Source organism: Ceratotherium simum, chromosome X, assembly GCF_057802395.1.
Source record: "Ceratotherium simum simum isolate JZ-2026a chromosome X, ASM5780239v1, whole genome shotgun sequence".
Classification (NCBI taxonomy): Eukaryota; Metazoa; Chordata; class Mammalia; order Perissodactyla; family Rhinocerotidae; genus Ceratotherium; species Ceratotherium simum.
Window position 1 is genome coordinate 100,302,220 of NC_141940.1, and position 72,089 is coordinate 100,374,308.

At 36.4% G+C, this 72,089-nt stretch overlaps 2 pseudogenes; one reads left to right on the top strand and one right to left on the bottom strand.

Moving 5' to 3' along the window:
• Positions 1-34,401: 34,401 nt before the first annotated feature.
• Positions 34,402-45,462, bottom strand: LOC147911957 (protein Mis18-beta pseudogene; annotated as a pseudogene).
• A 4,625-nt stretch (positions 45,463-50,087) lies between these two features.
• On the top strand, positions 50,088-50,983 carry LOC101392018 (small ribosomal subunit protein uS2 pseudogene; annotated as a pseudogene).
• The last annotated feature ends 21,106 nt before the right edge of the window (positions 50,984-72,089 follow it).

Here is a 72,089-nt window from a genome sequence, read left to right on the forward strand (position 1 = left end):
CTTTAACTAAAGATGGTATTTAAGGTGGTGGCTTCAGCCATTTTGGCGAGTTACTCAGTTTTCCTGGGTTTCTCGCATGTTTGCATGCCATTAAATTTGTTTGATTTTCTCCTGTTATTCTGTCTCATGTCAATTTAATCCTTAGATGAGCCAGGAGAACCTAGAGGGAGAGAAATAGATCTTTCTCCCATACACATACAACATGAATTATTCTTGTTTTTGTTTTGACTTTATTTTTCTTTATCTATCTCTAAATTACATTGTCTTGATTTATTTTATTTATACCTATAAGACATCTTGAATTCTTAATTTGGACTAAGAGGATCATAAAATATCCTTATATGAGTGTTGAATAATTTGCAAAAGTACTAAGGAAGTGAGACTGGAATAGGAATGTAGGGACTTGGAAGTTCAATTATTGACACACTTCTACCACTGCTGACTTTAAATAAGAAAGCTGAAATACTAATATAATCTTGCCTTTTAAATTTCAAAAGACAACACTTTATCCAACCTCCTGCTCTCATCCTTCTTAAAAGAGAAGTACCATTAAACTCAATCTGTATATCAAAAATACGATCCTGTAACTAACAGTGCCTTGACTAAATAAATCATTAACAATAATTCATGCGAGGACTTCTACTTTTGACCAAGATGGAGTAACAGAGACGGACTTACCCTCCTGCCTGAAATAACAAAAAACAGGCAATATGTTGGAAATAACCAATATATTAAAAGTATCCCAAAATGGAAAATCTTGGAAATAGCCAAAAACACTGGAAATAACAAAAACATAGTGTAGCAAGGGGAACCTAGGTGGAGCCCAGCAGACTCCCTGAGTTGAAGAGACAGAGATGAAAATCTGGGGAAACAAAAGCAGCGAGAGTTCGTAGGACAGATTACCTGAGAAGAGAGAGCTGAACAGAGAGAGAAGCCTGGAGATCTGCAGAGGGGCCTTCTTGAGTATTTAGCTGAGTACTGATATGAGGAAACTATACAAGGCCCTATATATTTTGTGGCTCTCTTTGCTCTGCTCTGGGCTCCAGGAAGAGTCTCTTCATAGACTGTATCACTTAGTCTTCTTTGCGTTTGGCTTTTGGTCACATTTAGACAATGGGAGGGACTTCTAGAAGGTGGGCAGAGAAGAGAGAGACTGGTGTGTTCATTCTTTCCATTTCTTCCCTGCCTCCTTGAGGTTCTGCAGTGATTGGGTAGCTAGGCTCTTATTATTCCAAGCGTGATCCTTGGACCAGCAGCATCAGCATCACCTGGGAACTTGTTAGAAACACAGAATCTCTGGCTCACTCCAGGCTTGCTGAATCAGAATCTGCATTTAAATAGGATCCCCAGGTGTTTCATATGCATATTACCTTTAATATGCACACCCTCTTCCAAGGCTCCAGCTTTCACCAAATTAAGATAACACCTTTTCCTCCTCTTGCCTCTTCTGGCCTAGGGGCCATGATGGCTTTCTGTTGTTACTAGTACCTTGTTAGATCCCTTAACTCTGTCCACATCTCTATTAATAGACTCTTTTATTTATTTAATTTTTTGTGAGGAGATCAGCCCTGAGCTAACATCTGATGCCAATCCTCCCCTTTTTCTTTTTCTTGAGGAAGAGTGGCCCTGAGCTAACATCCTTGCCCATCTTCCTCTACTTTATATGGGACGCCGCCACACATGTCCTAACAAGTGGTGCGTCAGTGCGCGCCCGGGATCCGAACCCATGAACCCCGGGCCGCCAAAGCGGAGAGTGTGCACTTAACCACTTGCGCCACTGGGCCGGCCCCAATAGACTCTTTTAAAATATGTTTTCTCATTAAACACTTTTGAGCATAGACTCTGTTTCCTACCACACCTTAATGATCCAGTAATATATTATCTATCTTGATATCTGTATATCTATATTGATAATTGTATACATACTATATCTCTATCTCTGTCCTTATCTCTACCTCTATTGTCTCTATCTTTAACTCCTAAAATTTCATGCTTTAAAAAAGGACATGAATTTTGTAGCACCTTTTTCTTAGAGCTCAATGATATCAAATTAGGTACATCATAATTTCCCAAGAATGCAAATTCAGATTTTACAAAGAAAAATATACTATTCCTAGTTTATTAGGGAATTTTGTGAATCTGGAGAGGAAAGTATGACATTATTCTGTGTTTGTATGCTAGTGTGATGGGTAGCCTCTAAGTTGGTCCCCAATAATCTTTGCCTCCTGGTATTTACACTCTTGTGTAATCCTCTCCCCTTGAGATTGTGCTGGCCTTGTTGACTAACTTCCAATAAATAGAGTATGGCAGAAGTGATGAAATGTGACTTCTAGTATTAAGTTCTAAAAAGATGGTGGCTTTTGTCTTGGGTGTTCCTCTCACTTTCTATTTCATTGCTCACCCTGGAGGAAGCCAGCTACCATGTTGTGAGGAAGTCCTATGGGGAGGCATACTTAGATAGAGCCTAAGGCCTACCAACATCAGCATGAGTGGGTTTGGATGTAGATCTCCACCCTCACACCATTTAACACTACAGATGAGCAGCCCCAGCCAAAGAGACAAAATCTCCACTATAGCCTCATAAGAGACCTTAAGCCAGAGGCAACCAGCTAAACTCTTTCTACGTTCCTGAACCACAGAAACTGTGAGATGATAAATTTTGTTGTTTTTAGGACTGCTAAATTTTGAAGTAATTTGTTACATAATAGATAACTAATATAGCCAGGTTCTTTCAAAGTATAAAAATAAATTGGGAATTTTGTTTCTTAACAAGAACAAGATATTTTATTTACTTAGTGCTTTTATTCTTTCAAAACTCAGATTTCTTTTTTTTTTTTTTTTTTTTTAGATTTTATTTATTTATTTTTTCCCCCAAAGCCCCAGCAGATAGTTGTATGTCATAGCTGCACATCCTTCTAGTTGCTGTATGTGGGACACGGCCTCAGCATGGCCGGAGAAGCGGTGCGTCGGTGCACGCCCGGGATCCGAACCCGGGCCGCCAGCAGCGGAGCGCGTGCACTTAACCGCTAAGCCACCGGGCCGGCCCAAAACTCAGATTTCTAAACATTAATTTTGAAATATATTTGGGGTCACTTTTTAACCCAAATAAACTTTTTCAATAAATTAATGCCCTAGAAATGAGAATTTAAATATGAGTAGTTTAAGAAGAGGAAAACTGGCATAGTTTTAGTAAAGATAAGAGTCTTTCAGAGAAAAAGTTAATTTAACTGAAAGCAATATATGTCTCCAGGGAAATAGAAAATGACTTGTGTGTCACATAAATACAGAGAATGGAATTTTATAAACTGATTTTCCATATAGATGCTAAGATACATCTTTTATATTTCTTTTTTTTAATAGTTTGAGGGAAAAATATATATGAAAGGATGAAGAGAAAGCAAAAAAATGAGTGATACTAATGGGCTGACAAACATATATGGTTGCAAAGCTAGCATACTCATTCTTGCTTCATTAGAAACAATGTGAGGAATTTAGCTTAATTCAGTGACCTTGAATATCTAGTTGAAAGAATTTCAAATATCTTTTCCAAATTCAAATAGGTTCCAAATAGTTCAAATAGCTTTTTTCATTACTAAAAAATACATAATGTGGAGAAGAAAATTCTAAGTATGCAACCAAACAATTTTTAGGATCAGCTTGCCCATCCCTACAAAAAAACCTGCTGGGATTTGAGAAGAATTGCCAGGAATTAATAGATAATCTGGGGAGAATTACCATCTTGACAATATTGAGTCTTCCAATTTGCGGCCATCTCCATTTATTTAGATGTTCTTTAATGTATCTGAGAAATATTATATAGTTTTTAATATACAAATTTTATACCTCTTTTGGTAAATTTACTTCTAAGCTTTTATCCTTTTTGATACTGTCGTGAGTGAAATTGTTTCTTCATTTCATTTTTGGAGTGATCATTGCTAATATATAGAAATACAATTGATTCTCATAGTTTGCTCTTGTATGCTATGTAGGGGAGGAAAAATAATTTTTCCTCTACCCTTCTAGATACTTGGCCAAGACTCCCCTGTAATAAAAGACAGATTAACAGGAGACAAACAGAAGTTTAATAACATGTACACCTCCTGTATACATGACAAAGACCCAGGAAAACTGAGTAACTCCCAAAATGGCCCAAGCCATTGCCTTAAATACCATCTCCAGCTAAAGACAAAGGAAGATGTTGTAGGGGAGGAGACCAGTTATGGGAGGTTATCAGGAAAAGCACACAAACAAGGGCATGGTTGTTATGCAGATTGAAGTCCTTGTCTTCTCCATTGATAAGAGTTTCTAGAGATTTAGAGTCATCTTTCTCTTCCTGCTACAGAAAGGGAGACACACTAACAAATGGAGATTTCCCTTATAAATGTAAATGTCTCTTACAAAAGAGTAGCTTCTGCCAAGTTTTGAGAGCTTTTCCTGTGTCTGCTCTGCCTTAAAAATAACTAGCTCAAGGTAAACTTTGTATCTAAGACATATTTTGGGGTGGCAAATTTTTCTCGCCTTAAAAGACAAATGGTTCATGGCCTGCCAGCACTCATGTTTTTCTTTAGCTCTCCTCTCCTGTGGTTCTGTATTATTATACTGGGGCCTCTGCAGGGACTTCCTCAACCTTTCCTGTGACCCTAGATCTCAATGTGTTCTAACCAAAGAGCATTGGTCACGCCTTTCAGGATGTTGGTCCCTAACTGTTAACGGGTCTGAGGTGGCACTGTTAACCCCCAGCATTGTTTCAGTTCTGACTTCTCACTGTTGATCACATAGGACCAGGAAATTATTTGTTGTATTGTTTGTTCTCCATTTTGTTCTTTACATTTTCCTTTTGGAGTATAGGGGAGGAAGAAATTTTCCTCTACCTTTCTAGGTTCTTGTAAGAATTAAATTGACATGAGATAGATTAACAGGAGAAAATCAAACAAAGCTTAATAATATGTACACATGGGAGGAACCAGGAAAACTGAGTAACTCCCCAAAATGGCTGAAGCCCCCTCCCTAAATACCATCTTCAGCTAAAGACTAAAGAGGATGTTGGCAGTAGTGGTTTGGGACTTCAGAGGGAAGGAAAGCAATTCACATTGAGATGGAAAAGCAAATGTTTGGTAAACAAATGTTTGCCATGCCTTGCAGAGACAATGAGACATGGAGAGGACTTTGATCAAATGGGCCTTGCTAGGTTCCTCCTGTCTACCACACCTAGTTCATATTATACTACAGTTCTCTATGATGATAGCTCCTTCCTGGAACAGGCCTTCTATCTTAAATTCTTTTAGGCAGTTAAGGGGGAGGTAACAAGGAAAACTTTCTGTGTCTTCTGTTTATTAAATGTAATCAGCCTAAAATAATCCTCATGTTAAAAAGACATATTTTGGGGTGGCAAATTTTCTTCCGCTTCAGGAGAGATTTGAAAGAGGATATGCAGCAAAAATTCTCCTACTTTATTATAGGCAACCAAAAGTCTTAAAGTACGTCCCATTTTCACACTCACTTCCTCAACTACTCTCATAGGTAAATTGGGAAATAAGGAACAGAGAGATTAAATCGTTTACCTAAGGTAATACAGTTAGCCAGGCAGAAGAAAAAAACATCCATCTTGCTCAAGGGTCATTCTTGGCCAGACTACTAATTACTTTGTTATCTTAAAAGTTGATTCTTATAGAAATGATTTCCCGAACCTGACAAAGAAGGCAAAGCATAAAAAAGAAATACACTTAGTATCAAAAATATTTTTCCAACAGCCAAGAGAAGCTGGAGAGAATGAGCCAAAAAAAATTTTAGTTAATATACGTTTACATCAAAGTTTAAATCAGTTTTAAAACTTAGATTTTATTTTCCAATCTTTTTTCCACACAACACATATACTACTTAAACTGCTGGATGCTTGGCCTAAATGTATATCTAGAGTTGCCACTCTTTTCTTAGATGGGACTTCACAATTACAAGAAATAGCCCAGAAGGGATAGCTCAAGTATAAGTGCCAAAGCAATCGATAAGCTTTAGCACCCCAACTATCTTTCAAGTTAAATTGTATTGCAATGTTTTTTTAAAAAATGGTTGCCACAGTAACCTCAGTAATCCGATTTTTGAGAATCACATGATTTTTCTCATACCCTTCCTCTGGTGAATTTATTGTTACTATAGAACCGAGAGAGTGGAGTGAAGTTGAGGCAAAATGCTATGATTTTATATTCTCACTTGGTGGTTCCAAGTGAGACTAAAGGAAATTATCTTCGACCATGTAGAGTTTGTTTTTGGGGAAATGAGAAGGCAGCCCTTATATTCACACAGCTGCAGACTATTAAAATGGAACAGAATGCAATCAAAATAAATTCTGACATCAGAACGCAACAACACTTTTAAGTTCTTCCTTGGCTGTGCCTACTCATACACAACTGCTGGAAAATCAAGCATGAGCTAAATTACTCAAACCAATGGTTAATTTTAAAATAATACGTGAGTAATCAATTGTATTCTACTATTGATTCAAATTTACTTGTGTACTTTTGCCTGGACTTTGATAATAACTTACATAGAACACAGAGAGGATTCCCTAGCATTCAGAGTGGGTAGTTTTTAAATGAATTTTTAAAAACCTATGGAATTTCCCATCATGACTATTGTCCAGATGCTGCTTCATAAATGAATCTATCTCTCTCACTCTCTTTCTTTCTCTCCATCTCTCTTTTAAAAGGTTTGTACAGCAATCTCTTTTGTTCCTCAAAATTTTTATGTTTAAATTCAGTTAGTCATCTCCAAGGATTTTAAAATAAAAGCGTTTCTTTATGCTATACCTGAGCATGAAGCCTCAACAAGTTACAGCAGGTAAAGTGTTACTATGGAGTGTACATATGCAGTGTTGGCAAATGGAAAATGTCAGTAAATCATAAGACATTCAGGCAGTTGGATGTCTTGGTGACATGTGGCATACCCTATTTTCCCTTAAAATAGCTTTTTTTCCCTCCGATCTCTGCCCTTACTTGATCACTGTGGGAAACAGAGAAACCTACTTCACATTCCAGTTACAGTAATGTGTATTTCTACTTTGACATGATGTCTCTTGAGTGGATGGTGTAGAGATCATTTCCACTTTTATTTCAAATAAACTATAGGTCCCAAACAAACTTTTGTGCTTAGAAAATTAAAATTATATGTTTCATTTTGTCTTGTGTACAAAGACTCACTTGAATTTTTTTCCTACAGATATTTAGCTAATTATATGTTTATAGGTTGATTTCACATTTTTATATTAGAGTTTAATCTGAAAGCATGACCAATATCAAATTTGGAAGATATGCTCATTTATACTGAAAACTTGTTTTTCAAATTCATTGGTAGGATGAAGGGAGAGGAAGAGAGAGACTATCAAGATAAATACATGTCATACTAAAATCGGTTAAAAAATACTGGCACACACTATTGATATGAACTCGATCAATTTTCATTTTATAAAGTTACAATGCAGGACTTTTCCAAACTATTCACAGAAGTGTTGTTTTCATTCATTTATTATTTTATTACTAATGTTGAGAAATGTAATTATCAAGATTGAATTTTTATTTTAAATGTTCTAACACCACCTCACTTTTTAACCTTTCTTTCTTTCCTCCTTTTTGAATGGTGTATCCACCCTTCGATTAGAAGAATTACATGATTTTCTACTATTGCAAGCTTTTGTGTATTCAAAATTTTAATAAACTAACATTCATAATTCTAAAATTTTCTATTAGTATGAGTTGCTTTCTATGTGCAGTCTATTCATCATTGATTCTTATTTAGACCATACTCAGCTATAAACAATGAGTGTTCATTTTTAAACAGGAACCAAACAATGACATTGGTTAATTTAGGATTTTATAATATTATTATAAATGTGCAGTAATGATCTCTTCAAAGTGACATTTCCTTATGGTTTTGGTGAGAGCAAGGGTAAAATTACCTACTAAGAGATCACAGTACACACAAAACAAGCACTGTTCTATAATACTCTGACCTAATTTGGATATTGGAAAACAAGGACAAATACTCCTACTTACTGGCTTTGTCTATTATAGTGTTCGCTATATATTGCTAAGAATGTGGGACATAGGCTTCGACTCTCTGAGTAGGTAAATTAATATTTTAATAAAGTGCTTTATAGTAAGATTTTGCTGTGCTGAAAAATGCTTAAGAGAGAGCTCTGAAAATGCATATCTACAGCAAGCTTCAGAAAAGCAAAGAACATGGGGATGTGTTATATTCTTAGAAGCACTTGGCTTATCCACTATTTAGCATGTTTTGGCTTAGGTGTCATTATTTGCTAATTCAGCGAGCTATAGATAGGTAAGGACTTATAAATTCTTTCCCTTTTCTGATTTTAGATGTGCCTGTGTCTCTTTTCCCATCCGTTATATCATGAGGAATAGCAAGTTACTGGTCTATCCACAAGGTGGAAAAAGAGAGGAAGTTCATACTAAATGTTCTTTAAGTTTTTTTTTTTTTTTTAGTTAGTTTACTAGTTTCTTTCCCTTCCTCCCTGTCCTCCTCTCCTCCTCCTCTTCCTTTTCCTCTTCTTCTTCTCCCCAAAAGTATATGTATATTAAGTTCTGGATTTTAGTGGTTTTTCTGTCCCTTTTGGGTTAACAGTGGATGAAATTTTAGCTAAAATTAAGCCAATATAATTTTAGCGTAAACTTTGGCAACTTCCCCATATCAGGCCCAGATAGAAATCATGCATTTTCTTCTATCCATACAGACAGTGATAATGTGTAAACTATAATTAAACATATACATAATGTATAATATATAAATGTCAAGCAATTAAAAACATTGACATTTATATGTTGGTGACATATATTAGTATTAGTTGGTCATATCATTGGCAATATTTTCATCAAGGAAGAAAAAATTAGCAAAGTAATGACCTAAGCTTCTCTTTACACTTCCATTAGTATTTTACTTGTTTCTTTCCAAGTGAATTTCTGGAATCTTACCAGCTGATGATAATGCTGGTTCTGCCTTTTACTAGCTATGTGACCTTGAACAAATCCTATAATCATTGAAAGCCATATTTTTCCCATATATATAATGGGGATAATCCTAAAAACAACCTCAAAGGTTATTGGGGAGATTAAATGAGATTAAAACTCACTGATAAATAACTACCAAAAGCATATTAGAAACATTTGAGGGGAGAATGAGTGAACTGAAAAATGGTTCAGTAGAATATATCAAGAATTTAGCATGAAAAAACAGAAAAAGAAGATGGAAAAAAGGAGTAAAAACTATAGATGATATAATGAGAAGGTCTAATGTATCTTTAATTAGAGTCCCAAAAGATTGGGAGAGAAATAAAATGACAAAAGTAACATTTCATGTGAGTATGTCTGAGAATTTTTCAGAATTCATGAAAGATTATAATTCATAAATTCAATAAATACAATGAATCCCAAACCAGATAAATAAATTTTTAAAACACCCACACATAGTAACATTTCAGTGAAACTTCAGAATTACAAAGGCAAATATGATATATTAAAATAACATAGAATAAAAGATTGCCTTCAAATGAACAGCAATTGCACTCAAAGCTCATTTGTCAACAGTAACTAAAGTCAGAAAAGAGTATAATAGTATTATCAAAGTCCTGAAAATATATACTACATATCAAAACCTTTGGAATGTTGTTAAAGCTGTAGATGGAAATTTAGAGCCTTAAATGCATATATCAAAAAAGAAAGTTTAAAAATTAATGAACTAAATAACCATGTCAATATGGCAGGGAAAAAATCACCAAAACAAGCCTAAATAATTTAGAAGAAAGTAGATGGTAATAACAATATCATATATTAATAAATATAAAATAAACATATATTAGAGATCACGAACAAGCCAAAAGTTGACTCTTTGAAATGACTAACACAATTGAAAAAATTTAGTGAGACTAATAAATTCCATAAATGAGACAACACAAATAACCAAGCACAGGAATGAAAAAGGAGGTATCTCTACAAAGCCTACAGTTATTGAAAAAGATAAGAGGATATTTGAACAACTTTATGCCAATAAATTTAAAAAAATGAAATAAACTTTTATTTAAATGTCATAAAATTGCAATTGCCTAGGAATAAATCTAAACAAAATACATCCAATATGTCTACATGTAAAATCATACAATTTTAAAACTCATTAAGGAAACATACATAAGTGGAGAGGTATACTATATTTATGGATTGGAAGATTCAATTATGTAAAGATACCAATTATCCCCAAATTTATTTGTAGATTCAATGGAATTGCAGTCAAAATCCCTACAGAATTTTTGTGGAATTTTATAAGTTGTTTCTCCATTGTACTTGGAATAAAAAGGGACACATACAGATAAGTAATGTTGGAAATATAGTTATTAAGTCTTTTGGAAACTACAATAGAATAATAGACCATGGGAACACACTAAAGAGACCCAAAGTGACTCCTGTATGTATGGCCATTTGATTCATGGTAGACATAGTACTTGCATAAAAATGGGAAAGAATGATCATCTCAATAAATGGTTTTGGTAAAATTGGTTACCCTTATTAAATGAAAGTAAATTGGACCCCTATTTCACATAATAGACAAAAATCAATTCCACATAGATTAGTGCTCTAATTGTGAAATGTAAAATACTAAAGCTTTTAAAAGATAATATAGTAGAATATCTTTTAAAATTCTGGGAAGGAAATATATCTTAAATAAGACACAATTGAACCAATCATTCAGAAACAGGATTGACAAATTTGAAAATATTAAATTTAAGAAATTTTCTTTATTAAAAGATGTGCAGAGAATGGAAAGATATGCCACAGAATAGGAAAATAGACTTGTCATATATACAACTGGCAATTAAATAAAGAGGTCCTACAAATTAATTAGAAAAAGACATCTTGATAGAAAAAAAAACATGGGCAAAAAATTGAACAGGCAGCTAATGAAAGAGAAAACCAAATATCCAATGAAAATATAAAAAGTTCTTGCCTTAGTTGCTAGGGAAAGTGGTAAATTACAACATGATATCTCTATATCACATAGGTTGTGGAAACAATTAAAATTATGACATACCCAAGTGATAGGGATGATGTGTAACAATGGAAAGGCTCATGAACTGCTGTGTGGAATTTAAATTGTCAAACTGTTTTAGAAAATAGTTTGTCATTATCTAGTAATTTTGAAGATGCATGTACCTGATTGTCCTGCAATTCCATGCCTAAACAAATACTTTAGAGAAACATGAACATAAGCACCAGGATCTGTGTACAAGAATATTCATTTTGGCGTTTTTATAATAGCCTGAAACTGAAAATAATGGAAATGTGCATCAAAAGTCGAATGGATAAATAAATTGTAGTGTATTCCTATGAGAGAACATCATCAGCAATGAAATCAAGCAAATTACAGCTGCATTCAACAAATTTTATATTAAGAGAAAGAAACCAAACACAAAAGAATACAAAGTATATGCTTTTTACTTACATGAATTTCAAAAATAGATAAAAAGGAAAGTATATTTTCTAGGAATATATGCTCAAACTTTAAAAAAACAATGAACTATGAGATTAATAAGGGAGCTTCTGGAGAACTGGTCATGTTACATTTCTTGATTCAGGCATTTATGTTTTCTACTTTCTGTATGGTTGTTATATTAATCTATTAAAATATCTTAAAACATTTTAATGAGAGACTACATGGTCTTTTTTTGGCAAGATTTTCAAAGCTGCTCTGCTGATATGTATTTAAATATTACTTGCTAATAATAGAAGTAGATCTGGTAGCAGTGGAATTAGAGGAATTAGAGAGGAGATTGTCTCTGTCCCAGTCAACCTCAAATTTCTTTTCTAGTATTGATTTTGAGAGCAATCAATCAACAAATTCTCTGCCTCCTTAGAAAGATGCAGACATTCTGATGATGAGAAGTTGCCGATCATTGTTATAACCTTATTTTGGGGGAAAATATATAAAAGAATGTGGTAAGAATGGGCTTTTTTTCAAAAACACCCAATAGAAGATGACAAAGAAAAGCTATTTAGAAGAAAAGAAGTTGACAAGATGTGAAAAAGAGAGACCATTCAGGAAATTTGAATCATGAGATTATTTTGAAACTGTAGGAAGGAGTTAAATGGATGGAACCAAAATTGGTTTTGATATTTTGATAAACCAAAATTTGATATTTCTCAAATAATTTAGGAAGGAGAGCAATGAGATATGAATTTGCAGCAGGAATATAATATGTCAGTGAAAAAATTATACTCTGAATAGCCTACTCTGATTTCTCTTAAAATCAATTATCCTATTTTAGGAAAACACCATGATAAGGGCCCTGATGTTAGTATCACCCAAGAAAACAAAGTAGATTTACTGCTTTACAAGCTAGTAAGACAAATATGTGTATGTGTTTGTGTTTGTGTGCATGTGTGTGTGTGTGTGTGTGTTTCTTCTCAGAAAAGTAGCAGGAAGCTAAGGACCATGTGGAGTGAAGTAGCCAATCAAAATTCCATAGTAGTGATATGGCAAAGGACATTTTATGAACAAGGCTAATTAACGTTTAATGCATAGTGTGTTGTGTTGATGTAATGCATTTACTTGGTCTTCTCATGCCCAGCTCTATCTCACTCATGGATGTTTTATGTGTGTGCGTTCCCTAGTTAATGTCACTATGACCCAGGCCGACCATGAAAACATAGATTCATAGACACTACTTGAACTAAAAATAACTTTAATATGTAATATTAATATGACTACCACAGCAGTGTGTGCCTTCTTCATAGTATAGCCCAGAGAAGTAAATCCACTTTCACTCCCAAGTCCTACTTGTCATGATGCACATTAGGATCACTGCCCTTTGACTATAAACCATCCAGTGTTAGGTATTTTACCACATGCAAAGATTCTATGAACCACACAACTTATAGAAGAGCCTTCTGCTATTCTTCCATAATCATTTTATAATGTGCAGTTCTTCATTGATGAGTTGTTTCCTTGCACACTCATATTGTTTAGGTACGCAGGCCTGCAGTTATCTGAAACAAACATATTAGGCCTGTAATCCCAAATATTCTAGGGCAGTACTTCTCAAATGTGGTTCCCATACAGCAACATCAGCATCAACCGGCAACTTGTTAGAAATGCAATTTTTTTTGGCCCCACCCCAGATCTACTGAATGAGAAACTCTGGGGAATGGAGACCAGCAATTTGTGTGTTATCAAGCTCTTCAGGTGATTCTGGTGCACACTTAAGCTTGAGAACCACTGATCTAGGCGCGTTGCTAATAATGATTATTATTCTGTTCTTTTCTGATGGCCACGCATCCTTGAGACCTATTTCTCAAGAGCAGCCAAGCATGAGTAAGAGCAGATTTGTGCTAGTCACACTGCTATCATACCAGATCATTCTCTGATTAGGCTGCCATGATTGTATAACTTAAAAATAATGAAGACTATATATCTTAGAATGCGATTCTGGACATTTTATAAAAGCATAGACTACGGAGCTGGTCTGCCTGGATTTGTTTCCTAGATCTGATTGTACTAGTTGTATTGCCTTGAGCAATTTACTTAACGTCTCTATGCCTCAGGTTTTTCATCTATAAAGTAGAGGTAATAAGGGAACATACTTTATAGGATTTTTGTGAGATTAAATAAATTAACATACATAAACCTCTTAAAACAGTACCAGATTAGGAGCATTATATAAATACTTGACACCATTAATACTAAGGAGAATATATTAGAAAGAGCAGACAGCTGAGATATGAAAACCAGGTCACATGAGAAATTTGTTGAAAGAACAGAGAGCAGTTAACCTGGACAAAAGAAAACTAAGAAAATACATTACAACCGTCTTTATAATGTGTTTCTCCTGAAAATAATGTTAGAAACAAAGAGAAGTCGTAAGAAGGTAATCTTTGTTTTGATATGAGTATATGTCATAAGTTAAAGTACATTTCAGGTGTTAAAATATTGAAATAGAGGGGCCGGCCTGGTGGCATAGAGGTTAAGTTCGCGTGCTCCGCTTCAGAGGCCTGGGGTTCGCAGGTTCGGATCTCTGGCACGGACCTATGTACTGCTTATCAAGCCATGCTGTGGCAGGCGTCCCACGTATAAAATAGAGGAAGATGGGCACGGATGTTACTGCAGGGCCAATCTTCCTCAGCAAAAAGGGGAGGATAGGCAACAGATGTTAGCTCAGGGCTAATTTTCCTCACCAAAAAAAAAAAAGAGAAAATATTGAAATAGAGTAAAACTCAATAATAATGTGTTCTGGATATAGCATGATTGATAATTACTTCCCCCAACATCTGTCTTTTGTTCATAACCTGTTCTTAAATGTAACTGTGAAAGTTCTTGTATTGGGAATGGGGGGAATGAGAGGATTAGGAAGTGATATCTATCTGATTCTTTGGGAATTTTTGAGTTCAGTGTACTGTCAGTTATGTAAAGTATAAGCTTCATTCTCCTTACTTTTGACGGTTCAAGCTGTTTGGAAAACATAGTCTTTTTTTAAAATTCACAATACCATAACACCACATTTTATGTGATTAAATTTTTGGATACCACATAGCATATTGTAGGGGAGGAAGAAATTTTTCTCTACCCTTCTAGGTTCTTCTGGCTGGTCTAGGAATTAAATTGACATCAAACAGATTAACAAGAGAAAAACAAATAAAAGTTTAATAACATGTATACATGGGAGAGAGCCAGGAAAACTGAGTAACTCACCGAAATGGTTAAAGACCTCACCTTAAATACAATCTCCAGCTAAAGACAAAAGAGGATATTGGGGGTGGAGAGAGCCAGTTATGGGAGGTGACCAGAGAAAGCACAGTAAACAAGGGTAAGGTGTTATGCAGATTTAAGTCATTGCCTTCTCCATTGATAAGAGTTTCTAGAGATTTAGAGTCATCATCTTCTTCCTGGTACAGAGAGGGAGACAATCTTACAAATGGAGATTTCCCTTATAAATGTAAATGTCTCTTACAGGTGGGTAACTTCTACTTGGTTTTCAGAGCTTCTCCTGTGTCTGCAGTTCTTAAAAATAATCAGCCTGAAATAATCCTTATACCAAAAAGGCATATTTTGGGGTTGCAAATTCTGCTTCCCTATATCGCTATAGTGGGGTTTTAAGGAAATCCCATCAGGGTTAGTAAAGAGCCTCTATTCTAAGCCCCCTGAGTGGACCTCTGCTGTCCAGACTGCTCAGCTTTACTCCTGGGGCCCCTCAAACCTCTCCATGATCGAGAAACTGCCCAGCAGTTCACCTTGAAGATGCTGCTCCAAAACAAAGTCCATTGTTCATTTGTCTAATCTGATTTGTCAATCATTTGTTAATGATATTGAGTAGCACCCAGATTCCCATGCACTTCTTGGTTTTTATGATACTTACCAAAAGCTAAGTATGTATTTGTTTATTTATTTGTTCAGTGCCAAAAGGGCATGATCCTATTCTGTTTGATTCATCACTGTAAACACATCACCAAGAAGTGACCCCAGCACCGAGAACTATACTAAGTAGGGGTTAAATTAATGGATGAGTGAATAAATGAAAATATATATCTTCTAAGTATAGGTTACCACTTTTTGAATAATGTGCTATATCTAAAATCTGGCAGGAAATTACCAACAAAATTGAATACATACAATAAATTTAGTGTTGGGGACATTTAATAAACACTACAAACAGACTTAAGATATTAATATTTGCATTTCATTGATATTAAAATTCATGTCATTTTCCTCATAATAGATGAAAAACCTCACTCCTTACTTTTGTAATGCTAATTACAATGTAAAACACATTTTAATGTCATCATAATGGATGAGATAATTAATCTCTGCAAACCGGTGTAGCATTATTCAAATTACTAATTGGATTTCAATAAGCATTTAGTAGATTATCAATGATTTTAAGTCTATGTAATGAATGATTGGAAGCATTATAGAATATGGCATATTAATACCAAAGAATCTAAATAACAAAAATAATTCAGAAGTATAAGATTTTAGAGATCTGTTAAAAAGACATTCAAACTTTAAGGACATGGAGCTCATGTAAAACTATTGAAGTCTACTTATCTAGCATGTAGATAAATATTTGACTATAATAATGATTTTGTGGAATGCATAGAATTGCAGAAACCTAAAGAAAATTATAACTTCAGGGAACGGGAGCAATAGAAGGGATAATTTGCCGTGGAAATTATGCCAGTGATAGAAATTCTAGAGGCATTATGGGTTAGCGACTTTGGCATTAGACCTGAATTCAGATTTTGTCTCTACCACTGAGAAGCTGGGAGACTTAGGTAAATTATAAAAACTTTCTAAGCCTGTCTGCCTTTTTCAATATTTCTTTCTTCCTTCATTTTTTCTTTCTCTTTTCCTTTTTTCCTGCCCCCTCCCCTCTTTCATATGCCTGTAACCACAGAAGCAGGAACAGAACTTGCCACCCCAAACTATGCCTCTTTGGCATAAGGGCTATTTTGAGCTGATGGTTATTAAAAACAGCAGACACAGGAAAAGTTCTGAAAACTTAGTAGAAGTTACTCTTTTGTAAGGTAAATTTACATTTATAAGAGAAATTCACATTTGTAAGGGTGCTTTCCTCTCTGTGCCAGGAAGGGGAGGGTGACTCTAAATCTCTAGAAATTCATATGGAAGGAGAAGGCAATGACTTAAATCTACATAACGACTTTACCTTTGTTTACTATACTTTGCCCAGTAACCTCCCATACTGACCCAATCTTAACAACAGAATGTTAAAGCTATTTTTCAGGGGCAGCTAGCCAGCCAGGAGCATGTGCAGAAGAGAAAATTTTGATCTCCCAATAGAAACTCATCCCGCCAGTGCTTCCACATACCAGCTGGCCCTCCCTGATCCCTTAAACCTTACCCCATACCTGGGAGGGGCAAGACAGATTTGAGATGGTTGCCTCCTGTCTCCTTGCAGATTGATCTTGCAATAAAGCTATATTCTTTCCTCAAAAGCTGATGCCATAATAATTGGCTTTTTTTTTTAATTTATTTTTTTTGTGAGGAAGATCAGCCCTGAGGTAACATCTGTCACCAATCCTCCTCTTTTTGCTGAGGAAGATTGGCCCTGGACTAACATCCATGCCCATCTTCCACTACTTTATATGTGGGACACCACCACAGCATGGGTTGATAAACGGTGTGTAGTCTGTGTCCGGGATCTGGACCTGTGAACCCTGGGCCACCAAAGTGGAGTGTGCGAACTTAACCACTACACCACCAGGCTGGCCTCAATAATTGGCTTTTCTTATGCGCATCACATAGGAGAACCCCATCTTTGTGTGGCAACATGCCCACACATAGATTTTGTTTGAGAACCCCAAATTTCTTTCTTTACAAGTGTAGTGCATATTTAGTAGTATTATTATCATAGAATCTCATTGCTTACTCCATGTATAAGACCTATTTTTCTCCTAAGTGGACATATTCTCTAAGCAAAAGGCCAGTAAACATTAGGACAGACATAGTGAAGACTGAATTTATTGCACAGAGAAACATTTTATTCATCAGCTCCCACTGATCTTCTGTACCTGTTTTTGAGATAATCTAGTTCTGAAGGTTTATTGATCAGATTCAACATTTCTTGGTATCTCCAACTCATATCAATATCATTCTAGCTTGACAGACAGATTTCCTTTCCCTGTGTCAGTCTCTTTTGTCTTCCCCTAGATTCTAGGAGTAGATTAAGTGTAGTATAAGTCTAGTAAGCAGATTTGCCATCCCAAAATGTGTCTCTTTGCCTTGATTACTTTTAAGAACAAAAGACTCAAGAAGAAACTTTGAACTTTCTCTTAACTGCCTAAAGAATCTAAGATAGACGGCCTGTCTCAGGAAGGAGCTAGCACCATAGATAACAATAGTATAATATGAACTAGGTGGGGTAGACAGGGAGCAACCTAGCAAGGCCCATTTGATCAAAGTGCTCTCTCTGCAAGGCATGGCAAACATTTGTTTACCAAACATTTGCTTTTCCATCTCCACATGAATTACCTTCCTCCCATTTGAAGGCCCAAGCCACTATCCCCAACATGTTCTTTTGTCTTTAGCTGAAGATGGTATTTAAATTGGTGGCTTTGGCCATTTTGGTGAGTTTTATTTATTTACTTATTTTTTTTGTGAGGAAGGTCAGCCCTGAGCTAACATCCATGCTAATCCTCCTCTTTTTGCTGAGGAAGACCGGCTCTGAGCTAACATCTATTGCCAATCCTCCCCCTTTATTTTTCCCCCAAAGCCCCAGTAGATAGTTGTGTGTCATAGTTGCACATCCTTCTAGTTGCTGTATGTGGGATGCGGCCTTAGCATGGCCGGAGAAGCGGTGCATCGGTGCGCGCCCGGGATCTGAACCGGGGCTACCAGTAGCGGAGCGCGCGCACTTAACCGCTAAGCCACGGGGCCGGCCCTTGGTGAGTTACTCAGCTTTCCTGGGTTTCTCTCATGTATACATGTTATTAAACTTGTTTGATTTTCTCCTGTTATTCTGTCTCATGTCAGAACAGTTCTTAGACCAGCCAGAAGAACCTAGAAGGGTAGAAGAATAGTTCTTCCTCCCCTACGGGATTCAACAACAAAGATTTCTGTACCCTTGATTGATAAGGCTATCATATCATCTGTGGAACGTCTTCTCTGATAACAATCATGGCAGTCTTCTTTGTACATGAGGAGAGTTTTGATTTATCAAATATATATTTTTCACTATTATCTTAAATTTGTAGTTAATCTACTTTCACCTCTGCTCAATTATCATCATCATTTTAAACTTTTTAACACTCTACTCCTTCTTCATTATTTTCAAGATTTAGGCTACTGCCAATGACCCTGGGTTTTCCACAAGCAGGAAGGTGCTGGGAAGAGAAACAGGATGAGCACAAGGAGCCAGGGCTGAGGCCAAGGTAAAAATGATAACGAATATATCTGTGTTGAAGATTTTCAGGGAAGGTTAAATTAGGTGGTATTTGTAAAACTCTTACAGAAGATGAACATTACAGTAGTCTTCTATACTAGTATGATAGAAGAGGGTATCTCAATAAATGAGAGCTCTTTTACTTTGTTCCCAACTTCCTCTAATTTCAATTCTAGACACTCAGGCATCATCACATTATTTTTCTATATCTAACTCAGGAAGTAATTTCCCGTTTCTTGAAATGAATAAGGAACACTGGATTTGAAGTTAGAATAACCTTGTTTCAGAAATGGCTCCATTCCAAACTAGTCCTTTGATATAAATTTAAGGCAACTCATATAACTTCTTTCAGTCTTTCTCATTTATAAAATCAGAATAATAGTTTACAATTGTAATGAAATAACTGAGATCATGAGTAATGAATACGAATACAGTTTACAAGATGTAAGACACTTCACGTTATAATTTAATTAAACATTTAAATCCTCTGGTAGATTTACATAGAAATCTTCAGATAATGACATGGACATTTTCAAAGAAGATGTATTCAAGTAACCTCCCTTCCTACTCCAACTCCTATCTTTGATCCCTAGCCAGATATTTTTCTCTTTTGGCAAGAAGAGGGATAAAAACTGTTTTGTCTCAAGGCCTTTCAATGCTTTAAAACAAGCGTTAATCAACTATCACATTAATTTGAGCATTTCATTGTACTTTTCAAGCAGCTCTTTAGTCTACTTAATCTGCTTAGTGTAAGCCACAGGAATAATTTCAAAACTAAAATTGAGATCTGGTTATCCATTATAGTGCTGGGTGAATTAGCATTGGTGTAGAGGGGAAGGGTATCTTTTTTTTATCACTCTAATCATCTCAGCTCTATTTTGCGGTATCCCTAGGAGGCTAGACTATTTCTGGAACTACAGTGAAAATTCATAGACTCAGACAGGCCTGAAGTGTGAACCTACCCTAGGGAAATTTGACCAGTGTGTTGAAACTTAATAGTAATGAGATTGAATGATCTGTTATGGACCAATGGAATATGTTCTCTTTTATGGCCTCGGGCTACATTTGGAATTTAGCCAATCATCTCAGCACTGCATACCAGACTGAACTGGGTGAATCGGTAAAAATATATCTCCATGACTACAAAAATGCCTAAAATTATGCACCCTACTCTTCTGAATTAGTACCATTATGTTCTAATTTGGAGAAAAGCAAATGGATTTTGAATACAATCTGATAAACTTCAAGCTGAGCCAATCTCCCAAACTTCCTCTCATATCTGGTCAATTATTTCTGAGTTCTAAATTATATCTGTAAGCCAGAGTCAGGTCCAGCATAAGAGAAAAAAAGTAGAATAACATTTGATTAATAAGATCCCCAGAGCTGGAAATGATTGATTCTAGGATGCACCTCATGCTAGACTGAAAGCTAGTATTTCTGATCAAGTCCCTCAAATCCCACTAGCATCCCTAACATACGCCAAGCACATAACAAACATTTATTCAGTGACTGATAACATGTTAGAAGACTTTTGTTGAGTATTCTGTCAAGGATCAACTCCCAAAAGACTACCAGAAATACCTATTGATCAAGCAAGTCTAAGTTTATTAGATTTACTGCAGTAAGGGAGAACATCTTGACAGAGGGTTAGCAATGTCTCAAAGTGGGGAAATTAGGAAAGGATATTTATAGGGTTTTGGGGCCTGAGATGGATGATTTTAAGGCAGGTCTTGCAATGTGGGGAGTTGACTGGGAGTGGACAGAGTTGATAACATAATAGCTTTCAATTGGTAGGCACAGTGAGGCAATGGCTTGAAACAGTCTTGATGAGCAAGCTGTTAGACTTGATAAAGCTTTTTAGTTGGCTCATAGTTTTACCTTTGAGGAGTGGGTATTTCTTGGTGTAAGAGGTAAAATCCTTTCCCTTGGTATCAGTACAATTTAACATAGGGAAAGAAAGTATGCTCGGTCCCAGTATTATTTAACACAGGAAGAGGAAATAACATTGGTTTTAGTTAATTAAAAATTAAAAGAGGAATAAGTAAACCTCATAAAACTGCCTAATGACAAAAATCATCACATCTACCTCATTACGGAGAAATTACTATCTCAATGCAAAGAATTCAGCTGTATTATATTCTTAGTTAATTCTCTCTGTGTTTACTCTATGTCTTCCTGAAAGCAATTGAATGGACTGAGAGAGCAATCACCCCTTTTCTGAGGTAGTCAACGCTTTGTGTCAATTTTAATTAATTATTTTTGGCACTCAAGAGTTTTTGCATCTGTATATCTGGCTAACTTATTTTTCCATACTCCATGTGGGAGGCAGTAAGCAGTAAGAAAAGATTTTGAATTTTTTTCATCTTTCTGTTAATTAGTATCTCTGGCATTTCAAATGTTGGTACGTTATCATGTATATGTAAAATGTTCACTTTTTGAGTTAATTATTTCAGGTTTTGATTGGCAGATCAAATCTCTCTTTGGCTACATTACCTTCCATGCATATTCTAGACTTTTTCTCCCTCTACCTTGTTTCATTAGCCCATGGCATCCTATTTTGCAGGAAACTCATAGAAACCCCTTTTCTTCCATTCTCTCTTATTGTGTTGGGTTTTTATATTTTTTTATTCCTTTATCGTCGTTTAATGGAGTTTTAGGAGGAAAAGGAGAAAAGAGTGCATACTTGGTATGTCATCTCGACTGAAAGACTGTTTGGTTAATTTTGTGCTAGATTTGGATATTATATTTGTTTTTAACTGATTATTATCTGTACTATTCTAAAGTATATTGTACATATTAATGGAAAGCAACATAGAATGGTGAAAAATAACTCTAGATTAAGAGTTAATTCAATTCTAGTTCCAGTTTTGATGATTCCAGCTATATGAAGTTGAACAAGTCACTTAAACTTTTTGATATCAGTACCTTCATCTGTGAAACAGTCAGGTTATTCTATATGCCCTTCTAAGATCCTTCAGTGCTTATATTCTGATTCTATTCCATCCCAAGACAAGGTATCTAAATTAACCGCATTTGAGTACAGAACAATTTGATTACTTTAGTATAAATTTTAGGACCATTAAATCTCAGATCCCAACTTTTGGGTCTGAAGTCTCAGGTCTACACAATTTAAAATATTTTAATGCATTTATACGTATAGACATAGAGCAAGTAGGTATACTACAGTTCAATTCAGTTCTGATACTGACTACCAAGTGTTGGCATCAGACTCCACAGGTATAAGGGCTCGGTCCCACAAGACTGCCCCCATTTCAGATGCCAGTCACAAGTATTGGGGCCCCAGGTAATCCACACTTCTGTCCATCTTGGCTACTGAGTTAGGAGTTCTCACATCCCCCCTCAAGTTCAATAATTTGCTAGAATAACTCAAGAAAAAGTTATACTCACTATTACAGCTTGTTATAAGGGATACAAATGAACAGCTAGATGACAGGTACACAGGTCAAGGCCTGGAAGGGTCCTGAGTACAGGAGCTTCTGTCTCATGGAGTTGGGGTGTGTCATTCTCCCAGCACATGGATGTGTTCACCAATTCAGAAGCTCCACGAACTCTGCCATTTAGAAGTTTTTTGGAGGATTCATTACACAGGCATGATTGTGGCCATTGGTGATTAACTCAATCCCCAGCCTCTCTCCACTTCCCTGAGGTTGGGTGGTGGGGCTGAAAGTTCCAAGCTTCTAATCAAAACTTGACCTTTCTGGGACCAGCCCGTATCCTGAAACTATTTAGGGGCCTGCCAAGAGTCACCTCATTAGAACGAAAGATGTTCCTATCACCCTTATCACTTAGGAAATTCCAGGAGTTTTAGGACCTCTATACCAGGAAATGGGTACAAAGACCAAGTATTTTTCTTATTATAATATGTATGTACATTTATATATATATGATTGAAATTTAATGTATACTTCTTTCCCATTTTAAAAATTGGTAGAAATGTCTTTTTTTACTTAAAAGTCTTCGATTTCTTTGTTAAAGGAACTTTTACAAGAAACTGATTAGACTACGTAAGAAAACAGTATCTAGAATTTTACAGACATACTCAATTGGTTTCATCAGGGTCATAAACCACTCCTTTGTGGTATATTAGATACTTTGGGAAGCTTGTTGACTCTTCAAGTCACCAGGGTACCATTTAGTAAATTGCAACTTCAATGGATTATTAACTTTTTACATGATATATTTCAATTAAAACAAAATTGGATCCCGATGAAATCAAATGGTTGATGCTGAGTTCAGTCTATGAGCAGGAGAGTAAACACTGGGAATGTTGCTGAAAGACATATTACCTACAAGAAATCCAGTCACTTCGAAGTGAGGTCACTTATATTTGACTGCAGGCAACCACACATAGAATAAATACATATCTTAATGCTTCATCTTCCTCAGAGATTATCCCAGATCTTATCTCCAAAAAGGAGAGCTTTACAAAGTAATCCTCACCTGAATACTACAGAATTAACCACTTTTAGAAATTCAACTTGAAAGGTGTTGGTATTAATTTCCCCTCACACAATTATTTTGAGTAAGTTAGAATTCCTCAAACTCCCTATACTTATGGAGCTAGATTGTCTCTGTGCATATAAACTACACTCTGCTAACAACTGACTCATTTTGAAAGTAGAATTAACTATTTCTTGCCCACTAAGGGCCAATTTGAATGCACTGAAGAGCAGTTATTGTAACCCACATCACCTAAGCTTTCATATATTGGCTCTTTTTTAATTGTAATTTAAGGCCTTACTATAGTCACTGAATCCTATAGAAAGAAGAGACATTTTGTTATATTTATTTATGGTATTTTTGATTGATTAATTTTTGTTATACTACTTTAACGTTGTGTGGCTTTCACTGTCTATTCCTGTTAGTGTCCTGATTGGGCTGTATACACAACCCACTGAGGAATGAGTCCATTAAACTGTGCTCCTATTAGTACAATGCAAGTTCTATATAGTGCCAGCTTAGAGTAAATATTTGATGGAACATTTTTCTCTCTCTTGAGAGCTTTTGACTTTACCTTCCACCCCCACACATCTGTGCTTCTAATTTAAATAGGCTAGCTTAGTGCTTCCTTATTCTGACTGAATTAAATCTTTGGTGATACCTATTTCTAACGTAGCCTAGTTTTCAGTTCCATTCTTTCAGAATATGCTTCCCGGGTTCTGTCTACAAGCAAAATCTTGAGAGTAGGAATATTTCTAAATTTTTAAAGATAATATTCCCTCTTCCTTTCTCTCTTTATGTAAAAAAAATAGATATATAAAAATATAACTGAAATAGTTACTTCCAAATTACTACTTCATCATTTGACCATCATGGGCATATTGTAATCTTTCTCACCTCATATAGTAAATGAACTAGTTTATAAAACATGATCAACTTGAAAAAATTCAAGCCAGTTTAATATAACTTTACTGGATGAAAAAGGCCTTTATGATTTAGGGTACTAACTGATCCTCTGTAGCTAGCATCTCCTGTGGCATGGCTCTTCCATTGTAATGGAGAATATCCATGTTATATAAATGAGCCAAAGATGGCTCCTGTGTATTGTTTATTTCTTCACTGTAGGCTGAGATCCATTAGCTCAAAAGCCCAGGGCTGGCCCCGTGGCTTAGGGGTTAAGTGCTCGCGCTCTGCTGCCGGCGGCCCGGGTTCAGATCCCGGGCGCGCACTGACGCACCACTTCTCGGGCCATGCTGAGGCCGTGTCCCACATACAGCAACTAGAAGGATGTGCAGCTATGACATACAACTATCTACTGGGGCTTTAAGGGGAAAAAAAAAAATAAATAAAATCTTCAAAAGCCCACTGGAGCCAAACTCAAATATTTCCACATTCCAATTATTTTTTTTATTGAGATATAATTTAACATCGTATAAGTTTAAGGTGTACAACATGTTGATTTGATACATTTATGTATTGCAACCCAAAGAAGCAGATTTTTCAAACTTTTAGAGCCTGCCTGCTTTGCATACCCCATGAAATCACACCCAACATCTATCAGCCATACGTAAGGTAAGACTTGTGGTTAAAAGATCCCAAAGCTGCTGCTGCCCATTGGAGTTCTCTGACTACAGACCTCCTGCTATGCTGCTGAGTGACATCACCTAGACATTTAAGCACTTTTTCTGCGTCTTCTCTCTCCTGCAAGTTCTCCTGCCCTCCTTCCCTTCTGAGCAGGACAGTGCCAGTAGCCTCTGGACAGTCTCCTGCTATGTGGGACTTCCTCTGAATGCAAACCTGTCAAAGCATTGCCCAATAAAGCTGTATGTGCTACTGCCACCTTGTGGTCATACCTTTTTCCTTGCTCAGCCCCCAAATCTCTCAAACCCAATAGAACTTGTATGATATTTTTCAATGCAGAGCATGCTTACCACAGAAACGATATTTATTCTTTTCATTTCTTAGATGGGACAAGGTAAGGAGTTTTCATTATATTTATCTTGTTTTGCAAGAAGATTGAAAAATAGTTAAATAGAGTATCTTTAAGCAAGTCAAACTTTCTCCTTTTCTTCCATCATTTTAGTTATGTCCTGCTTTCCTTATATTTCTCACTCTATGGAATTTATTATGCATCTTCTATCTGAGCAGTACTCTGCCAAGATCCATGGGGTATACACAGATGAAAAATCCACAATTCATGTTCCTGAATTTTTAGCATGTCATTTTTAAATCTTTTATTTACATGAGATATATGAGAGGATCATATTTTCATTTACTCAAATAGACATAATGGTTCTAATTAATTTCTTTTATTTTATTTGAAGCAGTGGCTTTACAAAAGCTTAAAGTTTTCATTATTTGGAAAAACAGCTACCAAGCAAAGGGAAAAATGCACATATACTCAATTTATAAAGAACAACAATTTTGGAAATTGAAAAGATGTTTGAAATTAACATTATTTCAGAAGAAAAACATGACAAAATGGATAAGAACACATAAAAATACATTAAACTATAAGTAAATTTTGGTTTACTTCTACACTTAGACTAATTTATATATTAATATATTGTAATATATACATGCACACTGACATTTGATTTTATAAGTTTAAAACTTCTGCTACCTTTTGAATTTTTTCTTTCTTGGTGAGGAAGATCAGCCCTGAGCTAACATCTGCCAATCTTCCTTTTTTTTGCTGAGGAAGACTGGCCCTGGGCTAACATCCATGCCCATATTCCTCCACTTTATATGTCGCCACAGCATGGCTTGACAAGTGGTGCGTTGGTGTGCACCTGGGATCTGAACCGCCGAAGCCCTGGTCGCCGCCGTGGAGCGTGTGTACTTAACTGCTTGCGCCACCAGGCGGCCCCTACCTTCTGAAATTTAGATTCATGTTTAGCAACATTTATTGAGTGTCTCCCATGTGCCAGGCACAGTTCTAAAAAGCAGCTTATGCTAAACCAGGGCAATGACTGCTTCAAATAAATCTCCAAAGAAAACAAGAGAGAGTGACATCAGCATCATGGGGGCATAGACATCCCTTGTATTTGTCTTCCCCCAAAAAACAAAACTTCAGCATCCATCCATGGACGAAAGTGCCTTTGTAGGAGCTGGGAATCCAGAACCATATGCCAAAGAACCTGGGAGGAGGCTGTCCCACCTGTGTGGTGGGCAACAGGCAGACAAACCTGTCACAGCTTTGGACCCTGCAGTGGCCTATGAACTGGCTCCAGCTCCTCTCAGCCACAGTCCAGGATCCCCTGGAAAACACTCTTAGACAATCACCCACGGATGAGAGAGCCTTTGTGGAAGTCCAGGTTTCCAGAGGAGAAGTGTCAGCACACCACTAGAGCAAAAATATATGAGTTTGGATGCATTGGAATGGGTAAGAGGAATAGGTTGACTTACCTGCATCACCCCTACCCCAAGGCAGCACAGCTTATGGTGAAGAGAGATCTTCTTGGGTCATGATTTTTCCTGCAGGGGAAAGGGAGTGTGTGTGAGTGAGCACCTGGCTTTCCTAGAGGTGTGGTATACTGCCAAAAGAGCTCATTTCTCTCTCACCCCATCTAGAGTACTGAATTGTGAGCTACATGACTGGAGGGCAGGAAGATGCTGAGAGTGCAGCAGATAGGACTCTTGGAGAGCAATTAAGGTATGCAGAGCCTACTAACTGCATCATGGACTCCATCAAGCAGCTGGGAATGTCTCACTCACAGATCCCCCCAGCTGGCCCCCAGGCACCCCCCCAGGCTCTCTGTGCCTCAGCCATACCACTCCATCCTATGACTGACTCCCTGATGGTATTGGTGAGAGCAAGCTTTGGCAGATGGCTAGAGAGCATGTGCAGAAAGATGGACCAAATCTGCAAGTCAGAGAGAGAACATAAATGTGAGCTTTAGCTCCACCTTTGAGAAAACAAAAGAGAGGCTGTCAGCACTTGGCCTGGTGCCTTGCAGGATCCAGAGAAAGCATACAAGCTTAAGAATTCTGCCACAAGAGGGAGCAAGAAGTAAGGAGCAGCTGTACCCATGGAAGGGCTGAGATAGCCTCAGAATCTCTAGCAGGGCTGATGGAAGGAAGTTATCTCTCTCCCAAAAGCATTTAGTAAAGACTTGAGGAGGTGAACTGCTACTTCAAATGCAGAGAGCCACACAAAACTTCAAGGATCGTGAGATATTAAGGTAATATGACACCACTGAAGGATCATAATAATCTTCCAGTAACTGAACCCAAAGAAATGGAGATTTATGATTTATCTGATAAAGAATTCAAAACAGCTGCTTTAAGGAAACTCAATGAGCTACAGGAAAACACAGAAAGACAATTCAAAGAAATCAGAAAAACAATACACAAACAAAATGAGAAGTTAAGCAAAGAAAGAAAAATCATACAAAGGAACCAAACAGAAATTCTAGAGCTAGAGAATACAATGAAAAATACAATAGAGAGCATCAACATTAGAACGGATAAAGCAGAAGAAAGAGTCTGTAAATTAGAAGACAGGAAATTTGAAATTATTCATTTAGATGAGAACAAAGAAAAAAGATATATGGGATAGTATCAAAAGTACTAATATGTGAATTATTGGAGTTCTAGAAGGAGAAGAAAAGGAGAGAGGGCAGAAAGCTTATTTAAAAAAATAATGGTGGAGAACTTCCAATCTGGGGAGAGATTTGGATATCCAAGTTCATGAAGCTCATAGGTCAACAAAAAATTCAACTTAAAGAGATCCTCTCCAAGACACATAATAATAAAACTGTCAAAAATCAAAGACTAAGATAGAAACTTGAAAGCAGCAAGAGAAAGAAAGCTTATAACTTACAAAGGAAACCCCATAAGGCTATGAGCAGATTTCTCAGCAGAAATCTTACAGGTCAGGAGAGGCTAGGATGATATATTCAAAGTACTGAAAGAAAAAAACAGCTAACCAAGAGTACTTTACCGTCAAAACTGTCCTTCAGAATTGAAGGCAAAATAAAGATATTCCCAGACAAACAAAAGCTGAGGGAATTCATCACCACTAGACCTGCCTTACAAGAAATGCTGAAAGAAGTTCTTCAAGCTGAAATGAAAGGATGCTAATTAGTAATATGAGAACATATGAAAATATATAACACATTGGTAAAGGTAAGACTATAGTCAAATTCAGAATACTTTAATACTGTAATATGGGGGAGTATTAGCCACTTAAATCTAGTATAAAGTCTAAAGGACAAGAGTATTAAAAATAACTATAGCTACAATAATCTATTAATGAATATACAATACAAAAAGAGGTGAATTGTAACATAAAAGACATAAAAGAAACATCATAGAAATAGAAAAACAATTTTAAAATTTGCATGGAACCACAAAAGACCCCAAATAGCCAAAGCAGTCATGACAAAGAACAACAAAGCTGGAGGCATCACACTTCCTGATTTCAAACTATACTACAAGGCTATAGTAATCAAAACAGTATGGTACTGGCATAAAAATAAACACATAGACCAATGGAACAGAATAGAGAGACAAGATTTAAACTCCCACATATATGATCAACTAATATTCAACAAGGGAGCTAAGAATACTCAATGGGTAAAGGACAGTCTCTTCAACAAACAGCATCAGGAAATTGGACAAACACATGCAGAAAAGTGAAATTGGACCCTTATCTTACACCACTCACAAAAGTTAACTTGAAAGGGATCAAAGATTTAAACATAAGACCTGATACCTTAAAACTCCTAAAAGAAAACATAAGGAAGAAGCTCCTCAACATTGGTGTTGGCAATAATTTTTTGGGTATGACACCAAAATTACAAGCAACAAAAGCAAAAATCAACCAGTGGGACTACATCAAACTTAAAAGCTTCTGCATAGCAAAAGAAACAATCAACAAAACGAAAAGGCAACCAACAGAATGAGAGAAAATATTTGCAAACCATATATCAGGTAAGGGGTTAATATCCATAATATACAAAGAACTCATAGAATTCCGTAACAAAAAGACAACAATAGATTAATAAATGGGCAGAGGATCTAAATAGATATTTTTCCAAAGAAGACAGATGGCCAATTGGGTACATGCAAAGATGCTCAGTGTCACTAATCATCAGGGAAATGTAAATCCAAACCACAATGACATATCACCTCACACCTGTCAGAATGGCTATCATAAAAAAGACAAGAAATAAGAAGTGTTGGTGAGGATGTGGAGAAAAGGAAACACTTGTGCACTGTTGCTGGGAAGGTAAATTGGTTCAGCCACTATGGAAAACAATATGGAGATTCCTCAAAGAATTAAAAATAGATCTATCATATGATTCAGCAATTCCACTTCTGGGAATATACCCAAAGGAAATTAAAACAGGATATCAAGGAGATATATGCACTTTCACATTTGTTGCAACATTATTCATGATAGCCAAGATATGGAAACAATCTAAGTGCTTGTCAACAGATAAATGGATAAAGAAGATGTGGTGTATATATATATAATATATATATATATACACACACCATGGAATATTATTCAGCCATGAGAAAGAAGGAAATCCTGAGATTTATGACAATATGGATGGACCTTGAAGACATTAAGCTAAGTGAGATAGACAGAGAAAGACAAATATGGTATGATATCACTTATATGCAGAATCTAAAAAAAAGCCAAACTCATAAAACAGAGAGTAAAATGGTGGTCATTGGGGCCTGGGGGCTGGGGGAATAGGAAAGATGTCATTAAGGGTACAAACTTGAAACAAGTAGGTAAATAAGTCCTGGAGAGCTAATGCACAGTATTGTGATTATAGGCAACAATATTGTATTATAAACATCAAACTTGCTAAGAAACTAGATCTTAATTATTCCCACCACAAAAAAGAAATGATAATTATGTGACATGATAAGGTGCTAGATAATGTATGAAATCAACATGTTGTATACTTTAAACTTACACATTGTTATATGTCAAATATATTCAATAAAAAAAATAAATGGGGTGAGTAAATGGTAGTTTTTGTAGGCAAAGTTTAGCCGTTATCAGCGTAAAAGAGACTGTTATATCTTTAAGATGTTTTATGTAATCCTCATGATAACTACAAAGAAAATATCTACAGTAGATTCACAAAAGATAAAGTGAAAGGAACCAAAGTATACCAATACAGAAAATCATCAATGCACAAAGGAAGACAGTAAAAGAGGGAAAAAACGGAACTACTAAACAGCCAGAAAACAATGAGATGGCATTAGTAAGTCCTTATCTATCAATAATTACTCTAAATGAAAATGGATTGAAGTCTATCTTATGAAAAGACATAAAGTGGCTGGATGGATAAAAAACAAGACCCGACTATATGCTGTCTAAAAGAAACTCACTTCAGCTTTAAGGACTCTCATAGGGTTAAAGAAAAAGGATGGAAAAAGATATCACAAGAAAATAGAAACCAAAAGAGAGCAGGGGTAGCTATGCTTGTATCAGACAAAACAGACTTTAAATACAAAATGGTTAACAAGAGACAAAGAAGGTGACTATATAAAGATAAAGGGGTCAATTCATCAAGAAGGTATAAGAATCATAAATACATATGCACTCAACATCGGACCACCTAAATATATTCAGCAAATACTAACAGACCTGAAGGAAGAAATAGACAATAATACAAGAAGACTAGGGGACTTCACTGCCTCCACTTGCAGCAATGGATAAATCACGCAGACAGAAAATCCACAAGGAAACACCGGAGTTAAACCATACTTGAAACCAAATGGACCTAACAGACATATATAGAACATTCCATCCAACATCAGGAAAATATACATTCTTCTCAATTGCACATGGAATATTCTCCAGGATAGAACATATGATAGGTCACAAAACAAATCTTAATAAACCTAAGAATATTGAAATCATATCAAACATCAAGCATTAATTTAATAAATTAATTAGTAAATTAATTTATTGAATTAAGATGGCTAGCTAAAGGAATTCATGAAGTGTTGCGGATGAAAACTCTCCTATAATAGCATACAAAAGTTCTTGTGTTATAACACGGGAGAAAACAAAAACACTTTGGCTCCAAATGCAATACTGAATGACATAGTTTTAGTAAAGCCTATCTGATCAACAGGATCTATGGGGGTATGCAAAATTTCATTAACTGTGCTCCGTAAACTCTTAGTATTTGTATCCATATTTTGAAGGAGAAATAATATTAACCTTACTGTTTTTGAAATAAATGTAGCAACTTGCTAAATCATACTTATCCTCTTGATACATAATAACTAAGCATATTTTTAATTGCAACATTCCTTTAAAAGTTGAATCAGAGTCTAGATACAAACATAATTTACTTAAGAATGTCATACTATCATTTTCTCATACGTACTGTAATGTATAGATGTAGATTACAGATGGAATGACCAAAATATTCCTCAAAAATGACTGGTTGTTAACGCAAAAAAAAATATGTTCAAACCCCAAACAAAATACTGGAAATGAAAATAGTCTCTGTCATATTATGCCAACATATGTCTATGTAAAGATATCAGGCTTTTCCTATTTTATTAAGATACTCAACAATTTTAGGTAAATTTATTTTATAAAAGTCAGTAAATAAATATTTTATATAATCCCTGTGGCATTTTTTTTCTTGCAGTAAGGTTATGGCTCTATAAATAATTATACAAGTTGCATTCTTTCAGGATACTCATGGCATAATTGGGGAGATAAAATATATGAAACATTAGTTTTCCTTATGTTGCTGAGGAAATATATTTTTAAATATTAATTTTTAAAATGTAATATATGAAACATACTGTGAAAACCAGCATCCAAGATGGTCCCCAGTGATCCACATTTTGGATATTTATGCCCTTGTATAGTTTCCTTCCATATTGAATAGGTGTCTGATGGTGTGTGACTTCCAAAGCTAGATCATAAAAGGCACTGCAGTTTCTACATTGCTTTCTCTTAGGTCACTTCATCTGGGAGAAGCCAGATGACATATGGTGAGAAAACTCAAGCAGTGCATGGATCGGCGCAATAGGGAAGAACTGAGTCCTCCTGCCAATAGCCATTGGCCATGTGAGTGAGGGACCTGGGAAGCAGATTCTCTAGCTCCATTCAGTCAATTCTTAAGATGACAGCAGCCCTGGATGACATCTGACTGAACCTCCCGAGAGACCCTAAGCCAGATCCACCCTGCTAAGCTGCTCCTGAATTTCTGCCCAACTAAGGTTTGGAATAATGTGCAGCAATAGATAAATAATATATCATAGAAAAAATATATGTAACATATATGTTATTATAAAACATAACAATGAAATAAATACATGTGACACTGTAGCCCCAAACTTATAAAATAGGACATTATCAAATGATTGCATCCATCTTCACTTGTCTACACCTATGTTAATACAGCACTTTTAAATTACTACTGATTGGTATTGCCTTGTTTTCTGGCAGAATATGTGCCCCCCTCCAACTTTTTTTTTTCTTTTTTATGAGTGGCTTGGCTATTCCCTTTGTCATTTCCTACACGTTTTATTTTCAATTGCCACAAGCTCAAGATCTCATGATCCATGAAAGAGACTTTTGGGATATTTGTTTGAATAGTATTTTGGACAACTGAATATTTGACATTAAATCCTCTTATCCGTTAACTTCATTTGTTTAGGTCTTTCAGTAAATTTTCATAATATTCCTCATACACATTTCACACATCTTTTGTTGGATTTATTCTTAGGTATCTTACATAGCCATAGAAGCTGCTCTTCACCAGTTTATTTCATTAAAATTTAATACCTAATTTTCATTGGCTTATTTACCCCAGAAGTAGGAACATAATCATCATTATTTAATTTTTTTAGAAAAACAAATGGACTTATTATTCTTTTTTTTTTTTTTGTGAGGAAGATCAACCCTGAACTAACATCCATGCCAATTCTCCTCTTTTTGCTGAGGAAGACCGGCCCTCAGCTAACATCTGTGCCCATCTTCCTCCACTTTATATGGGACGCCGCCACAGCACGGCCTGACAAGTGATGCATCGGTGCGGGCCCGGGATCCGAACCCGGGCCTCCAGCAGTGGAGCGCGCACACTTAACCGCTAAGCCACGGGGCCGGCCCCAAGGACTTCTTATTCTTATTCTTATTGATCAACTCATTTAGATCCTGCATAAAGAGATTAAGTTTGGTAATACTAGGAATGAAACCAACTTTTGCAACCAGATCCCAATGATGAATAAAAAAAATCATTTATTTAAAATTGTGTTTTCTTAGCCAAAACATATTCTATGTGACTCCTGATTCTTTTTTCTAAGTGAGCTTAAAAAATTAAAATATATGACATTCCCCATCCGTTGCCACGTATGGTGGTAAAAATTACATAGGCTAAATCAGAAGGAATCACGCAAAGTAATATACAAAGCAAAATATGAGCAAACAATATTTCAGTGAATATGTTTGATATGCTTTATCATTCATTTCATTATTATCTTGTTAGAGTTAGTTATTTACTACTGAAAAGAGAGGGATAAATTGTATACCATCCAGTCAACTTATTGAATATTATCTATAGAATATGTATGTACCTATATTTTGCATAAGAAAAAAATGGTTCATTCATATAACAATTGCTCTACATCGAGTTAATAGCAGTCAACTTGAAGTTCAATTCTATTTTCAGATCAACTGTGAATCTTTGGATCAGAGTACATATGAAACATTGTCTCATAATCCTTAAATTTGTAATCAAACATTTTTTAATGATAAATATGAAGTTGATGAGAAGCTAAAGTAATTTCCTAAGACAAACTTGCTATGAAACCTAAAGAGAAGATTCCTTAGTTTCTCACCTTTTAGTAACAGCTTTACAAATGACTCAAAAATTCTGTCTAGAGGTAAGTTTAATAAACTGCATTTTCCCCCATTCTTGAAGCCAACCATTCTTGAGAAATAATCTAGCAGCACTTGTCTTTGAAGATCACAATAAAGACTGAACTTGACACTAAAGTCTTGATTCTGGATCAGTTTTGGACTGATCAAGAGTCATTTCCTTCTCAGAATCCTCATTAGTGAATTTAAGCAAGTATGTGCATTTAAGCAAGAGCACTACTGAAGCTGGGTATCTGAGGGGTACTGTAGATATGAAACCAATTTGCTGTTTTTCCGGTGACTTAGGGGTCTCGAGGATTTGTGAGCTTGTTTTACAGGAGAGAGAGAATGCCTTCTGGGAGGTTGCGATCAACGGATGGCCAGCCCTCAGCAGCTGTTGAAGCCCAGAAGTCAGATTGCCCAGAGGCTTATTGGGAATGACTCCTTTGTTTCCCTGAAGCCCCTCCTGCCAAGCCCCTTAGCTTCTAGGGGAGGTGGATTTGAGCAAACCCAGGCTCCCACCTACTCATTTTGGCCAATTTGAATAAATCTTTCTCATCTCCAAGCACGGATGTCTGTGTTTGGCTTGCTGGGCATTGGGCACACGAATTTGAGATTAATAGGTTCGGTGTCACTACCTTCTCTTTCAGCTCTGCAATCTTTTCTGGTAGAGAGGTTCATTGTGATTCTTCATCTTAGATGCTCTTACTATGGCTTTTGTTTTTAAGAGCTAGCATATGAAAAGTAAGGCAGAAGTAACCTCTCAAAGCAGCCTGGAAAGCATCAGTGGAATAAAAATGGAAAACAGTGGAAATCCTGCAGCAATTACAGAATACAAGATTATAGGTGCTGCCTCTGAGTGAAACTTCAATGTCCCATGTAAGGGTATTTCCCGAAGGATATTATCTTTGACTCTTCTTGGGCTGCAGCCGGGGTCTTGGCTCCTCAGCCCCTAGTCCTGCAGGGCCCAGTGGTGGGGACCCTTTCACCATCTGCTCGTCCCACTCTACAGAAGTTAGAAAAGAAGGCTTGACAGTTGCTCAGTTGCTTTCTTAGTCCCATTATCACAAAAGTCGTCCTGCAGCAATTTAGCATCGCACCAAAAACAGTCTTTTGATATCTGAAGAGGTACTTTTTTATGTTTCTGTTTATTTTTGACTTATGGTTGAAGTAGAGAAATGAAGCTGTAAGCTCTCCAGTGCTGGAGTGTCTAATTGAGAAAAGCCTTTTGTGATATGAAATATTTTCCTATCTCTGGAGGATACTAATGAATTAGATTACACAGTTTCCAAAATTAATGGAGCTTTATTTTAATGGATTTATAGGGATTTATAAATGTTTCTCTATATCTGAAAGTTCCAAGGATTTTCAGAAAACAAAGAAACTGAAACTTTCAATGTGCTAGCTTTTTAAGAGGAAAAAAGGTTTCTTACAGAAACTATAAGCATGTTTATATAAGAATCCAAGTTTACATATTCAAGGTGAATCTTTGTACAGATTAGACTGGTTTCAAAACAGTTATATGACTTTTCTCTAACTTTTATGTGTTAAGTAAAACAATCAATGCACTTTATTTTTTATTATATTTAGGTTTGTTTTTTCATGAAAAGACTAGTAATTCTGAGCTTTCTAAACTTTTTACATTGGCTTATTGATCAGAGAAGCAAATTTATTTCTATATACTGTTTAGGATTGTGAAAAATTTAAAACTATGTGTTCATAATTCTGACAAAATTTTTATGTTAACTGTGATTATGTACAAAGTATTATGGGCATCTGCACATAATTTCCCAGATTCTGATATGGACTCATGAGCTTTGCTCATCTGCTAATTGTTTTGCATGATAGATGCTTTCTTTTCTCTAACTGAGACTCTACTAAACTAATAATAGCAGAAAAGTACAACTGTGTGTGCAAGGTAATGGATGTGTTTTTTAAAAAAAATGATGGTAGTTTGTGAAATAAAGTATCTGTTTCAAAATATGAAAGAGGATAATAAAAGACAGAACCTCGATAGATATAAAAAGTTGCAGAATTTTGCAGGAAGAAAATATAGTTTTGGTTTTTAGTAACTGCAAATAATGGAGCTGAAAAGAAGCATTGGAATGTATTAACATTTTGACAAATTTTGCTCAATGTTGATGGGCTTTTTCTCAAGATAATTTATAAAGAAGGAGCTTGTGAGTCTTTTATTTGTTTTTTTATCCATTGAAATGACAATTGATCTTTAAGTTTTAAGTGTTAACAAGGAGTAACAAAAAGGTTACTCTCTGTGTAACCTGCTCAGAGAGCAGAAGTTCAGTATCTCACCTGAAAATTTTTCAGTGCTTTGTGTTGATTTTACCAAGTTCTAGAACAGGAGTCAGAATTTTTTTTTGTAAAGGGCCAGATGGTAAATATTTTGGGTTTTGCAGTCTATAAGGGCTTTAAGATCTGTCACAACTACTCTGCCACTGTAGCAGTAAAGCAGCCATAGATAATATGTAAATGATTAAGTGTGGCTGTGTTCAATAAAATTTTATTTATGAGCACTGAAGTTTCATGTAATTTTCACATGTCTTGGGCCGGCCCCATGGCTTAGTGGTTAAGTGCACGCGCTCTGCTACTGGCGGCCTGGGTTCGGATCCCGGGCGCTCACCGACGCACCGCTTCTCCGGCCATGCTGAGGCCACGTCCCACATACAGCAACTAGAAGGATGTGCAACTATGACATACAACTATCTACTGGGGCTTTGGGGAAAAAAAAAGGAGGAGGATTGGCAATAGATGTTAGCTCAGAGCCGGTCTTCCTCGGCAAAAAGAGGAGGATTAGCATGGATGTTAGCTCAGGGCTGATCTTCCTCACAAAAAAAAAAAAATTTTCACATGTCACAAAATGTTATTCTTGTTTTAATTTTTTTCAAACATTTAAAAATGTAAAAACTACTCAGCTTATGAACTGTACTCATGACTAGGCCTATGGGCCATGGTTTGCTAACTTCTGCAATAGATTATTACAAAAATAAAAGAATAAAGTGTCCTCACTTTTGAAAGAGCTAAAATTCTTACAACCATGAAAACTTCTTCTATGTTTATTTAAAAATATTATATTATCACTTTGATTAAATAGATAAGCAAGTATTGCTTCTCAAGTGCCCATCATCCTATCTTAATCAAGTACCTAAATCTCCTTTGATAACTGTTCTGATTTTGTCTTCCCAGCATCAGACCTTTAATTTTTTTAAAAAAAGATATCTTTACACCTGAAATCTGAAATCTTTGAGACTTCCCAGTGGGAATTAGAAAATCACAAATATTTCTTCTTTCTCCTTATTAAAAAAAAAAAAACATGCTACAAATATTTAGGTTTATTTGGTCTGCTCCATATTTATTAATTAGCTCAATACTGCTGTAAGACATAAATGAGAAGAATAATTAAAAAATAAGAGAAGCTCATCCTTACCTAGGTTAATTTTGCACATGTAAACTGCTATTAATATAAAAATTTAAGAGATTTTACACTTTATAGCAAGGTCTTGGGTCAATGTGCTTGCTATTCATAATATTCAGTTCTTATCCTCAAGGGAAAATGGATTAAAAGCTTATGAAATAGTTATGTGTTGTAGACCCCAATGGATCTCTTCCATTTTGATATTATTAATTACGTAATAATAAGAACAGCCATTTACTCTCATTTACAGGTGAACTTTGCTTTCCTCTGGTTCTTATTTGAAGTCTCAAAGGTTAGAACTCACATCTTCAACAAAGAAGGTCAGTCACCGTGTCTTAAGGACTGGACTCTACCAGGTATCTTAACTATTGATACATCAAAAATAGACTCTTGACTAAAGACTATCAAGCTGGTATTGCTTAGAAATCTTTCCAACTGTACCAGAGGACTGAATCAGGCTTTCTAGGATTCTTTTTATTTCACAAGAAGATGACTTCATGAAAGCAGACTGCTGATCCTAGGTCCAGGGGAGCAAGAATTAATTACATAGGACTGAATAAACTGATGAGAAAATTTTAATAGCAGTTATGTGTTTGGAATATTGTTGATATTATTTTAATGCTCTATGTACTGACGAATATACAAGGAATCACTTTTTCTTCCTTCCAGATCTCTTGCCCTCAATTTAGAATATTATGCTGTATAAATGGAATACAAAACATTTTTAAATGGAATCTAATTCTCACTGAAGTCTCATAATTCAAAAACATATATTTTTAATGAGTTTCCTTATTTTTGTGGTAATAGCTATTTTCATTATTTCAATAAGAATCTGTCTCCATTTTACCTCAAATTGGAAAAACTGATTGTGCCGCTAAAGACATGCTGCAGTGTTATATTTGGAAATGAGTCACTTTTAATCAGGTACAGCAAGCCCACTGTTAAAGAAGAAGAGCACCAATGCCTACAAAACTCTCATAAGAAACCAGCCTGGCACCTGGCTTATAGGGCTCCAGACTCACAAGTGATAAATAAAGTCACTTCCTGGCAGGCCAGGAGCCTAGTATATTTTGAGGGCTTTGAGGAAAGAGGAATTTACTAATTCTATGGGTACTACAGTGATGTCTGCGGGAGAGATTTTCTTGGCCTTCACTTCGTGGCCTAGACTTTATAGAGTCTTTTAAATGCACCAATCCTAGATTCTTTAAGAAAATTTACAAACAAAAGCTAAAAGTTTTGCTTCAGTGTCTGTTAAATACTACATGAACAAGGAAGCTTATATGGTTATTTAGCACCTCTTACTGCATCTGTGAAAATAATCAATCTAAACTATAATGAGATCAACTTTTTTTTTTCTGATCAATATTTGGAGATAATTTATGATCAAAGCAGGGAAGGCCATGGACTAAATGTTTGTGTCTTCCCAAAATTTGTATGTTGAAACTCCAATGCTCAGTGTGATGTATTTGGAGATGGGACCTTTGAGAGGTAATTAGGTCATGAAAGTGGAGCCCTCATGAATGGGATTAGTGTCCTTATAAGAAGAGATATGAGAGAGATGATCTCTCTTTCCGCCATGTGAAGACACAGGAAGGTGACAGCCATCTGCAAACCAGGAAGGCGGCTCTCACCAGAACTTGACCATGCTGGCACCCTGATCTTGGACTTCCCAACCTTCAGAACTGTGAGAAATAAATTGTTGTTTAAGCCACCCAGACTACTGTATTTGTTATAACACCTCAAACTAAGATGGGGGATTGTTAAGAAAATCATTAAAACTGGAAAAAAGGCAGAAAAGGTGGATGGCATGTCTTTTCAATGTTATTCTGAAACGTTTAATAAGCTCACCCAAGAATTATATAATTTTCTAGGAGAATGTACTTGTGTTTGACTCTGCTATTTACTACTTGATCAGAACTCAGACACTATGAAGTTACTTACTAACATGTAAATTTCTATCTGATAAAAAAGATAATCCTGATGGTTATGGTTTGATTGCCCCATAGGACAACAATGAGTTTTTATCTAACCAAGCAGTCCTACTCTAAAAATTTTTAGATGGGGCTGGCCCGGTGGCGCAAGTGGTTAAGTGCGTGCGCTCCGCTGCGGCGGCCCGGGGTTCGCTGGTTCGGATCCCGGGCGCGCACCGACGCACTGCTTGGCAAGCCATGCTGTGGCGGCGTCCCATATAAAGTGGAGGAAGATGGGCACAGATGTTAGCCCAGGGCCGTCTTCCTCAGCAAAAGAAGAGGAGGATTGGCGGATGTTAGCACAGGGCTGATCTCCTCACCAAAAAAAAAAAAAAAAAAAAATTTTTAGATAGCTTTCTTCATAGACTATATAAACCCCTGTTTATCAAATGCTCTTGGATCGAGTTTTACCATCTTAGTGGTTTCCTCATTAATTAGCAGGTCGAATAAAATCTTTGAGATATACTCATTTTATGTTTGTACAAGTCATTTTTAACTTTTTAAAAGTAATACTTTGACCCATATAAGGTATTCATGTTTATAAAAGCTTGCATTTTTATATAAATATAAGAATTCATATGGGTAATCACATAAGGTTTCAATATCATACAATAGAAAATTAGGCTAGATTTTAGTTTCCTTTTACCTTGAGTTATATTTAAATTTTCTGATGCAGACTTTGGATTAATTAGATGTGTATCCTTCTGTGATGGCAAAGAGGACAAAAGGCATTCTGAACACAGACTAAATGGTCTTAATTTCATGAACCAGGAATTGTTTCTAGAAATAACTGATCTTATTTTCCAATTACTTTCAGAAATGACAGAATAATAGTAAATCTCCCAAAGCCAAAATTGTTTTTGGTAGATATTTTCCAAAAGTCATATTGTGAATACTAATGAAGCCAATGCAACAATTTCTTTAGTTACTTCGATGAGCATTTAGCAGCTGACTCAAACTTGGCAGGCCACTGGGAAGTGGTGTTGCACAAAATCAGAATGTTTTTCCCAACAAGAACAATACTAAAATTTTCCTCTGGCCAGGGTGGATCACTAAATACACTTGTACTTACAAATTTCCTGTGTAAAGTATGTATACTGTATTCTATAATATGAAATGGGGTTTTCATCAACCATTTGCTAGGGCAGGTGAACTAATTCAAAGCTGTTTGTAAGAAAAATGCTGACTTCATCTGCAGGTAAAATTACTGGGAGATGAGAAAGTATTGTGTCATCTCATCCAAGTGAGAATAAGGTCCTTGGCTATCTCAATTTAAACACTCACACTCCCCCTTCCCCAATGTGCAGTCCTTATACTTTTCTTCTCAGCAATCATCAATATATAATACCTTTTTGTTAATTTTATCTTTTCCTTACTAAAGTATAAATTTCATGAGATCACAGATTTTTGTCTGTCTTCTTTTTTCTGCTATTACCTGCCAATTAATAATTGTGTCTGGTACATATAGAAGTGCTCAGTACATATAAGTTAAATGAATTGAATGAAGTAAATGAATGAATAAATGAATGGGCCTTAAGTCCATTTAACACTGATAGGATAAGATATTTTTAAATAGGTCAAAGCATCTCTCATTTGAATTTTCCTTTTATTACATAATGAGATTCATATGATATTTTTGTTTTTATTTTGCTTCAGTGACATTTAATGTTTGATAAATGACAGAAATTGTTACCCCAGGTCACTATTATACTGTATTATTTTCTTACAAATTCAACAACTTGTAAAGTTTTTATTTCCATTTTGGTACTTTTCTTGTGTATTTTTATAGATTCTCTCAAATTCTGTTGTTAATCAGATAAAGTATATATTATAAATAAATAACATCTGTGTCTAACCCATAAAAAATCCATTTTTAAAAACTCTGAAATGGTTGTTGAAATATCATTCATATACCTATTCTACCAAAACCCTTCAGAAAACAAATAAGTTTGAAAAAGAAATACTTTTTCTTCCTTGCATCGGTGAACAACTATGAATTTTGAATAATTAAATAATCTCCACAAAAATGTTACATATATTTAAGTTAATTTGTAGTGATAGGAGCTTTCTTTTAGGATATGTGCTGTGACTACGTTGGTAAAAGACGTGCAACATTTTCTCCTATTGACAAAAAGATAATCAAAGGAGTTAGCGTAGAGGAATAATTAAATACACGCAAAAATTGAATTCTAACTTCTAGGAGGCTTTGCCTTCTGTGTAGTGAGTTCAAATAAAAAAATGCCAGCACAAAAATAAGTTATTAGATAGTATTACTTCACCACCAACCATTTAGATTGATCAAGCATATTTCTTTTCCCACAAAGGTTAACTAAATCAGTGTACAGTTGATCAAATGAAACAAAACATCTGACATTGCTTATGAACATATATTTCATCATCTATAGTACATGTTAACGTTCTAATTGATATTTTGGATTGTAAATATAAACAAAAATATTATTGCAGTTTAAAATTCAATTGAAAGTACAAAAAAATTCAAATATTGATAGGTGGTGTAAACATTCCATTTATTTGTGCACCTAGAGAGTCTTTGTCAGTTACTCTTCAGAACCTATAATAATTTTCTCTTTAAGAACATTGCAGATATTATTTAGAGATTTTTCACGTTACGATGGCAGATAATCACTACTAAATTGCTCTCCAACCAAAAATTTCAAACTTTTAACATCATTGGAAACCAGGAATATTCAATGTATAAAACTCAAAGAAGCATTTCTACTTACTAAAGTGTAAGTGAGGTCCTGAGGCAGAATGTGGTGTGGACAACAGAGATACGAAGGGAAGAAGGGACCATAGAAACTTCCATTTATCTATCTGTTAAGTTGCTTCACTTTCCCCCTGAAAAAAAGAGAGGACTGTATTCTCTGTTCTCTCCAGTCTGCCCCATTCATGCCTCTCATTCTCCAATCAGCCCCATTCTGAGTTGAGAGAGCTGTGGGAATGGTGTCCTTTGGAGAATGTAGTTCTTTATATACCATCTCCGCTAATGAAAGAAAAAAAGAATTCCTAAGAGTATCCAGAAACAGATCTCTTCCTTATGGGTATATTACCAGGCAGTGAGACCAAGATATCCTTCCTTAGAGCAGAAAATTTACATAAAACAAATAGAATTACAAAACAGCAACAACAAAAACTATTTTGTACCAGTTATGGGATGGGCTAATCAGTTCTCTTTGTTTTGCAAATTAAGAAAATAATTTTAATAGCAATCGCAGTATCCCGTGGCTTTTATGAGAAAGGAGAATTCACCGATTTAGACCTGATACTAACATAACACCATACGAAGTTTTATACCTTCTATTTCATGGATGTCACAAGCTGCAAAGACAGCAACAACAAAAGAAAACAAAGCCCAATCTTTTGCAAGAAGATGTACCACATGAACTGAAATTAGTTTCAGGAAGCTGATACTCTATTATGTAAGAGCATTGAAAGCCATGATGAAAACACAAGAAACCGTGATAAAAATTGAGTTGATTTTAAAGTTAGGAAGAAATAAATAGAGAGAACAGTGAGACAAGGAAACATGTCAAAGGATTTAATATTGCAGACTGAAATTCAGTCTTAGAAACAATAAAGCGTAGTGATGGTGTTACGGAAACTGAATCTGTCTGTGGAGGACAAACCTAGGACACTTTCTCTGTATACAGAATAACAGAAAAGAAGAAGACAATTGCAAACCACAAGATAAGACATGGGAAGATAGAATGAGAAAGTTTATGTTCCTAAGGAGAAGATCAAAACCAAAGAATATGAAAGAAAATCAATATAAGACATAATTTATGAAAACATTATATAACTGAAGAAAGTTTTAACTTATAAGAAAGTATTTACTAAGAAAAATACTTCATCTTATCCTAGTGAATTTGTAAAACATTCCAAGAAAATATCAATAATTCTACAATCAAGGATGCAGAAAACGACTCTTACTCCAAGGAATAAAAAATGACCTTTGAAACCTCTGCAATTATAAGTGCAGAAGAAAGCAGAGTAAAATCCACAATATTCTGAAAGAGAAAGGAAGTAAAAATTTATACGCCAGGTGGTTTGTGAATCATGTGTGTAGGGCAGAGAAAGTGAACCACCCATGTTCTCTCATAACATACACTTGAAGATATATTCTAGCCAGCATAAATACGGGTTATTAATTTATGCATCAAATATTTAATCATAGCTATCTGTAGTATCATTTTTACAGTCAGACACTATGCTAGGTACTCAGGATAAAAAGATGGGCCAAATTTCACATAGCACTACCAGGTGATACTTGTATTTAGGCAGTGCTAGAGAATGTATAACTCGGAGATAGGACCCACAGGGGAATAAGAAAGGATCTCTGAGAAAGTTTTCATTGAATTGAGAACTAAAGAATGAGTGGGAGTAACTAGAGTCATTGGGATGAAGGGGCAAGTATATTCAAAGATCCTGGAAAGGGAGTAACCACGACGTGGTCATGGAACTGAAAGAAGCCACTGTGACTACAGAGGAAGAAAAGAGGATCATAGTGTCACATGACACATGGGAAGTGGTAGGAGCCAGAGCATGCACGGCCTTATAGGCCATATTAACATTTTTGGTCTTTATCTGGAAATCATGGGAAGCCATTGATTGATTTAAGGTAGGTGTGTGTGTGTGTGTGTGTGTGTGTGTGTGTGAGGGACATGTTCGGATTCACATTTTTAAAAGTTCTTACCAGTTAAAGTATTGAGGAATAGACTAAAAGGGAACAATTTGGACAATTTAGATATAGGGAAACAATCTATGGTGCTACTTTATTTGTGCACCTGGAAAGATGGTGAATTAGAGTGGTGGTGATGGAGACGAGAAATGTGGACATCTTCAAGATGTACTGGACTAGGGGCCGGCCCCGTGGCTTAGCGGTTAAGTGCGTGCACTCCGCTGCTGGCGGCCCGGGGTTCGGATCCCGGGTGTGCACCGTTGCACCACTTCTCTAGCCATGCTGAGGCCGCATCCCACATACGGCAACTAGAAGGATGTGCAACTATGACATACAACTATCTACTGGGGCTTTGGGGAGAAAAAATAAATAAATAAATAAAAATTAAAAAAAAAAAAAAAAAAAAAAAAGATGTACTGGACTAAAAACTAGATTTTTGATGTGTGCAATTTATTGGACAATTTATTGCACATTTATGCTTTTCACTAAGATAAAACATGTTAGGAGATGTGGGTTCAGTGTTAAGGAGAAGGTTACATGTACAGTGGGAGAATTTTTGTGAATATCCTTTAAGACATTTAAATGAAAATCTCAAATTTCAAGAAAACACTTGGGTATGGATTTCTGAGGTGAGTTCTCAGACAGAGATACAAATCTGTGAATCATCACATATGGGATTTATTAAAAACTTTGGAGCTGGATAGGACAGAGGAAAGAGCTTACAAATATATAAGCCTGGTAAAGAAGAACTGGTATTCAGCCCCAAAAGAAGTTAAAATTAAACTAAAAATAAATATTTTTCCAAACATAATTTTTAAAAAGGATTCCTAATAAGAATATATATAACAAATGGCTTTAATAAGATAGAGGTTTATTTCTTTCTCACCTAAAATAAGTTACATGTGTATGCAATCCACGGATGGTTTGATAGCTCCAAGGTTACCATCATCCTTAGCAAGTGATTTTGATTCTCAAGTTCTCCTCTGGTTCCAAGATTGCTGCTGTAGCTCTAACCTCACGTCTTTGTTCCAGGCAGGGAATGGAGAAAGGATGGAGAATATCCAGAAGACTTACCTGATTTATGCTCCATCTCATTGTTTACTCCTAGGCGCAAGACCACCCGGAAATGTAGTTTTGGGCTGGGCACACTGTCATCTGGAATGAAATGTGCTTTCTGTTACTAAAGGAGAAAATAGGCATTGAGGAGGCAACTAGCTGTCTCCACTATAAACATACTGTGGGAATATCACTCTCATACTCTACTGTTTATGGTGTATAGTATTACTGACTTTATGAATGAATTTTGGCAAATTACATTCAAATATTTAAAATTTTTTTACACTTTTGACGGAGTGTTTTCACTTTTAGGAAGTTATGCTAATGAAACAGAGTAATTCTGTCTCACCAAGCAGACTCTGGAAGTTTACAGCTATGGGCATCTTGGTATTAGGTTGGAAACAACCCAAGTGTCAAGAAGACCAGTCAAAGTTGTAGGTTTGGATATCAACTAATTACTTCTTGAATGGGGTACGGGATACAGTTGTGCCCTTTAGGATAATTCACACTGGAGCTCCAGGACCCATTATTTTAATAATAAAGCTTAAATAGTTACGTCAAACTTAGGCCTTTCACTTAAGTTTTGGTATCCTACACTCTGGTCAGCTTTCCCAAAATAATCTCTTCTTTCACCCTCAGCTGTCCAATGCTCTATAGCCTGCTGCCAATTAAATATTATACATTGATCTATTATGTTGTCATTACTGGAGACAAGTAAGCCTTATCATCATCTAATTATATTTAGTGTTGTCATTCAGAGAGTTCATGTCCTGGTCAATGAAGAATATAATACTTGGTTCATTCTTCATCTCGCAAAAACCGGTTGAAATTTCTTTCTTCCTATATATGGTGGGAGACCACCCGTTATAATCAATTTGTTTCTGTAGGATTTTCATTTTCTTAAGCAATTTGGTTATGTAACAAATATTGAGAAGGGTACAAATTTGCTTTTCACAAAAAGATAATTACTTAACAGAAAAGAATATTATATACATTATACATTGCACTCCCTTATCATTAAAATTAACTTAAGTAAAAATTATATCACCTTTCATTTGTATTATAACTTTCTTGTTGTTAAACTTCATATTAAATTTTCTTTTATCATTATAACTAAAGAGTCATGCTTTTATTCAGAGACTCAACTTGTTCCAAATAATTACAAGTGGTATTTTCTCTATTCTGCATATATTGTCAAAACTTAGACAGTGAGAATCCTTTTTAACTGAGGTCATTTGTTCTTGCACTATCCAAGCCATCTTTGAAATCCTCCTCATTTTTGGGCAGCCATAACATGTTCCAGGTCACAGGATTAGCTATTATCCAAGAAGTGCTAGTTCTTTTTTACAAAGGAAAAAAAAGGGTATTAGAAAGTAAATTCTGGGCATTGGGGACTGCATATCAGATTTTTCCACATGAGTAAATCTAGTAGATAGGATGAGATTAATGCTGGGTCAAATTCTAGCTAGGACTAGAAAAGATAGTACTTTTAAAAGGCCACAAGTTCACAATATTTCCAGTTTAATGTTATTAAATCCTTATTTTTTTGGTGTGAAGTTTATTTTATCAATAACATGCACACTTAGATTATTAATCTTTCCCCAAAGTTTTATTTCTTTCTTTCTTTTTCTTTTTGTGAGGAAGATCGGCCCTCAGCTAACATCTGCCAATCCTCCTCTTTTTTTTGCTGAGGAAGACTGGCCCTGGGCTAACATCCATGCCCATCTTCCTCCACTTTATATGGGATGCCGCCACATCATGGCTTGCCAAGCGGTGCGTCGGTCCGCGCCTGGGATCTGAACTGGCGAACCCCGGGCCGCTGCAGGGGAGCGCACGCACTTAACTGCTTGTGCCACCGGACCGGCCCCTCCCAAAAGTTTTAAATACGCCTTTCTTTCTTTAATAATTCTTATGTTTCATTGACTTCCATTTTAGAGTCACTTCATTGCCTTTCATGACTGGTTACAGTAAGAGAAAGAAATGTTCTCTAATGTGTCTATCCTTTTCAGTCATCTTATTGATAGGTAGTGAAATAAAATATATAGAAATAAAAGTTCCATTTATTTCATATTGTAGAAATGAAGTAAGTTCTAGTAAACTAGAGATTGAAGTAATTATTTTTAAAGTAGAATGTCAAAATGTATACTAATTAAGTTTTGTGACACGAATTTATGTTTTAAGCTAAAGAAAAAAAAACTCATTCTATGGAATTATCTTTAGCAAATATAATAATTAGTGGTACCATTTAGTGTGCTGTTATGAAGCACACCATTTGTCTCAATAATCCTTGTGCGAATATGAAATGCAAGCACCTAATTAGTTAATTTATTAATCATTTATTTAAAATATGTATTGATTATGTACTCTGTGCCAAATGTTCTTCAAGGTTTAGGGATACGATAATAAACAGGATACTTATGTCTCTCCCCTCCCCAAAGTTACAAAACAGTTGAGAAAACATCCAATTAAATAAATGATTAGAATGTAGCTTGATTAATGTTATGGTGGGAGAAACTAGAATTTTATGGAAACCTATGACAAGGGAACAAAACCTTGTCTTAGTGATGGTCTTTCTGAGAATGTCACCTTTAGGTTTAGAACTAGAGAATTAATAGGACTTAGCCAGAGAGAAGGCGGAGGTTGCATAGTGGAAGTGATGGCCTTGCGGATGGCAAGGTAGTCATGGGGCCAAAGAGTAAACGTCATCTATTTTTAGGTGTCAGACATTATCCAAAGGGCAAATGTAAGTCACTGAAGGGACTTAGGTGGTGAACAATCAGATTTGCATTTTTAGAAATATTACATAGACTAGAATTGGGAACTGTAGAGGAACAGGGCTAGAGGCAACAGAGCAATTAAGGATGCTGTTTCAGAACACACTAGGGGAAGATAATGACCTAGAACAGTGTGGGGCAAGTGACGATAAGACAGAAGGATAGAAAATAACCCATATCCAAACCATCAAAAGAGCTTGTTGAATTTAACATCAAAATGTTTCCAGAATCTGATCACTGCTCACCATCTGCCTTTCTACCATCCTGGTACAAGCCAAAAATACATCTCACCTCAATTATTGCAATAACTTTTTAACTAGGGTTGCCAGATTTAGCCAATAAACATTTTATCGGGCAACGCTGCTCCTAACTGCTCTCCCACCTTCTGCCTCTTTTCCCATGTCAGTCTCCTCTCAACATGGCAGCCAGAGTACCGTTATGAAAATGCAACTCAGTCTTGAAAAGTTCTAAAAAGCCCAACTGATCACGATGTATTACGTTTTTTATACACTGCTGGGTTAAATTTGCTAATATTTTGTCTAGGATCTTTGCATTTATGTTAATAAGTGCTTTGGTCTCCGGTTTCTCTTTCTCAGTCTGCCATGGTCAGGTTTTGCTATTGAAGTTATACTCTCATTATTAAATGAACTGTGGAGTAATGTATTTCTTTTTCTCCTCCATTCTCTGGAAATGTGTTTATAAGACTAGATTTATCTTTTCTTTGCCATTTTTTAGAATTGGCCTGAAAACCACTTAAGCCTGGTGTTCGTTATCATTTTACATTTTAAAATACTGATTCAATATATTTGTTATAAGACAATGTTTTTGAGTCCATTTTTATAACATTATTTTCTAGGAAATTGACCATTTTGTCTAAATTTTCAAGCTTATTGTCATAAAATTCTTCATTGTTTTCTCTTTGTAGATAACAAAGTTTTATCTCTACTTATGTCCTTTTTCCCTTTTTCCTCCCTCATATTGTTTATATGCGCTGCTGTTCTTGATTAATTTTGACAGCGTCTGTGTGGTTTTATTTCTCTTTTTAAAATAATAAACTTGTGTCTTGGTGATTCTCTCCATTGTGTGCTTGTTTTGAATTTCTTAAATTTCTGATCTTATACTTATTATCTCCTAACCTATATTCTTTGGTTTATTCTCTTGTTCATATACTATTCTGATTTGTGTGTTTGAAATTCTCATGAAGTATTTTTTTCTATTTGTCAAAATTTCATGTAACTGTTAGTTAGATATAGATGTCCAACTGATATAACCTTATTTTATTTAATCTTTTATTTCGGCAAGAATATTTTAGAAGTAGTGCTGTGCAATTCCTGTTGATGATTTTACCTTATGTATGAATTTCCTGAATAAGGAGCTGGTTACCTAACTAAAATCTGAAGAAGTGAACAATGAAAGATTAGTATAATTGTGATAATCAGTGTCATTATCAATTTTAATAGATTTGATACATTTCAGTATTCATTCTTCATTTTGAAGCTCAAATGGTCTCATCTTTGGCTAATGGAAGTCAAAGTTGCCTCTTGTGTCCTTTTGTAGTCTGTGATAGAGTCTAGGTATAGGATTTCAGAAATGACAAGATGACCAGGCTCATCTTGGATATTTCTAGCCACAGCTTGGAATCAGACCTATCTCCAAGAAGCCCTGGTAGTTCCTTTTAGTGGAAAATGATATTTGGAAATTACATTGGGGTGGTAGATTTGCTTTTTCTACTGGGTTGTCACAGCTCCTCAGGCATTTCAGTGGAGAGCTAACAGACATGTATTTTATTTATTTTAGAAAGAGAAAAATAAATTCTACCTTTTCACAAAACCTAGTGAGGAGTCCATATGGCGTTGTCCTGGGTTCCTGTCAGAAGAGGAAACTTGCACTATGTCCAGGGCCCTTAATGTTCTGCAAATGAAGGAGGAGGATGTCCTCAAATTCCGTACAGCTGGAACCTACTAAGGTGGCACCAACCTCGACTTCCAAATGGAACAGTACATCTACAAAAGGAAAAGTGATGGCATCTACATCATAAATCTGAAGAGAACCTGGGAGGAGTTTCTGCTGGCAGCTCATGCCATTGCTGCCACTGAAAATCCAGCTGATGTCAGTATCATATCCTCGAGGAACACTGGCCAGTGGGCTGTGCTGAAGGTTGTAGCTGTCACCGGGGCCACTTTTACTGCTGGCCGCTTCACTCCTGGAACTTTCACTAGCCAGATCCAGGCAGCCTTCCTGGAGCCGTGACTTCTGGTGCTTACTGATCCCAGGACTAGCCACCAGCCTCTTACAGAGGCGTCTTAAGTTAACTTGCCTACCATCATTCTGTGTAACACCGATTTTCCTCTGCGCTATGTGGACATTGCCATCCCATGCAGCCACAAGGAAGCCCACTAGGTGGGTCTGATGTGGTGGAGACTGGGCCAGGAGTTTCTGCGCCTGTGCGGCACCATCTCCCGTGCGCACTCGCGGGAGGTCTGCCTGATCTTTACTTCTACAGAGATCCTGAGGAGGCTGGAAAGGAAGAGCAGGCCGCTGCTAACAAGGCTGTGATCAAGGAAGAATTTCAGGGTGAATGGACCTCTCCAGCTCCTGAGTTGACTGCTATTAAACTCGAGGTCGCAGACTGCTGCGAAGGCGTGCAGGTGTCTTCTGCGCCTATTCCGCGGTTCCCTAAGTTGCCTACTGAAGACTAGAGCGCCCGGCCCGCCACTGAAGACTGCCCTGCAGCTCCCACTGCTCACGCTGGTGAATGGGTAGGAACGACCACTGAGTGGTCTTAAGCTTTTTTCTTCCACAGGCTCTTAAATAGAAAACGGAGGGCCGGCCCGTGGCTTAGCGGTTAAGTGCGTGTGCTCCGCTACTGGCGGCCCGGGTTCGGATCCCGGGCGCGCACCAAGGCACCGCTTGTCCGGCCATGCTGAGGCCGCGTCCCACATACAGCAACTAGAAGGATGTGCAACTACGACATACAACTATCTACTGGGGCTTTGGGGGGAAAATAAATAAATAAATAAATAAAATCTTAAAAAAAAAAAAGAAATAGTAAACTTTAGATGGGAAGAAACAAAAGAGAAATGGTGGGAAGAACAAGGATAAATGCTAGATATTTTCTTTTCTTTTGTGAGGAAGATTAGCCCTGAGCTAACATCCGATGCCAATCCTCCTCTTTTTTGCTGAGGAAGACTGGCCCTGGGCTAACATCAGTATAAGAGTGTGTGTATGAGTTCCCACACCTTTGTTACCCAAAAGATACCCAGAAAGGTGTAACATATTCCATTGTTCTTTTTATTTTTTGTGACTATTTTGCTTTTGCAAATAGCAAGTAAATAAATAGCTCTGTGTATAAGTCATTTCACATTTCTGTGAGTGTATCTTAGGGATAGATTCTTAGAAGTGGGATGATTTCTGAGTCAAAGGGTAAATGCCTGTGTAATTTTGCTAATTAATAATTGGCTAATATCAAATTCTTAGAGGTGGTATGGTTTTGCATTTCCACTAGCAGTGTGTAAAAATGATTGTTTTCTCACAGCCTTAGCAACAGAGTATGTTGTCAAAGTGTTCTGCTTTGCCAAGGTTGGAAATGATACCTCAGTGTAGTTTCTATTTGTATTTCTCTTATTATGTATGTGATTACTTCATATGATTAAGGGCCATCGCTGGTTCTTTCTCTGTGTACTGTTTTCCATATTATTTGCCTATTTTTTATTCTAAAGTTTTGGGACTTTTTCTTCTTATTTTTCAGAAGTTCTTTATATAATAGCAATATTTGCCCTCTGTATGTGGTATAAGATGCAAATATTTTATCCAACTTTGTCATTTGTCCTTATCCCTTCCTTCCTTTTTCTTCTTTGTCTATATCATACACATTTTTAATGTAATTGAATTTATCAAGAATTTTTCTTTTTGCTTCTAGATTTTGAATCACAGTAAGGCATTTTTTACCCTTTTCTAGATAGTAAAGGAATTCACCCATATTTTGTTTTAATATTAATACAATTTTATTTTAGCGTTTAGATATCCGATATTTTAAAAAATGCTCATGGTCTACAATGCATGTCATCTTTCGATACATCGCATTTTATTATTGGTTAGTTTTGAATATTTTTTGAAATCTCTATTAGGATTTCTTTTTTGATCAATGAGTTATTTACAAGTAGTCTGTATGATACTGCTTCTTTGGCATTTTTTGAGACTTGCTTTATGGTTTAGGTGTCCATTTTTCTAAATGTATAGCATATACTTAAGTTATTCTCCATTAGTTACTGGAGAGTTCTGCATATGGCCACTAAGTAAAGTGTGTTCATATTTTGTTGTTCAACTTTTCTATGTCTTAGTGACTATTTTGTTTGCTTGACTTGTTAGAAACTGACAGAGTTATGTTGAAATCTCCTACTATGTTATTGGATTTGTCTGTTTCAACTTATAGTTCTGGCCACTTTTGCTTCACATATTGTAAGAGTATTTTACCACATATAAGAATTAGCATTTTAATACTGCTTAGAGAACTGACACTTTTCTATATATAAATAAATTGCATATATTTAATATATACTAAATCTATCCTGCTTAGGTTTATTTTTCTGATATTAGTATAACTGACTCAAGTGTAATTTCATTAGTGTTTCCCTAGTATATATTTATTAATTATTTTAATTTCAATATTTACCTTCGGTTTTAGGTGCATCTATTATAAAGAGCATATAGCTGAAATTTGATATTTTTATATAACCTGAAAATATGTATCTTGATTAACAAGTTTAGTTCTTACATTGTTGAGAGGTAAGGGTTAACATATCTCAGACTGGTCTCTTGCAGGTTGGTCTCCAGCAACAAAAGAGTCCAGTGCATATACTCCTGTAAAGCTCCATGGAGATGAGTTATGGCCTGGTGACTAAGAAAATCATTCCTGGTACATATTAAGGTTTGGACCCCAGCCCCTGATCATATGAAGGGAGTATGTGAAATCTTGCTGCTATGTTGATATATGGCTGTAATCACATGGTTTGAATCAGAAGGGGCAGATAATGCTACCCACCTACCATGAAGGCTGAGATTGCAGGGCTGGGCTGGAGTCAAGGTTCTGCCTTGTCAAATTGCTATTATAGTCTGGCTCCTGATCTAACTATGGGAGGGACTAATGCTTCCCGTGGATTAACGATGCTTAACAGCTCCACAGCTCCTATGTGAGGACCTTCTTCCAGAATCTAAGGCCTACCCTGATATGTCTCTTTATTGCTCTAGAATTCAGCGGTCAACAGAAGACATGCACACTTGTTATTGCTCCGATTTCCATGGGTTTTCCCCAATAAACACCATTCCAGGCATGTCTGGTGTGTGGGCTTCTAGCCGTATACATTTTATACATCACAGCAGGTATAATAAATACTGATAATGCCTGGAGGAGCTTCTATGAATTTACTTTTCCTTTTATATCTGTTTCATTTCCTCTGAGCTGCTTCTTTTCTCCTTTCTTGGTTTTTTGGAGATTGTTTGAGCTATGTTTATTTGCTTTTACATATCATTTTTCCTTTTATTGGTTTTGAATGCATACAGCACTTTTCTTTTACTGGTTATACTTGATATTTTATCCAGAATATTTATTGAACACAGTCTAAAGTTAATAATTCAAACACCTACTGACCAATGCAAAGACCCTAGAACTCTTTAACTTTTGTCATCCCAGTTTTGACACGTTATATTGTGTTAAATAGGTTGTATCTGCCCTTTTTTGAGCTCCACATATTAGACTTGTTGCTGCTGTTGTTATTATTCTTATTTTATATGGAAAAATACTTGTTAGATATGCCTACATTTTAATCTTTTTTTTTTCTCACTGTTAAGCATTCTCATTAGTAAATAGATCTTTTAGAAGTTCTTTCAGTATAGGCTTATTTATGGTAAAATCTCTCCATTTTCATGTATTTTAAAATATTTTTGTTTTCCTCTCCTTGTTGAAAGACAGTGTTGCTAGGCACACACTATTAGGTTGATAAAAATTTTTTTCTTCAATAATTTGAAAATAATATTCCACTATCTTCTGACTTCTATTATTGCTGTCGAGTTTTTTATTTGTTTTTCATTTATTTTGTTTTGCCTTTGTGAGCTTAACTCTCGTTTCTCTCTAGTAATATATCTTTTCTAAGTGCTTTTTAAGTTTTTCTAGTCATCTTTGGGGTTCTTCAACATTAGTCTAAATGTATCTAGGAATCGATTTCTATTTCTTCTTGACTATGCTATATTTAGTGCCTATGCTTTCCAACCACCCATTCAATCTTCATTTCCTTGCAATTTCATCACTCTTCCAACACCATCTTCATGTCTCTTCAACCCCATCACTCTGCCAAATTAGCTCACTCAAAAGTCGCCATGCTCCACATGATTAACAATACAGTGTCTTTTACTTAGCACGTGCCCTTATTTAGCCAGCCATAGCTATTTACACTTGGTTTATCCATGTGTTCTTAAAATCTTTTTTCTTTGGTTATTGGATGTAGTAGGCAAAATTCTAAAGATGCTTCCACCCCAAGATTCCTCCCCCTTGTTTATTCAATCAAACTAATCTAAGGACAGTTGTGAAGGGATCTTGTAGATGTAATCAAAGTTTCAAGTCAGTTTTAATTCAGACCTTTAAATATGGAGATTATTCAGGTGGGCCTGACTCAATCAAGTGAGCCCTTTAAAAGGAGAGTTTTCTCCAGCTGGTTGCAGAAAAGGAGTCAGAGAGATTCAGTGTGAGAAGGAATTGACTCACCAATGCTTGTTTAAAGATGGAGTGGAGGGTAGGGGAGCACGTGTGAAGGAATGTGGGCAGCCTTAAGTTGCTGAGAGAGGCCCCTGGCCAAGAGCTAGCAAGAAAATGTGGACCTCAGTCCTACAGCCATAGGGAACTGAGTTCTGCCAACAACTTGAATGGGCTTATACACAGATTCTTCCCCCAAGTCTCTAGATAATAAACCAACCTGGCTGATACTTCAATTTTAGACTGTGAGACCTTGTGTCCAGACTTCTGACCAACATAACTTGGATGAAATAAATGGCTGTTGTTTTAAGCAGCTAAATTTGTGGTAATATGTTATGCAGCACTTATACACTTAAAAATTTGCTAAGATGGTAGATCTTGTGTTAAGTGCTCCTACAACACAAGAAAAAATATTTTTTAAAAAGCAATAGAAAATTAATATCCTGGGCCTCCAGAGTCCTGGCTCGCCTCTGACCATTATGACCACTCTGTCTCTGGCTTATCTTCTGGATTCTCTTCTTCTGTCCAATTATTAAATTTCGGAGTTTTCCATATCTTCAATCAATCACTACCTTTATAATGTTGTCACCCAAGACAGTGTATCAATCTATGCAAAAATCCTCTCATTTTCTTCTTCATTACTTTATGAGGGAATTGACCTCATTGTGTTTTTTGTGTTTAAATAGCATTTGCAAATCTTGAGTATTATCTCACAACTCTTTGAAGAAAAAAATTAAGGATAAATATAAAGAAAACAACTCTATATAAACAAACAATGTTTAAAATTTGACGCTAAAACTTCACTTACAATTTAATTGAATCCATAATTTTTTAAACTATTCTAGTCTTCTCTGATTTATTTCTTTTCCAACCCCATTCTGCCCTTATTGTGTATTTGATAATATGTAGAATTTAATATTTTTATTAGAACTGTTTGCTGGTTGTTTCAAGTATACGTGACTCCTCTCCCTAAAGGTGAGGAATTCTTCGGTTTTCGAAGGCAGGAATTATATTCTGTTTTGACCCCCCTCCCCCCAAAAGACAGCACAATTCTGGGGACATTAAATAGGTTTAATGTACGTTTTCTGACTTATAGAGAAAATGAGGACTAAAAAGGAGGCTTCTGAATAAAAGGAGAGATGAGAATGTGTTTGCAATAGTTCCCACCACCCCCTTATCTTGAATTTCTCCCCACTATCAACATTTTAACTCAGCAATACCAATGCCATAGTGCTACAACAGAGAGAGAGGAGGATCATATTCTATTTGTTTGCTTTCCTTAGCATAAAATATATAAATCTATGCCAAGCATCTCCTGTATATATCTACTCTGGCTATTTTCTTTTTGGCCTTACTAAGACACAAGGTTTTTCAAAGCAGAGCCCTAGATTTGTTTTGACAGAGACAGCACAGGGGACATTTGATAAATGCTAAATAATCAACACCTAAGGATGCCTGCCAGAGCTAGCAGATCATGCCCATTTAACTTGCTTTCTCTAATGCCCATCCTCGCCTTGTGCACAGCTGGGATGTAATAACCTCTTTCTCATGATAGATAAGAATACCCTGAGGGCCACGGGCTGTAGAGACCTAAGGTTATATCTGGCCACTCCGCTTCTCCTTTGTCCTAAATCTGAATTTATTCACGATTAGTTCTGCTTGCTACTACAATCAGAAAAGCTAAGGAGATCATATGGAAGGCAAAGGAAAAGGATGTGATGGATGTAGAAACAGTAGGAAATGATGAATGATCGTGCAGCCTCGCTGGGCAAGAGGTTTCAAAAGAATGCATATGAAAGAATAGATTTTCCTGTGCTCTGAATGTATTTTCAAGAAATAAACTACTTAAAATGCACCTTTTTAATGTTCTCATTTGTCTTTTCTACGTCTCAACACATCCTTTTGCAAAAGCAAAATACCACAGCCTGATTAAATATTAAAAATCCCCACACATAGAGTCTGTGATGAAATGTTATAAGTGAATGTCATCAAAGGCATTTCAGAATATTATAATACAAGTTAAATGAAAATAAAGGTCAAGAACTATAGGAACATAGTGATTATTGATAATAAGATAGTAATAATACTAGCTACTGTTTATTAAACATTTTCCACATGCTAGGCACACCACCAAGCAGTTTATATAAGTTAGCTTATTCAGTATTTTTAACAAGTATGGTTATGGAGACAAATGATGAAATGGAGGAAAGATTTGTCAAAGGTCATGCAGCAACTATAATGTAGAATCAGGATTTTTACCTATTTCTGCCTGACTCAGATTCTTAAAATCCTTGACATACTGCCTCTCAAAAAGAGTTACTATTGATTTCGAGTGTATTCTTACAAATTAAGGGGCTTTTGTTGAAGATTTATATTTTATTTGATACTATTTTCCTAATGTCATCCTAAGATGACTGTTTCAGAAATGGAGATGTGCTTCTGAACCACATTATTATGCATTTACCTCCCACGTCATATGTCAAATGATGTTAATGCATAATTTTTTAATTAGTTTATTTATTTATTTATTTATTTTGTGAGGAAGATCAGCCCTGAGCTAACATCCATGCTAATCCTCCTCTTTTTGCTGAGGAAGACCGGCTCTGAGCTAACACCTATTGCCAATACTCCTCCTTTTTTTTTTCCCCCAAAGCCCCAGTAGATAGTTGTATGTCATAGTTGCACATCCTTCTAGTTGCTGTATGTGGGATGCGGCCTCAGCATGGCCGGAGAAGCAGTGCGTCGGGTGTGCGCCCGGGATCCAAACCCGGGCCGGCAGTAGCGGAGCGTGCGCACTTAACCGCTAAGCCACGGGCTGGCCCCTAGTTAATTTATTTTTGAGGAAGATTGGCCCTATGCTAACATCTGTTGCCAATCTTCCTCTTTCTTTCTTTTTTCTCCCCAAAGCCCCAGTACATAGTTGTATAAACATAAACTCATAGTTTAGACTTATAGCTCTTCTATATGGGACACCGCCTCAGCATGGCTTGATGAGCGGTGAGTAGGTCTGTGCCTAGGATCCGAAACGGCGATCCCCTGAAGTGGAACGTGTGAACTTAACCGCTACGCCGCTGGGCCGGCCCCTTAATGGATAAATTTTGAGAGGATAATGTGAGGTATATTTAAGAAAGTAACGTCTTCATCGGGTTAGGTTATAAATGAAGCTGACATAGATTAAGGGAATTTGTGAAAAAGGCTTCATTTTTCTGGATAAAAATATTTTCAAGCACGAGTTGAATACATGAATCAAATTCAACTTAACTCCAATTTTTAAAATCTATTGATGTTGAAAGAAGCATGCACAAGGTCATACTTTCTCCTCCCTGTAATTCTGACGGTTTTTCTTTGTCTCTATATTTCATCTACTAATTTGAATGTCATGTTAATGGAGGCACTGGTTTTCTTTTGTGGTATTTTAATTGATACCTTCTACATGACAAGCTTATAATGACTCATTTAAATAGGTAACATGTTTTAATAGATTAAACAGAAACGTTACTATACTTTTTCTGATAGATATATTTTATATGTGGTAAAATGAAGAGATGTTTTTAAAGAACATGCATCTTTTATCTAAATTTTTATAGCTCTTATGTCTAGTGGATTTTGGAGATATGAATCTGTAATTTTCAGAGAGAATAAAAGATTTGTGGAAAATTCTGAACAAATATCTAGTGTATAATATTGTGTTGTGATAGCCATCTTCAAAGAGATCTTGAAACAGACAGTGTTAGCATGGAAAATTTCAGTTTCCTCTGTTGAATGGCTCTTCAAAGAAGGTTTGATTGCAAGACAGGAGGCCAGTCCTAGAGAGTTTGGACCTGGAACTAGATGTATTCACTAGAGGAAAAGTTGCTGGTCAGGTGAGGAAGTCCAACCATCTAGGAAAAGTTAGTTATCTTGAGAGAAACTGACAGGTAACTAGTCAGCCTGAGAGGCTACAGTAAAGGTGACATAGGCTGGCATGCAGGGCACAAAGAACAGAGACCTACAGGGAAGCAGTATATTGAGATGTGGTAAGCAGACAGGCTATTACTTGTCAAGAGATGTGAGAAAACAGGAAGCCAGCCCTAAAGCATGGGGTCTGAAGTTCAGAATCAGGTCTCAAGTGGCAAGGATGGGGGCATGAGAAAATCAAAATCTCGATCTGAAGTCATTGATGTTCTGGGTTACTTATCAAGATCGGAACTAATATCAGAGTCCAGATAGGAAACTGAGTCATAAGGTGAGAACTTTATCCCAAGAAGAAATCAAGTTACTAGAACCGGGACATTAAGTAGAACTACAGAAGCAGCCAGATCAACTTGAGTATTGATCTCAATTATGACTTCCATCTCCAACAAGGCTTGAAATCTTTCTAAAACTGAAATGGGCCCTACATGTTGGCATTAGTGACTATAGGCAGATGATTACATGAGACATTTTTTAAAAGTCTTCTGGGCATAATCAACCTGAGAGATTAGGGTAAGTTTTCACTTTTGGATTGGTGTTTAAGGCAACAAGATTATAATTCATTTTAGTTTTAGCTGAGTTTGAGCAATCATTTTCACTATTAGCAACACATACATGATAGAAGGAAAACATGGATAGAAAGAGCTACTGCTAGACAAACCAAATTGGAGGAACTATAAAGAGGAAAAGTACAAGAAGAGCCAGAAGGTCACACTGAAACACCCTTCAAAATTTATGGTCTGACTCGTAATAGCAGTAGTGATTTTATCAGTCTGATAGGTTTGCTGCTTTAAGGAAAACATTTGTCAACTTTGTATTCAAGAACTTGGCTGGGGGAAGGGAGATTTTACATTTACTTCTGATTTATTCACTATCTACATATGAAAATTCTTTGAGCCTTTGAGTCGTTCCTTCCTAAACAATAAATAAATGAGATCTCTTAGAAATACCTAATTAAGTAATTCTCTATTTAAGGAAAACTGTTGTAGTAATAAACACTTGCTAATAGAACAGAACTTTGAAAATAGTATGTTAGTAAAAAAATGATAACGTAAAAAGTGATCACCTTAAAATTCTGATGACATATTTTCTTCTCAATCACACCCACACACAAAGATTATAATCACCATCAGAAGAGAAGTCTTCGAACATGACATCCAGTGATAAATAGCTATAATTTCACAAATATCACCCCATTCTTCAAAATCTACTAATAATTTCAGTTCCCACTGTGGACTTTAGATTCTAATTTATATTTTATATTAAATATATTAATCTCTTCCAAGAAAAATGAGATAAGCAAGTATGTTATAAAGAGCAATGATATAAATTTGCACATTTTGTAACTTTAATGCACAAACCAATTCATTTAGTTTGATAAGCACAGGTGGATTTTTTTTTTTTTTACTTCAACCAATACAGAATTTTATGTCCCTTTAAAAACAACTCAGTAGTACTTGGGGATTTTGTACAACCGGGGAAAGAAATGCTGACACATCTAGCATTGAGGAGGTGCTGGAATCAAGTTTGCCTACATACACATCACTTTCCTTTTGCCTCTTACCACCACTGAATTGCTGCTGCTTGGCCGTGGCAGCTTGGTTATTTTCCATGCTGGCACCTGCTCTTCTATGGCTTGATGGACTTAACCACCCAAGACAAAGGTATATATTTGTTCTCCAAATGACTTTATGGTGGCCATTTGCAGGCAAGTGAGTCCCAGTCCCTGAACTTGCTTTCTTTAAATAGCCCATATATATATATATATATATTTTTTTTTTTTTAAATTTTTTGTTTATTGCAGTAACATTGGTTTATAACATTGTAAAAATTTCAGGTGTACATCATTGTACTTCTATTTCTGCATAGATTACATCATGTTCACCACCAAAATACTAATTACAACCCATCACCACACACATGTACCCAATTATACCTTTCACCCTCCTCCCTCCCCTTCCCCTCTGGTAACCACCAATCCAATCTCTGTCCCTATGTGTTTGTTTATTGTTGTTATTATCTACTACTTAATGAAGGAAATCATACGGTATTTGACCTTCTCCCTCTGACTTATTTCACTTTGCATCATGCCCTCAATGTCCATCCATGTTGTCACAAATGGCTGGATTTCATCGTTTCTTATGGCTGAGTAGTATTCCATTGTGTATATATACCACAGCTTTTTATCCATTCGTCCCTTGATGGGCACTTAGGTTGCTTCCAAGTCTTGGCTATCGTGAATAAGGCTGCAATGAACACAGGGGTGCATGTACCTTTGCAAATTGGTGTTTTCAAGTTCTTTGCATAAATACCCAACAGTGGAATAGCTGGATCATATGGTAGTTCTATCGTTGATTTTTTGAGGAATCTCCATACTGTTTTCCATAGTGGCTGCACCAGTTTGCACTCCCACCAGCAGTGTATGAGAGTTCCCTTCTCTCCACAACCTCTCCAACACATGTTGTTTCCTGTCTTGTTAATTATAGCCATTCTGACGGGCGTGAGGTGATATCTCATTGTAGTTTTGATTTGCATTTCCCTGATAGTTAGTGATTTTGAACATCTTTTCATGTGTCTGTTGGCCATCTGTATATCATCTTTGGAGAAATGTCTGTTCAGGTCTTTTGCCCATTTTTAATTGGGTTGGTAGTTTTTGTTGTTGAGATGCATGAGTTCTTTATATATTTTGGAGATTAAGCCCTTATCAGATGTATGGTTTGCAAATATCTTCTCCCAATTGTTAGGTTGTCTTTTCGTTTTGTTGATGGTTTCCTTTGCTGTGCAGAAGCTTTTTAGTTTGATGTAGTCCCATTTGTTTATTTTTTCTATTGTTTCTCTTGCCTGGTCAGATGTGATGTTTGAAAAGATGTTGCTAAGACTGATGTCGAAGAGCGTACTGCCTATGTTTTCTTCTAGAACTTTCACAGTTTCAGGTCTTACATTCAAGTCTTTAATCCATTTGGAGTTAATTTTTGTGTATGGTGTAAGGTAAGAGTCTACTTTCATTTTTGCATATGGCTATCCAGTTTTCCCAACACCATTTGTTGAAGAGACTTTCTTTTCCCCATTGTATGTTCTTGGCTCCTTTGTCAAAGATTAGCTGTCCATAGATGTGTGGGTTTATTTCTGGGCTTTCGATTCTATTCCATTGATCTGTGTGTCTGTTTTTGTGCCAGTACCATGCTGTTTTGGTTACTATAGCTTTGTAGTATATTTTGAAATCAGGGAGTGTGATACCTCCAGCTTTGTTCTTTTTCTCAGGATTCCTTTAGCTATTCGGGGTCTTTTGTTGTTCCATATAAATTTTAGGATTCTTTGTTCTATTTCTGTGAAAAATGTTGTTGGAACTTTGATAGGGATTGCATTGAATCTATAGATGGCTTTAGGAAGTATGGACATCTTAACTATGTTAATTCTTCCAATCCAAGAGCACGGAATATCTTTCCATTTCTTTGTGTCTTCTTCAATTTCTTTCAGAAATGTTTTATAGTTTTCGGTGTACAGATCTTTCACCTCTTTGGTTAAGTTTATCCTAGGTATTTTATTCTTTTTGTTGCAATTGTAAATGGGATGGTATTCTTAATTTCTCTTTCTGCTACTTCGTTGTTAGTGTATAGAAATGCAACTGATTTTTGTATGTTGATTTTGTATCCTGCAACTTTCCCATATTCGTTTATTACTTCTAAAAGTTTTCTGGTGGATTATTTAGGGTTTTCTATATATAAAATCATGTCATCTGCAAATAGTGACAGTTTCACTTCTTCCTTTCCAATTTGGATCCCTTTTATTTCTTTCTCTTGCCTGATTGCTCTGGCTAGGACTTCCAATACTATGTTAAATAGGAGTGGTGACAGTGGGCATCCTTGTCTGGTTCCTGTTCTTAGAGGGATAGCTTTCAGTTTTTCACCATTGAGGATGATATTAGCTGTGGGTTTCTCATATATGGTCTTTATTATGTTGAGGTACTTTCCTTCTATACCCATTTTATTCAGAGTTTTTATCATAAATGGATGCTGGATCTTGTCAAATGCTTTCTCTGCATCTATTGAGATGATCATGTGATTTTTGTTCTTCATTTTATTAATGTGGTGTATTACGTTGATTGATTTGCGAATGTTAAACCATCCCTGCATACCTGGAATAAATCCCACTTGATCATGGTGTATAATCTTTTAACGTATTGTTGTATGCGATTTGCTAGTATTTTGTTGAGGATTTTCGATCGATGTTCATCAGTGATATTGGCCTGTAATTTTCTTTTTTGTGTTGTCCTTGTCTGGTTTTGGTATCAGGGTAATGTCAGCTTCGTAGAATGAGTTAGGAGCTTCCCCCTCCTCAATTTTTGGAAGAGTTTGAGAAGGATAGGTATTAAGTCTTCTTTGAATGTTTGGTAGAATTCACCAGGGAAGCCGTCTGGTCCTGGACTTTTATTTTGGGGGAGGTTTTTGATTACTGTTTCGATCTCCTTACTGGTGATTGGTCTATTCAAATTCTCTACTTCTTCTTGATCCAGTTTTGGAAGGTTGTATGATTCTAAGAATTTATCCATTTCTTCCAGATTGTCGAATTGGTTGGCATATAGTTTTTCATAGTATTCTCTTATAATCTTTTGTATTTCTGAGGTGTCTGTTGTAACCATTCCTCTTTCATTTCTGATTTTACTTATTTGTGCCTTCTCTCTTTTTTTCTTGGTGAGTCTAGCTAAAGGTTTGTCTATTTTGTTGATCTTTTCAAAGAACCAGCTCTTGGTTTTTTTAATTTTTTCTATTGTTTTTTTGGTCTCTATTTCATTTATTTCTGCTCTGATTTTTATTATTTCCCTTCTTCTACTGATTTTGGGCTTTGTTTGTTCTTCTTTTTCCAGTTCCTTTAGGTGCATTGTTAGATTGTTTATTTGAGATTTTTCTTGTTTGTTGAGATAGGCCTGTATTGCTATAAACTTCCCTCTTAGAACCGCTTTTGCTGTATCCCATAAATTCTGGCATGTCGTATTTTCATTTTCATTTGTCTCCAGGTATTTTTGATTTCTTCTTTGATTTCTTCATTAACCCAGTCGTTGTTCAGTAGCATTTTGTTTAATCTCCATGTATTTGTGGCTTTTCTGATTTTCTTCCTATAGTTGATTTCTAGTTTCATACCTTTGTGGTCAGAAAAGATGCTTGGTATTATTTCAATCTTCTTAAATTTATGGAGACTTGTTTTGTGGCCTAATATGTGATCAATCCTGGAGAACGTTCCATGTGCATTTGAAAAGAACGTGTATTCTTCGGTTTTTGGATGGAATGCTCTGTATATATCTACTAGGTCCATCTGTTCTAGTGTGTCGTTTAAGGCCAATGTTTCCTTATTGATCTTCTGTTTGGATGATCTATCCGTTGGTGTAAGTGGAGTGTTAAAGTCCCCTACTATTATTGTGTTACTGTCTATTTCTGTTTTTATGTCTGTTAATAATTGCTTTATATATTTAGGTGCACCTACATTGGGTGCGTAGATATTTACAAGTGTTATATCCTCTTGTTGGATTGTTCCTTGATCATTATGTAATGCCCTTCTTTGTCTTGTTTTACAGTTTTTGTTTTAAAGTCTATTTTGTCTGATATGAGTACTGCTACCCCAGCTTTCTTTTCATTGCCATTTGCGTGGAGTATCTTTTTCCATCCCTTCACTTTCAGTTTGTGAGTGTCTTTAGGTCTGAAGTGTGTCTCTTGTATGCAGCATATATATGGGTCTTGTTTTTATCCAGTCAGCCACCCTATGCCTTTTAATTGGAGCATTTAGTCCATTGACGTTTAAAGTAGCTATTGATAAGTATGTACTTACTGCCATTTTTTAACTTTTTTTTTTTCCTCAGTGTTTTAGTAGTCCTTCTCTGTTCCTTACTTCTTCTATACAGAATTGATGGTCACTTTAGTTTGACCTCTGTCTGAAAGCTGTACTCTTTAACTACCCTCCTCCCTCCTTTTATGTTTTTGATATCATATCCAACCTCTTTTTGTGCATTTGTATCCATTACATTCTAATCGTGGAAATAGATAATTTTTCCTATTTGTGGTCTTCTCTTTTCCCCTTAAATCAGTCCCTTTAACATTTCTTGTAACACTGGTTTCTTGGTGACAAACTCCTTTAATTTTTGCTTATCTGGGAAAATTTTGATCTCTCCTTCCATTTTGAACGATAACCTTGCTGGGTAGAGTATTCTTGGCTGTAAGTTTTTTCCTTTTAGCACTTTAAATATATCATGCCATTCTCTTCTAGCCTGTAAGGTTTCTGCTGAGAAGTCAGCTGATAGCCTTATGGGGTTTCCTTTGTATGTAACTTGACATTCTCTTGCGGCTTTTAGGATTCTCTCTTTATCTTTAATTCTGGACATTTTGATTATGATGTGTCTTGGTGTGGGCCTCTTTGGGTTTATCTTGTTTGGGGCTCTCTGTGCCTCCTGTACCTGGATGTCTGTTTTCTTCCTTAGGTTAGGGAAGTTTTCATCTATTATTTCTTGAAATAGATTCTCTGCCCCCTTGTCTCGCTCTTCTCCTTCCGGGACACCTATAACACGGATGTTAGTGCGCTTGATGTTGTCCCAGAGGTCCCTTAGACTGTCCTCACTCTTTTTAATTCTTTTCTCTTTTACCTGTTCACCTTGGGTAATTTCTTCTAGTCTTTCTTCCAGCTCACAGATCCGTTCTTCTGTATCCTCTACTCTGCTTTTGAGTCCCTCTAATGAGTTTTTCATTTCCAGTATTGTATTCTTCATTTCTGATTGGTTCTTTTTATATCTTCCATTTCTTTGTTGACATTCTCACTGAGTCCATCTATTCTTCTCCCAGATCAGTGAGCATCCTTAACACTCTTAGTTTGAACTCTCTGGCGGGTAGGTTGGTCATTTCTGTTTCACTAAGTTCCTTTTCTGGGGTTTTGTCCTGTTCCCTTACTTGGAATGTATTCTTTTGCCTCTTCATTTTGCCTCTTTCCTGTGCTTGTGTCTCACGTATTAGGTAGGTCAGCTACGTCTCCTGCTCTTGGATAGGTGACCTTATGTAAGTGATGGCTTAGGAGGCTTCCAGTGTGCTTCCCTCAGTTCTCAACGTTCCAGGGGTGACCCCTATGTGGGCTACGTGTATCCTTCTGCTGTGGCCTGTTTGCTCTCCCTGTAGGCGCCCAGCGAGGCTGAGTTATGCTCCTGGCCAGCTGTTGTAATGCTCAGCTGCTTGTAGTTGTTGTGGGCCCTTCAGTCTCTTTATCAGCTGTGGGGAGCCCCAGCACAGTTGGCTGCAAGTTCTAATACCACATTTGTGTTGCAGTATTTCTTTTAAGTGAGTAGGCCCCCACCGTGGCAGGTTGTTAGGCTCAGGGCCTTACAATTGCTGTAAGCCTCTAGCCTATTAGGTCTCTTGTCAGCTCTCTGAGGATTGCAGCTGGGTGGGGCTGGCCTCAGGCACAGGAGCACCCAATTGTTTCAGGTTTTGGAAGGTGGAGCAAACCTCCTATGTGGGTCTTTGAGAAGTACAAGTCTTCTGTGGCTGAGAAGCCCTGCCGCCCACAGGTCCACACACACAGTCAACACAGTCCTGCCCCGTGTGAGCGCCCCGACCTCCCCAAGTGGACCCAGTCTCTCCACGGCGGGAGCCCCACACACTCTGCCACCACCCCACACTCTCCACCCGCTCCTTGTGCACACCCTGCACCGCTCAAGTCAGCTCAGTTGCCAGGCTGCAGAGAATCCAGTCACCAATCTATGCAGGCCCACACGTTGCCTGAGGGCTTGTTGTTGGGCGGGGCTAGTCTCTAGGGTGGGCTGCCTGCCCTGGCTGAGCTGGATTAAATCGGTGCTCTAGCGGGTGGAGCAGACCGTGGGCTAGCAGGTCTCAGGGAGAACTCCAATGGCGTCTGTGTCAGCACGCTCACACCAGGCCACAACAATGGCCGCTGCCAATGTCCCAGTCCCTGGAGAGGTCTCACCCCTCACCGAGATGCACTCAGGGCCTATTAGGTGAGTCTCTTGTCACCGAAGCACTGTGCACCTTTCTTTCTGGTGATTTTAGGATGCTTTCTGGAACGGGTGAGTTTGTGCGCGGGCCCTTTAAGAGCCAGTTTTAGTTTCTTTGTGAACCGGGTTTTCTGGGGGTGCTACCCAATGCTTTAGTAGCAGGCAAAGTCAGATATTATGCTGCTGGTCTCAATTGTGCTGGGTCCACAAAATGCCCACAGCGGGGGCGCTCCCCGGCTCAGGGCCCCGCGCCTCCAGGGAGGCTGCGTACCTGTGAGCTGCTCCCGGCGGCCGTGAAGCTGGCGGCTTGTGAAGGTGGCGTTTTTCTCTCCAGAAGGGAGTCTCTGCCTCTTCTACCCCAGTTAGGATTGTCCGTTGTTGCAGGAGTTCCTCTTATCCAGTTTTCAGTTCTGTCTCAGGGGTAATTTTTCCACGAGTAGTTGTAAATTGGCTGTGTCCACGGGAGGAGGTGAGTTCAGAGTCTGCCTACGCCGCCATCTTGACTCCGCCAGCCCATATATATTTTATGTGCTTCCTTTTTCTTGCTGCCTTCAGGCCCCAAATCAGCTAAATCATGTGTGTTTTTAACAGACACACTTCAAACTGGCTTTGCTCAAATCTAAGAGACATGCTCAATAGTCAAATTTTCCAATCTTAAGAATATCTTAACACCTTAATATCTAACACCTTGACCTCTTCATCTGTCACAGTCTTAAGATGTTTTGGCATAGATGGGAAAATGTCTGAATGAATTTTGCAGTTATAATAAGAAAGGGCTCTATGTGAGGTGAAAATAAGAAAAACTAACCACTGTGATATCACATTATAAAGTGCTATGGAAATGTAATTTTTTAAATTTTTTTATTATTTTAAGATTTTGGCATCCTGCAGACATGGAATCCACAACACAAAGCAGATCACCTACATATACAGAGAAGAGTCCATGTTGATGCTAATGACACTTCTGATAGCCTCCTCAATCAGTTCCTAGAGTTATTAATTCCAGTGACCTCCACTTTTCTCTTTCTGGTCATAAGTTGACACTTCTCTGACAGCAGAGCACCACCTCCAAAGTCTCAGTGAATCTCTCCACCTCTCCATCTTTCACTCTTTTTGAGCTTGTTCTTCACTCCCTTTATTCTCTCTCATCTCTTAATCTTTCAGCACAGTCCTAGAAGCACATTCCTTCCGCCCTGTGTGGACTTTGAAAGGGACAGTTTCAATGATCTCTTTACTGACGTCCTAGATTTGTTTACCTCCTTTGCGTGGCATGCCAGTTTCCTTCTTCTAAGTAAGTACAGACTTCTGTTTTTTTCTGGCAGAAAACAAAAGGTTGAAATGCATTCTTAGAGAGAGCACTTAACCATGTGAATGTATTCTATCATAAATTCATCCTCTCCTACTTCATTGGCTAACAATGACTCCTGAGACTTGCCATTCCCACTCTTTATATGATGTTTAGAACCAGAAAAGCAAACTTTGGGGGAATATAGCAAAACAAAGTGCCAATTTTTAGTACTTTATTAGAGGCCTCTGGGAGAGTGAAGGGGATTGAAAAGCTTTTTTCAAAATGTGAGATTCAGATTGGTAACAACAGGGTAATCATACTCTGTTACTAATCACAGAATGTTGGATTGGAAAATCAGTGCTCATTCATGTAATTTTTGTTTCTTACTAAGCATTATATTGATGGTTAAATATATTCACTCCACTAGTCATTTAAAATAATCCCTTTCTATTTACATCTCATCTTTTTATTTTTATTTCATATCTCCAATGAATTTCTTCAAAAGATCCCAGCATCTGACTTCTGCTCAATCAAAACCAGAATTCACCTTTTTGGACCTGTGCAGTTACATTAATACAAAGCAGAAGGCTCTATGTTCAAATTTACTGTTCTTCTTAGAATCTTTCCGGAAATCTCTTTGATTTTTCAGACCACGGGCCATGTCAATTTGTATTATTGGTACTTAACTGATTAAACCTGTAATAGGTGTGTCCTACTGGTTTGAGATTTCTGTTAAACCAGGCTTGTAGAACCTCTCCCCTACTAACTTCTCACGGCAGACTTTGTCACATTATCATAACTCACAGGGCTTGTAAACTTCTCATTTATTCATTACCATATAGACTAATGGTTAAGTGCACAGGTCCTCAGGTTAGCCTGTGTGTGTTTAAATTCAAGTTCAGCCACTTATTGAGCTGTGGGACATTAGGGAATTAATGTATCTCTCTGAATTCACTGTGATCATCTGTAAAATGGGAGTAACAATAGCACTACCTCTTGTGTTGTTGTGAAATGAGGTAATTCACGTAAATGTCTTAACCTGATCCCTAATACATGGCGAACTCTCAATAAGTATAAGCTGTTTTTATTATGGATGCAAGTAGTGATACTATAAAAGCTTTCAAAAAGTACGTGTATTTCTTTCTTATATAAAGAGCTGCCATTAAAGCTGCCCTAATTATTTTTAGATTACCTTTACATATAGATTTCTTACAGATTCAAATCTACAGTGGGAATAACTTTTTTTTCTAGTTTTGAAAAGATGCTTTTAAACCAGTCCCTTAGAAGTCTCCTGTGTGATCCACACTAGTAAAACATCCCTTCAAGTGCCTTCTCTCCAGGATTTGTCTCCAGGCAACAACAGCATAAAATATGTCTCCAGGCAAGAACAGCATAAAATATGTAAACAAATAAGTAGCCTTATTTGCTAAAATTTAATCTGTTAATCATGTCATATTATTGCTCTTCCTCAAATTCTCCCTCCCTCAGGTAACATACCTCATTATCAGGAAGAGGAAGTTCCTTAACACATTATTTTGACAGCATAATTTACCCAGATAATTGTCATTATGATGATGCTTCAGATTTGTTTTGAGTCCACTGTTCTGAAAGGAAGAGTAGCTGGCCTATATTCTTCCTCATAACTTATTAAAAATTGCAGCATTCCCATTTGTGAAAGTTTGTTGAACGACTGTGTGGCATACCTCTTTATAAAGTGGAGAGTGATAAATGAAAACACTCTCTAGCTATACTCTTGATTTAATTGGTTATTAAAATAACCTCATATTGGACTTGAATTTTACTCTTAGAAAATTGTCAAAATGCTAATTTATTTGGTTTAACTGAAACAAGTCCATGTCTTGCTTAACTTTGATTCCCTAGCACGAACTCATTTATTAAGAATAAATGCTTGCTGAATTGAATTAAACAGCCAAACAGTAGACAAATGAAAGTTGTGGTTAATAAGATGGGCCAGACTGAAATACTGTTATTGTTGAGAAGCTTTCTTTAATCACCTTGTTATTTTCTAGCATAATATAATCATTTATTAAAATGATATAATATTTTTCATATTGAGAAAATAATAGTTTTGTATTTTGTTGATATCTGCTTGGGAATAAAATAGACATCTTATCAAATTCATTGGAGGTGTCATTAGAATTGATACCTGAGAGTGGTTGTGGGAACACGTTTAAATTACAAAATCTGCAAAAGTTCATGTTTAGATATTGCCTCACACTGACTATTGTTTGGGAATAATGCAGTTTCAATTTATAGACTTTTATCACATATTTTAGGACTGGAGAGAAACTTGACAGGTCCTCTATTGAACCTGAAGAGGAGTGCATTGCAATAGGGTACTCATCCAAAATTGAATAATAATATAATGTTGATGATCTCCATTGGAGGAAAAAGAAGTGTAAGATGTTGCACATTAAGCACATTACTCATTATATATTTATTTAATAATCCTGGACTTCATAAATAAAATGCTTTGTAGCCTATATGCCTTATTTTTTTCTCATAGTTAAATGTCTGAATTTTGTGGAATTTCAGCATGCTTCGGTGAGAGGAACAGCCATCTTATTTCCAAAAAATGCACGCACAGACTGCTTTTAACAAAAAGGTGTATTACTGACCAAAATTCAGCAATCCAGTCTGGAAAATTAAAATGAAGAATTCTGCTGCTGGTGAGATGATACATAGGTAGAGGGAGGTGAAGAATATAAGCTAATTAGTAGCCTTGAACTTTCTCTCAACGTTATGTACTAGAGAAATATCAATGTTATCACTCCCAGAAGCCATTCATTTAGAAATGGAAACTAGAATATGATGGAAAAATTCAGTGTTGGGAGTTATCCATTCAGAAACAAAATGGACGTATGTGATATCTACCCACTCTCATGATGAGGGCCCTGCATTACATTTATTGTCTGAAAACTTACTGTGCTGGAATCTTCACAGCAAAAGTTCCAGTTTCTCATATTGACTTCTTAGTGAAAGTGAGTGAGGTTTAGCTACTAGGTATATACTTCTGGAATAACACATGATAATACCTTTTAATGTTGTTTCTAAAGCTATTTTCTTTGGAATACTGTTCTTGAGATTTGGTAGAAAAACGATCCAATGATCAGAATGTTTGGAAAACACTGAATATTTTATCTCCATGTTATAAATTCACAATGTATATTTTTTACATTAAAGACATAAAATTTCTAGAGTAAACAAACTGAAAAACAAAAAATCCTGCTAATTCAATTAATGTAAACATTATATATATATATGAATCCATTTTTCACTGAACACCTGCTAATATTTTGTGGCACTGGCTGATACTTGACACAGTCTTGAAAAGTCTGGTCTAAGGAATTAAAAACCTGTAGATTATGAAGGAAATACTTTCAGGTGAGAAGACATGCCTGCAGTAGCAGCCTTCACTACTCTGTTATTGCCATCCAGGCAATTGTTTTTATTTTATCCCTCCCACCCTTTCATCCCTTTTCCTTTCAGCAGACTCTGCACTAGGGATAAAGAGAAAAATGTCATTTACTACCCTAGAGGAGCTATTTACTCTATTGTAAATAATTACAGTGGAGCCTGGTAAAGATCTGGTGACAATAAGAAGACATATTAGCCGAGGTTCTCTTGGTAGCAAATAATAAAAACTAGATCAAAGTTGGATACATGAAACCCAAGAGCAGAATACAACCAGGCTTAGGAAAGGTCTAGAAAGCAGCTATATCATTTCCACTAATGCAATCACTGAACTGCTTTTCAACAGAGTGTCTTCCGAAGCAAACATTCAGAATCTAGTCTAGAGATTCAAAATGAACTCTGCTACTGGTTGGAATGAATATATATCATATATATATGTACATCCACACACATGTATACATATATACATATGACAGAAATGAAACCACA